Here is a 72,089-nt window from a genome sequence, read left to right as displayed (position 1 = left end):
GAGATAATCAGAACTAGAATAACTTTGCAATAAGCGTCTAATTCTCTCATTCTCTATTTTTTCCGTCTCCAACTCTTGCTTCCACTTAGCACTCTCTTCGATGTAGAAGTTTATTGCTTTTTGTTTTGTCATTAAAACTGCATTCAACATCGTCAGTGCTTGTTCTCTCTCTGAGTTTGTCTTTTGAAGACCAGTTACTGTTTTATTCAAAACATCGTAAGATTCTTTCACATAGTTGAGGTTGAACAGTAACTGCTCCTTCTTCTTCTCATACTCAGCTATGTTGTCGTCTTTAGCTGCACAATCCTTGCAAGCTTCCAAGCACTTCTCACACGGCTTGACGACTTCAACAATCTTCTCAACTTCGATTGTTTTAACAACATCAATCACTTTTTCAACTTCAATCACCTTTTCTTCTTCTTTCACAACCTCAGTAATCTTCTCAGCAACATTCTCAGCGTTTTGAATATCACCTTCAGATTCAGCTTGTTGTTCTTTAGCAGCTCGTTTCTCCTTCAGTTTCTCCATTCTTTCTGCAAAATAGAAATGAAAACTTTCAGGAGATAGATGAGTTTTTGCAATATTTATATGTTTTTCTTCCTCATCATCACTGCTACTGTGATCTGGTGATTGATCAAATTTTACAGACTTATCAGAATCACCATCAGATACATCAGAATCAGTCGATGTTTTATCGAAAACAACATCCTTTTCTGGAACATTTTCATTTTGTACATTTTCATCAAAACTCTGTAAATTTTCATCTGAGCCCTGTAAACCTTCATCTGAACTTTCTGACACTTCCCCAGAATGTTCTGAAAGATTATCAGTACTGTCTGAGCACTCATCAGATGACACAGACTTTTCATCTTCACTTTTCACGGTCTCTCCGATAGATCTCATCCAAGTAGCAAACAAATCTGGCTCACGGACGATTTTGGCAATGAAAGCTTTAAACTCTCCCTTCTTATCCACAAACATATCCCAACTGAAACCTTCTGGTAGTTTCTCATCATCTTGATCGATAATGCGTGCTGCTGTGGCTTCAGATGATATGTAATCACTCCAGCTGAAATCTACCAAACATGCTCTTTTGGAGTCTTCAATCTTTCTCCCGTGAGCTGTCTGTGGTTCTTGGGATTGACCAACTTGCTGATAGATAGCTTTGCGGTAGTAATCATCTTTCCCAAATGGATTCTGTGCTCCGCTAGCTTCACTTCCCTTGCATTCCCGCTTGAAATGGCCTTTCTCCCTGCAACGAAAACAAGTAACTTTAGATTTATCAAAACCTAAAGTAGATACATGAGCATCAAGAAAGTCATTTCTCCCGGTAATGGTTTTGAATTTCTCAGCCCGACGAAGAACACTTGCAAGACACCATTTGATGTCCATTAGTTCCATTTCCTCAGCGTCTATTTGATCGTAATCCTCTTTGGTGAGCATAGGATTTCCGATCCGACCAGCAACAAGACCTTCATAGGATAACAGAACTGAACCCAGAAGTGCCATATGGTCTTTCGCAGTGTCTTCAGAGAAACTTTGGCCTTCTGGAAGGTTAAGAGCTATGTTGCACTGAATCACATATCCGTTTCCGGTTTTTGTACTCTGAGACTGAAAACTCGTGTTAGTCTCTTTCGGATTCACACTTGGAAACGATGAAAACCCGCTGCTACTCTTGTTCGAGCCCTGATCAGCTTTCTCAGATGAATCACCAGCACTGAAAGCGGTTTGAATTTTCGGACTTCTTTCAGACTCAGTGGCTGGAATACTACCCCTGTAATACATCTTAACATCCTGTTGACCACTCGGACTGTTCATTCTTGCGATCTTTTGTTGTTCAAGATCCTGACTCTCAATTTTCTCAATGAACTGTGAAATAGTCAACCCGTCATACACACCAGTGTTCTTTAAGATCATCAAATACGTTCCCCACTCTTTCTGAGGTAACGCATCAGCCAATTTATCCACCCATTCCTCACGACCTTTTTCAACTCCCAACATCGATAACGAACGCACCAAGTGACAGTATCTTTCGATTAGCTTTTTAGTATCCTCTCCCGGCAAACTACTAAACAGATCGAATTCTTTCTTTAACAGTGCTTTCTTGCTCTTGATCATGTTTTCACTTCCCTCGAATTTAACCTTAAGAGCATCCCATATCGACTTAGCAGTTTTGTCGTGCTGTAACAAGATGAATATATCTTCCTTAATCGCCTGCTGCAACAAACTGATCATCATTTTCTCGGCTCTATACATTGCTCGTTCTTGATCAGTAAACTCTGATATCTCTTTAATAACTTGCAAATCTGTTCGAGGCAATGTGTACTTCTTCAATATGCATTCCCATGATCTGAGATGATTGGCCTGAACCCAGTTTTCAAACCGATCCTTCCACCCATAATACTCCTCAATGCTCATCAATATAGGGGGCTTTTGAGTCGTTCCCGTCTCATTTTCTAAATTCATTGCTTGAGCAATTGCGGCTGGAGTAGTCGATGTAGCAAAAGCGTTGTAAAACTCGGAATCCATGTTGAATTAACACGTTGTAAAACCGGACAAAAACTTTTCGAGAGAACCAGAGAAATCCAAATAAGTGAACCGGGTGACTGACTAATGAGCGGACTAATCAATATACCGAATGAGCGATCTCAACTCAATGTCCGTTCGAGCGGACCAGGATGCTGTTCGTTCGAGCGGACCAGGATGCTGTTCGTTCGAGCGGACCAGGATTGTTCGAATGAGCGGTCCAAGATACTAATTTTCGAGCGGATCAGACTTAAATGTGAATGGATGAGCGATCCAGACAGTGATCTATGAGTGGTTCACTATGACGTCACTTCGAGCGGTCCACATTACGAACATGATTTGACCCATAAAAACTTCAAATTTTGTCTTCAAACTTTCCAGGGTTTATCTCGATACTATTGCGGACAAGCTGTGAAAATTTGAGCGAATTCCGACGGTGAAATCCTCCCGAATCAGAAAAAGAAGGTGTAGAAGTGAGAAGAAATGATGAAAAACAGCTACAATCTTCAGAAAACCTCCTCCCAAGCTCTGATACCACTTATAGGATCGTATGCTGACCCAAACGAGTCGTTCAGAGGTTATCTCTTGCGTTTCAGATGCGGAATAATAAAAAATACAAGTAGAAGTAGCTTGTTCTCCTTTCTAACTGCTTGTTTTATTGATATCAAACGTTTTACAGCTCGATCGTCACACCGGCAGAGCTTCGGCGTGGAATTTCACATACACGTTATGTGGATCGCCCTAATGACACCTATATATAGCAGTTTGGGTCCGCTCATATGTCACATGTTCATATGAGCGGTCCAGACACGTCCACATAAGCGATCCATACATGACAAATAAGCGATCCAACATCCCTATGTCCCTATGAGCGGTCCTAGCAAATAACACCTATACAGACTCCTGTTTTCTCGTATTATGTGCCCTATGCTATACAATACGATGTAAGACCTGATCCTAGACACCTAGACGGAATCAACAGATGTAGTGCACCAACACATTTCCTCTTTTTACACAAAAACTCAATTTTTGAATTTTATCGTGTTTTTTGGCTTTTTCAAATTTTCTAATGTTTTTGTATTTTCTGACAATTTTTCTCCCCCTAAAATGCAAAATCATTTAAAATAAAAATTTGACAACACGATGCTGATAGCTTTGTCTCGCCATCCATGTTCTGCTAACTGTGCACTGAATTACACTAAAAGCAGTAATTACCCCCATGATTTACAACACATTGATCTTTTACAGTTTGAAAACCGTTTTTCAATCTTGTGAAATTAATCATGTTTGTTCAGCCGTGAGGGTTTCGGCGTATTCAATCAACATATATTTTTGAATTTTTGACAAATATTAAAAACAAACATATTTTTGGTTTTTCAAATTTTAAGGGTTTTGAAAATGTCGTTTATTTATGTACAGAAAAAAAAAACTCCCTGTTCAACCAACGTAGGGATCAGCAGCCTCTTCCTCGCGTGCCAGGCTGCTCCGACATTTTTCTTGTTGACATTCAGATTTCTTGAGCACCTGCACATTCAACTATTCAGTTACTTGAACAATTTAGCCCAGGTCTGTTGGACCTTAGGCATTTCAACACAATAATTTTCATTCAATGCCGGAAAATCTTTGTCATCTTTCACAAAGATCTTTTCAACTTTTTCATCTTTTTCAAGAATCACCTGTTTCTTTGCACTCCATGTTTGACCTTTAGGAGCACCACGTTTGTAAAAATGTGACTCTTTTTGAACAGTTTGATTTTGAACAACAACTTTTGGTTTCCAAAATTGGTTTGGTTTTGTTGCATCAACAGTTGTTTTCCAACTTTGTGTTGTTCTAAATCTAGGTGTCACAGGTTTCCATGTTTGTCGTGAGTCAGTGTTTGACATTATCGGCTTCCAAGTTTGCTTTGAATCAAACTTGGTTGACTTCTGAGTCACAACTTCAGATTTCTGTTTCTCAACATAAACAGACTTCTTTTTCGTCTCAACACCAACAGGTTTCGGATTTAGACACTTGCGTGCAAGATGTCCAATTTGATCACATTTAAAACATGTTCTCTTGGACACATCTTTGACCTGTGGTTGTTGCTTTTTCTTTTGAGCTAAGAACTCGTCATTAGACTGTCGTCTAAATTTTAGTTCTTTCTCTTCTTCTGACATTGTTCCATGAACAAAATTCATCTTTGTTTGATAATTTGGAACTTCATTTCTTTTCCAATTTTGTTTCTTCTTATAACCCAACCCAGCCTTCATGTTTTTCTTCTTGAAAACAGGTTTGTTATAAAAAGTTTTGTGACCTTTTCCAGCAAACTTTGAAATTTCAGACTTTTCAATCTCAACCATTTTGAAGACTTTATCAACTTTTTCTGAAATCACATTCTGAATCGGGAATACAACATCTAAGAATAATTTGTCCGATCCAATCATGGTATAAACCAGTCCTTTTGAATCATCATTCAAATTTTTCTTGGATTTTGTGTTTTTCAGATATCCATCATGAAAATTACCTTCATTTTCATCCTGTGATTCAGATTTACCTGTATCAACCGACTCTTCTTTCAACACACTTTCAACGACTTTAGCTACCACCTCTGAATCACTAGAATCATCAGATTTGGAATAGGTTACGTCAATGTTGTCTGGCAATTGATCTACCAGGTTGAAAGCTTTTTCGACCTTTTCTTCATCATAAAATGCAAACTTTTTCGGTGGTGGAACTTGATGAAACTCTGAGCCAATGCCTTTCTTGTTTTGCTCAGACCCACCATCTCTCGGTTTTATATTGAAAATTCGTTCAAGCACATATGACGACACGTGATAACTTTTTAACTTGTTGTTATCCTGTTCTAAACCAGCAATCTGTCGCTTTAGCTTAGCAACATCCTCAATATAGGAATTAACAACATCTTGTTTTATAGAATACATTCGTTTAAGCTCTTTAGTTGTTTCAGAAAGATAATTCATTCTTGATTGAGCATATTTCATTTCATCTTTCACTTTCTCATATGACTCTTTTGTAATGTGATATGCTAATTTCATTGAGTCATATTCCTTTTTCATTTCTTGACAAGCAATTTCTTTTTGAGAACATTCTTCTGTCATTTTAGAAACATTTTCTTTCAAAGCTTCATTTTCTTTTTCTATCTTTTTACATTTTTCTGAAAGTTTTTCTTTATTTTCTTTTAAAACTTTTTCTTTTTCTAGCATTTCTTTGCATTTTTCTTTGAAAATGTTTTCAATTTTTGTGAACTCGAGATCTCTTGTTCTGAATTGCTCATCTTTTTCAGTACAAGCTCTGCATGGTTCCATGCATTTCTTGCACTGATCAATCAGTTTTAATACTTCAGAATCACAATTTACCTCAGTGATTGGCACCTCGGTGTTTTCAGCTGCCTCTGTCTGCTTCATCTCAGCATCATTCTTCTTTTCTTCAACCTTGACTTCATTACCAGCATCACCAGCTACCAAATTCTCATTCTTAACTTCTTCTTCTTCTTTCTTCACATCCTCTCCAATCTGCTGTTCTTTAGTAACAGCTTTCTCAACTTCTTCATTTTTGATTTTCTTCACAACCTCAACTTCAACAGCTTTTGTGTTAACCTCTTCATCAACCTTCTTCATATTGTTCACCATCTCTTCAATACTCTTCTTCATTCTCTCTTCGTCCCTTTTTCTTAGACACGATAACATGGCATATCTGATTTCTTTTTCATGCCTTTTTGCATATCTGTCATCTTTCAACACATTTCTATAGTACTCGGCTCTTAAAGGAATTATGAGAAGAACATCTTCGAAGATTATGTCTGTCTTTGGAACAACTGGTTCTCCTTCTCTGTTGAAGTAGCATTCTCTCTTCTCATCCCATCTCTTGTTGCTGACAGCACTCTCATATTCTTCTTGCATATCATCCATTCTGTTCAAAACAATGTTTCTTTCACGATAAGTTTTCTCACTCAAAATCTCTTCTCGAGTTTTCTCTTTGACCTCAACAACAACATTTTCTTCTTTGTTTTCAGCTGTGTCTTTGTCTTTGTTATCTTCTTTAATTTCAGCAACAAAAACAAACTCTCTTTCCTCTGTTATAGCCCTGTCATGAGCTGTTTTTCGAACATTCCCCAAACGATCTTCTTCTGGACAAATAGAGTCCAGTCAAAGCCTTCATCATCGTGAATTACAAAACAAGCTCTTGATTTCTCTCTGGGTTTATCTTCGATCATTTTCGACACTTCTCTGCTTCGGTGGTATATTGCCTTTCGATAGTAATCATCGTTGAAAGGTCTCTCCGTTTCAGCAGTTTCAGAATTTCTACATTCTCTCTTGAAATGACCCTTTTGCTTACATCTGAAGCAGGTCACTTTGGATTTATCAAATCCAAGCTTCGTTGACGGACCACCAAGAGATTGTTTCCTGGTAATCTCCATGTATCGTTGAGCTCTGCGAATACAACTTGCCAAACACCAGCGGATGTCAATGAGTTCCATCTCTTCTGGATCAATCTGGTCGTAGTCTTCTTAGGTTAATTATGAGTTTCCAATTTTTCCAGCTACAAGACCTTCATACGATTCCAAAACAGATGCAAGAAAACTCATGTGTTGTTTAGCAGCATTAATGCTCATTGCCGGAGAATTCTTCAACTTAAGAGCAATATTGCACAATATCTCCTCAGTTTCATCAGAACTTGATTTTGAAGATGAATGGTATCCAGAATGATGACTTGTTGACGTTGCTTGTGGTTCTTTCATCTTCTCACCACTGAATGCTGTCTTTGGTGAACCAATGCCTTTCTCTGAAGGTACACTGCCTTTGTAATACAAGCCAACATTCTGTTGATGTGAAGAATCAGTCATCTTGCTTTGCTTTTGTAACTCCAGATCATGACTCTCAATCTTTTCAAACAATGCATCAAGAGAAATCGTATCATATAAAGCATCATTTTTCAAAATAAAAACAAACGTTTGCCACTGATCAGCTCGTGGTAATGCTTCAATCACTTTATTGATAATTTCCTCTCTTGTTTTTTGCTATCTCAAATCTCTCAAGTTCAATTTTTAGATGACAAAATCTTTCTATCATTTGCCTCACCCACTCTCCTTTTAAACTGTCAAAAAGATCAAACTCTTTCTTTAATAAAGCAATTTTGTTCTTTTTTATCTGTTTACCCCCTTCAGGTTTAACACGTAAAGCTTCCCAAACTGATTTAGATGACCCATCATGATTAAGTAATTCAAAAATATCATTTCTGATTGTTGACTGGATCAACGCAATCATTCTCTGTTCGGCAGCAAACTCGGATTTATCTTCTCTGGATAACTTCTTAAATGAAAGTTCTTCGCCTTTATCATCCTTTGGCCGTTCATATCCAAACTCTAAACAGAACCAGCTTTCATGAGCATACGCTTTTGCCCAGTTAAGAAACCGTTCTTTCCACCATGTATAATCCTCAATGCTTTCCAGAGTTGGTGGCTTTGAGTGTGTTCCGTAGAAGTTATCATGCTTGATGTTCTCATTGATCGTTTTTGTTATTGACTTTGGTGTGACAGTTGATGTTTCAGACGAGTCAGATGTAAACGCGTTGTAGAACGTGTTGTAAAACTCTTCAGCCATGATGCTTTCTTCTTGAATCACCTCGAATCACCTGAATCAATCACGTAAACAAACGATTAGTTCAAAAATTTATTCAACAAATTGAATCGGACGGGAGGTTGATCGATCGGTCGGGAACGCTGTTCGATCGACTGGCGCTTCGTGACAAAAAATATGTTGTCTGTTCGATCGAATAGCGTGATGAATTGATTCACAAAACAACAAAATAATATGCTGTTCATTCGGTTGGTCTAGCCGATCAAGTGAGTCAAACAAAGATAAACTTTGTTGTTCAATCGGTTGGGCTAACCGAACGGTTAGGCTAGCCGAATGAAAACACTACACAACAAATAACTTGAATCGGTTGGCACTAAAAGACAAAGTTTAACCGATCGACTGGCACGTGTTCAACTTTTTCAAAAACAATATCACATGAAACTTCAAATGTGCCGAAGACTTTAGTGAATTCTGACAATTCTCATGTAATTTGACTTTATTGATATGCTCATCACATGCAAACTTACAAATTCATATGCACTCATGGTAATGGCCGACAAATTAACTATCCAATATTAATCATTGGACCGATTTGAACAATTAATGAATGTAATTGGCCCGTTCAATTTGAAGTGAGCTGACACAACAGATGAGATAAAAATTCAACTCACATGCATTTCGATTTAGGCAGCCGATATCAATTATTCAACTTCACATGATAATTTCCACTAAAATCAATTTCACCTTTAATCTTTTGATCAGAACACTATAAAAGTGGCTGACACTTTCAATGACCCCTAAATTCTTATTGGACCTTCCAATTATAGTGACAATATCAATTAGTCAACATGCACATTGGCTTTCAACTTTAATCAGATCACATGGTCGACAAGAATTGTTATTGTATCAAGTGTGATTGGGCCGATAATATTTAAAGACATTTATTTTTCTGACAAATTTATTAACCACACAATGTTATTAGACCTCACAATACAATCACATGCTCACCGACTTCATAAAATGACTTTGACTGTTAATGCAGAATGATGTTGACAAAGTAAGATAGCATGGTTGACTTAAGTGACTTAAAAAGGTGATGTGTTATGAAACTATTTGCTGTTCGATCGGCTAGGTCAACAGGTCAACTCATTAAATGAATGGCAGTGATGCATTGGAACAACATGCTGTTCGATTGAATAGCGTGTTCGATTAGACAGCAGTCAATAAAAGTCAAATCACTTAATGAAATGTATGTTGCAATGGAACGGCTAGGCTGTTCGATCGAACAGGCCAGCCGATCGGTTAGTCTTTTGCTATTCGATCGAACAGGAATGTTAGCCGATCGGTTGGCGTGTACGATCGGTTAGGCTAGCCGATTGAAAACGCTTCACACAGAGATGCTAGCCGATCGGTTGGTATAGCCGATCGGTTAGGTTGTTCGATTGATATCACAAAACGACAACAAATTCTTGATCAATCGGTTGGTCGTATGAAACTTTGACACATGAACTATGACAATGTATCTTGACTTTAAATCACATGCAAACTAATGATAGCAAATTCAATTAAAATGGCCGACATCTAATTTTGCTTTCAATTAATGTTCACACTTCAATTGATATTTCACATGCAATATGCAATCTGACAATCACCATCAATTCAAAGAGATTAGTTTTTCAAAATTTTTACGTGATGATCTTAATATACTGTCAACTAGTCACATGCAATTAATAATCTCAGTTCCACTAAACCGACACCTTTCAAATGTAACACAATTTCATTGGACCATTCAATTCATCACATGCAATCAGATAAAGTTGACTGACAAGAACTGAGCACGTTTGACTTAAATGATGTGTAATGCTAACCGATTGGATGAAAATGTCGGTCGATCGAACATGAAAGCTATTAAAGGTGTTGCAGTGTAATCGATTAGACTGTTCGATCGAACAGTGTGTTCGATCGGTCAGAAAGTCAACAATGGTCAAAACACTTTAATGAAATATAGTGTAATGGAACGGTTAGTCTGTTCGATCGAACAGGCTAGCCGAATGAATATTCTTTTGCTGTTCGATCGAATAGGCTGACCGAACGGCTGGTGACGAACAGTTCAGCAAAAACGATCACAAAAACTCAGATTCTCTCAAACGGCTTGGAATTTTGACCTGAAAATTTGTAGGCTTGTAGATCAGAAAGTTTCGCACAACATATCAAAAAATTATCAATTTTTAACCGTGAAAAGTCGTTTAATTTTGCGATTTTCTGTTAAAACGTGAATAAGATGAAGAGTGAAGAAATTTGACAAATCTGAATGAAATTTGGATCTGATTTTGATGATTTTCCGTGCGTAATCGTGCGTTTGATCCGTGCAATCGAGCTCCTGCTCTGATACCACTTGTTAGGACCGGTTTTGACTCGAAACGATTGCGTAACCGAACGTGTGACGTGCGGAATCTGTACACGAACGTGACCGAACACACGAGACGTAATATAATCGTGATTCTATTGAAGAATATGAAATCGTACAAAGCACCTGAATCACGATGTCACTTTCTCTCTCTAGTTTCTCTCTCTAGCTCATATCTTCTCCAAAGCTCTAAAATGACCAAAGTGACAAAAGTCTCAAATGAGAACCCTAATGGTTCTATTTATAGGCCAAGGGGCTTAATGAGGAATCTCATTAGTTACATAAATGCCACATTGCCATTCTATCAAATATTACAATGTAATCCTAGATTTCTACAGTTTCAGCTACGGACGGAATTGACGGAGGCGATAGACAAAAATGTACTAACAAGAATCTTCAACTACTTGAGAGGAACACTCATCATATACACTTTTTGATACCGCCTGGCTACAAACTTTTTGGTAACGAAATATATAGGCCTGTAAACGAACCGTACGTTCATGAATTTGTTTGGCAAGAAGTTCTCTTATGTTCATTTATTTAATAAACAAACGAACATGACCAAATATTTTTGTTTATTTAACTAAACGACACGTTTTGTTCGTTCATGTTTGTTTATTTACGTTTATTATGTTCGTTAAGTTCTAATAAATACATAAATAGTTATATTTATCGAATATAAACATTAATAAGCTTTCTAACTACTTAAATAAGTATAACAAATTAATAATTAGACAACTAAGTAATAAAAATAGCATTTTTGACGGAAATTATCATAATTGATTACTACTTTATATATAATTAAAAACTACTTACTGTTTGTATGTTCATTTTTGTTCGTTTATGGTTTTTTCAGTAACATTCATTTGTGTTCATTTGACATTGTTTGTTTATGTTTGTTTGTGTTTGGTTATGTTCGTGAATTATTCGTTTAGGTTTTAAACTAACAAACAAACATGAACAAACACGAACATGCCCATTTCCTTAATGAATGAACATGATCACAAAAATTTATTCAATTATATGTATGTGTTCTGGCTAGGTTAAAGTTAAATGAACGAACATAAGCATGCCCCGTTCGTGTTCGTTTGATTCCTTTACAGACCTAGAAATATAGTTCCTAACAAATTTTTACAAACCCGTGTATCAATAAAATACTTTTTAAAACCATTTTACCATAATTCCAAGATTTTTATCTTAAATATATATTTTTTAAACAACACTTTTAAAAAGTCTGAGAGTCCAAACCATCACAAGAATTTTCATTCCATCAGTCATTGTATGACCCAATATAATGGTGCCTTCAACTTTGCGTTGTTGTAATTGTGTGTAGTTAATTGATGTGCATACCCTTCCTCTAAAATTCACGTATGTGCTATGTACACAGTAACACATATCTTGTCTTGAATCCTTCTACGGTTATCCTACGATAACTAGCTTATATATACTTATTAGAAGATATGCAGAATATTTGTTATTATGCAGAATATTTGTTATTAAGTATAAATATTTGTAACATATTTAGAATAGTCAACGGTTGTAATGTATAAATATACTTGAGATATGGAATAACAGAGACAAAGAATTTTCCCCTACTTTCATGGTATCAAGAGACCATTCTCCCTCTCCCTTCCTCTGATCTTCTCGATCCTACCTCTGCCTCTGCCGTCTGCTCCCACCTTCCGCAGCCCGCACTAACCCTTTGCCGTCTACCCTTACCTGTTTCTTCACATCAAATGGATCCGAAAACCCACCCAGCTATTACCGTTAACAACATCAAAACTCTCATTCTGGTTACTCTAGAATTGGAGACGAGCCAATATGCAACATGGGCCGAGTTATTCAAGATCCACTGTCGAGTTTATCAAGTCATTGATCATCTCTCACCTCGTAAAGAGGACGCTACCACTGCGGCAAAGGAGGCTGCCAAAGACAAGGACACGGGTTCTTCTTCTACAGATGAGATCTGGGATCGTCTCGATGCCATAGTCCTTCAATGGATTTATGGCACAATTTCTCCCGATCTTCTCAGCACTATCATTCGCCCGGACTCCACCGCAGCCTATGCTTGGACGGCTATTCGCAGCATTTTTCAAGATAATCAAACCACAAGAGCAGTCTATCTTGAACGCAAGTTTGCTAACGTCCGTCTTGACTCTTTTCCAAGTATGACTGCTTATTGTCAAGAGGTAAAAGTTCTCTCTGATCAACTACCCAATATCGGCTCCCCTGTCACGGAACAAAAATTGGTTATTCAATTGTTAACAGGCCTTACGGAAGCCTTGGTGGCATTGCGTCTATCATTCAGAATACCAAACCCCTACCGTCATTTTACGAAGCCAGATCCCAGTTATGTCTTGAGGAAACAACCAAAGCCAGCCGTGTTTCAAATGAAACGGCACTTCACACCTCTCATCAGCAAACCTACCATCAACCGCTACCTTCGCACCAATCCTCCCAACCTGCCAATCGTGGTGGACGTGGTCGTGGTCGCGGCCGCGGGCGTGGTCGCCACTCGTCAGCCGGCTGGAACCAGGCACCCGGCAACCCGAACCCGAAATCTTCCTACCCCAACAACCCGAACTCACCACAGTGGTCACCAACTCAACATTACTGGTCCACTAATAACACCAGCCCAAATAACCCATATCCCAACTGGGCCACGCCATATAATTCTTATCCAAATTGGCCCGCTCCACCATGCCCGTATCCTACTTCTCCCGTTCCGCAGCCACGGCCCACACCCAACAGCCCCTATCCCAGCCCTCATCCAGGGCTTTTAGGCCCGCGTCCTCAGGCCCAACAAGCTTTTGTTGCTACGGAACCCACTTACACTCCTACCGAATTGGATCAGGCTTTTAACACCATGTCTTTACATCCACCGGATCAGACTTGGTACATGGATACTGGCGCAACAGGTACAATGTCTCAGAATTCCAATTATCTTACTTCTTGTCTCAGAATTCCAATTATCTTACTTCTTGTTTTAATAAAGTGTCTTCACGAAACATCACAGTCGGAAATGGCACTTCCATTCCAGTCCATGCGGTTGGAAATCACACTTTACCTCCACCCTTTCCAAGTTTTCAATTAAATAATATCCTTTTCGCACCTAACCTTGTTAAAAAATTGATTTCGGTTCGTCGGTTCACCACCGACAATCGCGTTTCTATAGGATTTGATCCTTTTGGTTTTGTTGTGAAGGACCTCCGAACCAAGACACCACTTCTCAGATGTGACAGTACTGGCGATCTTTACCCGCTCACTTTCCCATCAAGTATTCAAGCTCAAGTTCCCAAAGCATCTACCTTTTTGGCCGTGTCTCAAGATACTTGGCATCAACGTCTTGGACACCCCGGCAATAATATTTTTACTTCTTTAAAACGTTGTTTACCTTTGTCCCCTAATAATGTCAAGACTTCTTCTATTTGTCAATCGTGCGTTTTTGGGAAACATATAAAAATGCCATTTCATGATTCCAATAATTGTACTTACTTGCCCTTTGACATTGTCCATACTGATCTGTGGACATCGCCCATTTTATCATCGAATGGTTGTCGTTACTACGTTTTATTTCTAGATGATAAAACTAATTTCTTGTGGACTTTTGCTATTGCTCATAAATCACAGGTGTATCCTAAATTTCTTGAATTTCACAAACTTATAGCAACTCAATTTCACACCTCCATCAAAGGTTTCCAATGTGACAACGGTCGTGAGTACAACAACCGTTCATTCCACGATTTTTGCAAAGCCAATGGCATGATGTTCCGTTTTTCGTGTCCTTATACTTCTTCTCAAAACGGTAAAGCGGAACGCAAAATCCGCTCAATTAATAATATCATGCGAACAATCTTATCTCATTCTTCTGTTTCGAAAACATTTTGGCACCATGCTCTCGAACATGCAACGTACCTCCTTAACATCTTACCCACTAAAGTCCTAAACAACTCGACACCTACGCAAACTCTCTATCATCGGGTGCCAACATACACTCACCTACGTGTTTTCGGTTGCCTTTGTTTCCCTCTTCTACCCTCCTCCACTATACATAAACTTGCCGATCGCTCCGTCCCATGCGTTTTTCTTGACTACCCTTCTAATCATCGAGGCTATAAGTGTTACAATCTCAACACCAACCAAATTCAAATTTCTAGAGATGTAATATTTGATGAAAAGGTATTTCCTTTTAAACATCAACAACCATCTCCCTTATCCTATGACTTCCTCACCACTCCATTTCACCCTCTATTTTGGGAGTCCAGTTCTACACCTCCCACACAATCACCTACTCCAAATTCACCACCAAATTCACCTACTCCACCATCTCCTAATTCTTCAACTCCACAATCACCTACTGTTGACACATTAACTCCACCATCCATAACTCCACAGTCCTCTCCATCACCACCCACTACAGTCGACACGTCTTCCCACAACGCTCCATCCATTCCGCCATCACAGCCCAACCCACCCACATCTCAGCGCACCATCACCACTCGTTCCATGTCCGGCATCTTTAAACCTAAACCGACATTTAACTTTCACACGTCTGTATCCATCTCGCCTCTACCCACATCCCCTACTCAAGCCCTCACTAACCCGGACTGGAAAAGTGCCATGGATGATGAGTTTCGTGCACTCATTGAAAACAAGACGTGGGATTTGGTGCCTAAACATCCGGGCATGAACATTGTACGGAGTATGTGGATCTTTCGACATAAGAAGCGTGCCGATGGTACGCTCGAACGATACAAAGCCCGTCTCGTGTGTGATGGACGGTCTCAACAAATAGGGGTTGATTGTGGTGAAACTTTTAGCCCGGTTGTCAAACCGGCCACTATACGGACCGTTCTAAGCATCGCTGTTTCTAACTCATGGCCTATTCACCAACTGGATGTTATAAACGCTTTTCTACATGGTACCTTAGGTGAAACTGTATACATGCATCAGCCCATGGGGTTTCGGGATCCTCGATATCCCAATCATGTTTGTTTATTGAAAAAGTCTCTCTACGGGCTTAAACAAGCTCCGAGGGCCTGGTACCAACGGTTCGCGGATTTTGTCTCTACTCTCGGCTTTAGACACAGTCAGTGTGATCATTCTTTATTCATATTTAAAGAGGGAAGTCACATGGCCTTCATATTACTTTATGTTGATGACATTCTGCTCGTTACTTCCTCAAATGCGTTACGTGATCGGTTTATGGGATTGCTCTCTAACGAGTTCGCAATGAAAGACTTGGGTCCGATTAGTTACTTTCTAGGTGTCTCGGTCACCCATTCCCACAAGTCACTATTTTTATCTCAAGCAAAATACGCCATGGAAATATTAGAACGAGCTGGTCTAGCCGATTGCAACCCGGCTGCCACCCCGGTGGACACTCAACAGAAACTTAGCAAGAATTCGGGTACTCCTTTGGCTGACATCACCGAGTATCGCCGGCTTGTGGGTGCCTTACAATATCTCACCTTCACGCGACCAGATATTTCGTACGCCGTTCAGCAAGTGTGCATGCATATGCACGCCCCAACCACAACACACATGCATGCTCTAAAACGTATCCTTCGGTATGTGAAAGGCACTTTATCATTTGGGCTTCATTTGCATGCTTCATCCCTTGGCTCGCTAATTTCTTACACTGATGCGGACTGGGGGGCTGTCCAGATACACGTCGCTCGACATCTGGTTATTGTGTATACATGGGCGACAACTTGCTCTCATGGTCGTCAAAACGGCAACCAACCTTATCGCGCTCTAGTGCTGAAGCAGAATATCGTGGTGTCGCCAATGTCATTTCTGAAGTATGTTGGCTATGGAATTTTCTTCTTGAATTACATCATCCGCCCACCCATGCCACTCTTGTTTATTGTGATAATGTTAGTACGATTTATTTGACGGGCAATCCTGTGCAACACCAACGTACTAAACATATCGAAATGGATATACATTTTGTTCGTGAAAAAGTGGCAAAGGGTTTGGTTCGCGTACTTCATGTTCCATCACGCTACCAAATAGCTGACATCTTCACCAAGGGGTTACCCAAGATTCTCTTCGATGACTTTCGTTTCAGTCTCAACATTCGCGATCCTCCCGTTTCGACTGCGGGGGAGTATTAGAAGATATGCAGAATATTTGTTATTATGCAGAATATTTGTTATTAAGTATAAATATTTGTAACATATTTAGAATAGTCAACGATTGTAATGTATAAATATACTTGAGATATGGAATAACAGAGACAGAGAATTTTCCCCTACTTTCAATACTTATAATTTATAATGAAAATTTCGTTTTATCATAATAAAAGTCTATAACAATTATAAAATATACAAGTTACTAGTTAAAATTGAAGATAATAGTAATAAACTAATAATGTATATGACGTCAACAAATTATAAAATATACAAGTTGATTTACATTGTCTTATTATCTTTCAACTAGTTTGCTATACCGTTTTTCGTAGGAAATGCGTTACAAATCGCGATTTCTGACAAAATTTTTGACAAAATATATATGTAGGAAAACCCCTCGCAGGAAACTGCTTTGTTACGCATTTCCCACACAAATTACGACGCATTTCCGACCAAAATTTGATGTTGAAAGTTCCTACGCATTTTCTACACATTATTACCATTATTATTAATAATAATATAATTTTTACTTTTAGTTTTGTTACGCAATTCCGACACAAATTTCTGACGCATTTCTGACACTCTACTTTTTGATGGATTTCCGACTCTCTCCTTTTTGACGCATTTCTAACACTCATTTCCTACTCATTTCTAACACTCATTTCCTACGTATTTCTGACGACATTAAATAAATTTTAATAAAAAAATGTAGTTATTTGTTTTGTAACTTCCTACTCATTTGCGACGGAACATTTAAAAAAGAAAAAAAAAATATATATTTTTTTCTGTGTTTCCAGTTTTATATATTTAAAAACAAATCAAGAATAACAAATCAAACCTCTAAATTTTATAAAATTATTCAAATTAGTAATACACCCAGCGCTTCGCGGTAGATCTCACATATAAGCTTTTCCAGTTGACCCATTCGTATCTGATTTTATTTGCAGCATCAAGTTAGCTTTAGGAAAGGTAGATAGTGAACATTTTCTACTTCAAACAATACCACTACGGAAGGATAGGTCAGTCAAAGAGGGCGCACTCTTGAAGATCACATGACGTAGTTTTCTTTGTCTGGATATCGCGTGGAAGTACAAAGATTTAATCGTTGGTGGATTAAATGGATCTACCACACATTCAGCTTGTAACATATTTCTCTGGCTCGTAATATAATGTAATTTTTTAGACTATAATTGGTTTGTTTCTCCTTAGATTGCAAAGAAAAACCCAAGGACCACCTAGATCATGCTATAACAATTTCATCATAATATTTCTGGTTACAGTGTAATGTGAGATTAAATATAATATTGTTATAATATTTAATCTTGTAGCCGTTATAATCATTTATATTATATAGATCAAAATATATTAATTAATAATCTATTAATTATTAGTTGGTAATTGTTGATGGACAATATTACCCTTATTAACTAATTAGGTTTCCTCTTGGGTGTATATATAAGGAGATTATTAGAGAGTTTAAGGTTTACACGAGTTAGACAATTACACCATTCACACAACCCTAATAACATCAAATTCGGCTCTCTCTCCCTAATCGAAACTTCCCTAGTTTCGGTTCATCACCATCATAATCTTACACCCTAAGGAGGCACCAGATCATCCTGAGATGTATGTCTAACTTAATGGCTGCATCTCTGACTGGATTCTCTGCTGGCCTGTCTGCTGTAACAGGTATGTTATTCATGTTTTCCATTATGTTTAAAACAGAACTGATCAACATGTGGTATCATAACATATGTTGATAAATCAGTTCTGTTTTCGTATCCATTATTCTGGGACCAAAATCTAGAAAACAGAATTTTGAAAGCCTTATAAAATCATGGCTGTTTCGGTTTTAATTGTGGCGAAATCAATGTTTTAAGGAAGGGGTGCTTAATCATGTCACCCGAAACCATAATGGGTAAATTAATATCCGAAATCTGTTAATAGAAGTCTTAAATTTAAGGTTTTGGATCCCAGAATTATGTTTTAATTTTCTAGGGTTCATCATTTGTTCTAAGGAAAACTCGAAAATTCCTTAAGTTTTGGAATATGATTTGGATTAGTGGATGTTTTTCACTGTTTTGATCTGAATTTTTCTATTAAAATTTTCGAAAACTGTTAATAGATAACCAGTTATAATTTTCGAAATCTTTTGAAAAGTTTAGATCAACAATAAAACAGGAAACACTATCCCACATACCCTAAAATTTCAAGTTTTCAGTTATTATCATAATAACAACTGTTAACAATGGACTCGAGACCATCAGATTACGACTCGAGACCATCAGATCTCGACTCGAGACTACAAGGTCTCGACTCAAAATCATAAGGGTCCTCAAATCTTTATAACTCGAGACAAAGGTTTCGACTCGTGACCATAAAGTTTCAACTCGAGACCACTGAGGTTTCGACTAAGGGTTTTAAATCTTCACAACTCGAGACCATGAGGTTGCGACTCGAGACCATGAGGTTGCGACTCGAGACCATAAGGCTACAACTCGAGACCAAGGTTGCGACTCGAGACCTCATAACTGACTCGAGATCTCATAACTCAGTCGAGACCTGACTCGAAACCTCATTATTTTAGTTCGATCCGCGCGAACAGGTGGTTTGCTATTAAATACTTGGTTTTGTAAACAATTAATTAACTAATCAGAATCAGATAACTTTTACAAAACCAAAATAGCTTAACTTGAATGAGCTTCTGATGTATCATTTCTGGCCAAAGCTGATTTAATACATCTATTTATTGTTCAAGTATTATAAAAGCTATGTTGAGTATGCATTACAAACATGAAATGTCTTAATTTCTGGCCAAAGCTGATTTTAATTCATTTATGTTTAGCATACTTGACAAGTGCATAACTAAAGTGATTGTCTCATTTCTGGCCAAAGCTGATTTGTCACGATTACTTTGCACACATACTTAAATGATTACACTTCTGGCCAAAGCTGATTTGTCTTCGTTTAAGTAGAATTTTAACTAAGTCTATTATTTTGATGTTAGTAATAGACAATATCACAGCTTCATAATTAAAATGGTCATTATTTATGCCTGCCTTAGTATAACATGCCCCTTAGATCACATTAGGACTTCTTTCTTAGTATTATAACTTGCTCATCTTATTTCCACTATCAGCACCCAATTGCGGGATTCCACCTTTGACTGGTGATAACTTTGCTTAATGGAAGAATGCCCTCATGCTTACACTTGGATTGCTAGATTTCGATTATGCTCTTAGAGAGAATAAGCCAGCGGACCTTACTGCTCAAAGTACTGCTGCTGAGCAGATAGTTCATGAAAAATGGACTAGGTGTAATCGCATGTCTCTCATGTTCATGAAGCAGTCTATTCATAATGCAATTAGAGGAGCTATTCCTGATTCTGAGGATGCTAAAACCTACCTGGCTTCTATGGAGGCTCAATTCAAAGGAACATCAAAAGCACAGGCTAGCACTCTTATCCTCAAGCTGGTGACGACTAAGTATGATGGGAGGAGCGGCATTCGCGAATACATCATGATGATGCATGACATGGCCAATAAGCTGAAAGGGCTAGAGATGGAAATCAGTGATGGTTTTCTTGTTCACTTCATCATCACCTCACTTCCTTCGTCCTATGAAGCATTCAAGATCAATTACAACACTCAGAAGGACAAATAGACGATGAGTGAGCTGGTCGCTATGTGCGCACAGGAGGAAGAGCGTATGAAGATGGATCGCACTACTGATGTTGCTAACTTCACCACCTCCAGCTCTAAGAAGAGGAAGAACAATCATCACAGAAAGGATGCTTCCAAAGTCCAAAAGCCAAATCCTAATACAAGTGCACCTTCCAGCTCTAAGAACTCCTTAGGCAAACCCTACTGCAAGTTCTGTAAGAAGACAGGACATAAGCAAAAGGAATGCCCTGATTTCGAGGAGTGGCTGGCTAAGAAAGGTAACGATTTTTTCATGATACTTGAGTCCTTTAATTTAAATGTTCCTGCTAATTCTTGGTGGTTTGATTCTGGTTCTATGGTTCATGTAACCAACTCTACTCAGGGATTCCTTTCAATCCGGAAGCTGGGAAGAAACCAAAGAACACTTAAAGTTGGGGATGATCGAGAATTAGAAGTGAAGGCCATAGGAACATTACAATTATTTTTGAAAACTGGTTTATGTATTAAACTTTATGATACCTTATATGTTCCTGAGGTAACTCGGAACCTTGTATCAGGACCAAAGTTAGACATAGACGGTTTTGTTGTTTCCCATGGTCATTGCAAACTCTCTATTCTCTATGATTCCGTTGTTTATGGTACTGGCATTCTAGATGGTGGTCTCCATAGATTAGAACTAGATGATAATATTTCCAAATCTTTGTTTTCATATAATATTAATGAATCACTCACAAAGATGAAACAGATTCGAGACTTAGAGACTTCATCTATGTTGTGGCATCAACGTTTAGGCCACATCTCAAGAGAACGATTAAATCGTCTCGTAAAGGATGAAGTCTTACCTCCTCTCGATTTCACTGATTTTGGAACATGTGTCAAATGTCTTAAAGGAAAAATGACATTAGCGAATAAGAAAGGTGCCACTAGGAGCTCTAGTATGTTAGAACTCATTCACACTGACATTAGTGGTCCTTACCAAATCGCTGGCATAACAGGACATACTTCATTTATCACTTTCATTGATGATTATTCTCGTTACATGTACTTGTATCTTATTAAGGAAAAATCTGAATCTCTTACAACTTTTAAAGATTATAAAGCTGAAGTTGAAAAGCAATTAGATCGTCAGATTAAAGTTGTGAGATCAGATAGAGGCGGTGAATATTATGGAAGACATACTGATGTGGGTCAAGCTCCTGGTCCATTTTATGAGTTTTGTAAGGGCCAGGGGATTGTGAACCAATACACCATGCCTGGTACACCTCAGCAGAACGGTGTCGCTGAACGAAGAATCGTACCCTTATGAACATGGTGCACAGTATGTTAGCCAACACTAATTTACCATTATTCCTCTGGACTGAAGCGTTAAAAGCAGCTGTTCATATACTCAATAGAGTTCCTTCTAAGTCTGTCCCTAAAACTCCTTATGAACTTTGGGCAGGAAGGAAACCGAGTCTTAAATATATGAAAGTATGGGGCTGCATTGCTGAAGCAAAACTCTATAATCCTTTCCTAAGGAAACTTGACCCTAAAACAGTTACCTGTTTCTTTATCGGGTATGCTGATCATTCGAAGGGTTATCGTTTCTATTGTCCTTCCCATGTCACCCGTATTGTTGAAACCAAGCGTGCTGCATTCCCGGAGGATTTCAAGGTCAGTGGGAGCAGTACCAACCCTTACAAAGAATTGCAAGAAGTACAAGACGAGGGGGGAGAGACTCGTCGCTTACCATTACTCCGTTTACTCCTCTTATACCCAATGCAACAACTGCACCTGAAGCTACTACACAAATTCCATCTCCACAATCAGAACCCATTATACCTCATAACGAAGGCACATCAAACGCTCAAAACCAAGACAATGCTGAACCCGATAATCAACTCAGGAGGTCATCTAGGCAAAGAAGGCCTACTAATTGGGATGATTATGTTACCTACCTGACTGAAATGGATGTAGAAAAGCTCAATGATCTTATCTCTTATAATGAAGCCATTAGCAGTGATCAGTCTTCTGAATGGAACAAAGCAATGATTGATGAGCTTGAGTCCATGAAGAAAAATGACGTTTGGGATTTGGTCGAATTACCCAATGGTGTTAAACCTGTAGGATGTAAATGGGTGTTCAAAACAAAACTGGATCCGAATGGGAACGTTGAACGCTACAAAATGAGATTGGTTGCAAAAGGCTACACTCAGAAAGAGGGAATTGATTATCAAGAGACGTTTTCACCTGTCTCTCGTAAAGATTCATTAAGGATCGTTATGGCCCTAGTAGCTCATTTTGATTTGGAGCTGCATCAGATGGACGTCAAAACTGCTTTCCTTAACGGAGACTTAGACGAAGATGTTTACATGAAACAACCTGAAGGCTTTAAACCTTAAGGTCAGGAGCATCTAGTCTGTAAGTTTAAGAAATCCATTTACGGGTTAAAACAAGCATCACGTCAATAGTACCTCAAGTTTGATGAAGTCATGAAGAGACAAGGTTTTATGAAGAATCAAGTGGATCAATGCACCTACCTCAAGATGAGTGGGAGTAACTTTACTATACTTGTCCTTTATGTAGACGATATTCTATTGGCAAGTAATAGTTTAGACATGTTGCATGAGTCGAAGCGGTTACTCTTGCATAACTTCGACATGAAGGATCTCGGAGATGCTTCTTACGTCATTGGCATCGAAATTCACCGAGATAGACACAAAGGGATCTTAGGATTGTCTCAAAAGACTTACATAGATCGTGTCTTACGCGTTACAACATGCAACACTGCAAACCCTCAGTCGCTCCAGTAGTTAAGGGAGATGTTTTCGGTTCATTCCAGTGTCCGACAACAGAGGTTGAAAAGGAGCAAATGAGCCAGATACCTTACGCGTCAGTAGTCGGGAGCCTGATGTATGCTCAAGTCTGTACTCGCCCAGATATCACTTATATTGCTGGAATGCTAGGCCGTTATCAGACTAATCCTGGCCTAGATCACTGGAAAGCAGCTAAGAAGGTCCTTAGATATCTGCAAGGGACAAAAGACTATAAACTGACTTATAGAAGAAGTGATCACTTAGAAGTGGTAGGTTATTCTGATTCTGACTTTGCCAAATGCAAAGATGACAAGAAATCCACTTCGGGCTACATCTTTATGTTAGCAGGCGGACCTATCTCATGGAAGAGTCATAAACAACAGTTAACCACAACTTCCACAATGATGGCAGAATACATTGCTGTTTACAACGCAACCTGTCATGAAATGTTGCTTAGAAATCTGATCACTGGACTCAAAATCGTTAATTCCATTTCTAGACCATTGAAGCTTTACTGTGATAACTCAGCTGCCGTTAGTTTCTCGAACAGTAACAGTTCGACTGGAGCTGGTTTATATCTCGATACAAAATATTTGTTCGTACGTGAACGAGTTGAGAAAAATAATCTTTGTATTGAGTATATTAGTACTAAAGATATGCTTGCGGATCCGATGACTAAAGGTCTCCCACCTAAAGTTTTCGAAGAACATGTATCGAATATGGGACTTACTAAAGACCTTATTTAATGGCATATTGTACTAGCTTATGTTTTAATTAATGAAATTTCCTCAGTTGTCTCTAACATATGTTCTGCCGGTGTAATGACATATAGACAACTATAAATACAAATTAGACGCTAAAGGGCTTAAGCGTATTTTGATCGTAACTATTAGGTTTTAAATTGAGGCTATAGCATGACTAATGGGGGTCCTGAGTCGAATGATGATTCAACGGATGTATTTCTCTGCTATAGTTCTTGGTTTAAGGCTAAAATGAGTGTTAACTCCTTGCCAGGCTCATCTAATACTCTTGATAAATGATTACTCGGCTAAGTGGGAGAATGTGAGATTAAATATAATATTGTTATAAAATTTTAATCTTGTAGCAATTATAATCATTTATATTATATAGATCAAAATATATTAATAACCTATTAATAATTAGTTGGTAATTGTTGATGGACTATATTACCCTTATTAACTAATTAGGTTTCCTCTTGGGTGTATATATAAGGAGATTATTAGACAACCCTAATAACATCAAATTCGGCTATCTCTCCCTAATCGAAACTTCCCTAGTTTCGGTTCATCACCATCATAATCTTACACCCTAAGGAGGAACCAGATCATCCTGACAAGTATGTCAAACTCAATGGCTGCATCTCTGACTGGATTCTCTGCTGGCCTGTCTGCTGTAACAGTTATGTTATTCATGTTTTTCATTATGTTTAAAACATAAGTGATCAAACATGTAAATGTTTATATTGATCATACAAGCAACTATGTCATATTTATTGTAAATGTTACAACATGATTCCAGTAACAATTTACATATATTAAAAAAAAACCCAGCATGCTTGTCATATTTATTGTAATTTGACAAATAAGTTTGTAAAAGATCTTGTTCAATACATATATTGATACAAGCACGTCGCATGACACTCGTATAACAAGGTTGATTTAAAGTGACGAATATATCGGAACACCTGTTAAGGTATGTCCTGCATCTGCAATGAAAATATTACCTGTCACATAATTAGATGTGTCACAGATTAAGTACCTAACCAGTGACGTCAAAGCTGGATTAGTATTGCCAAAGTCTCGTAGTGGCACCATTTTTGAAATCACTTGTTTCAACCCTTTCTTTCGCATGAGTCCCTCCGTAATCTCAGATTTGTAAAGTGCAGGACAAATGGAATTCATCCTTATTTTATTTTTTCCAAGTTCCATTGCCATCACCTACATCAATTATTGAGCAAGCCACTAAATAAGGTTAAAACCTAGCATTATAGTTGCATGCTCACAACATGCATATCAATAATCAATAATATAAAATATAATAACAATGATTTAAAATTTTGATGTTTAAAGCTTCCTAAGATATCGTCATGATGGTTGTAAAGTTGTAAGTTGTGAGAATGAAGGACGAACTTTTGTCATAGTATTAAGTGCTGATTTTGAAGAAGCATATGCAAGAGCTCCTGGTGTAAATGTACGTTGATGACCGGTAATTGAAGAGATGTTGATTATAGATCCTGCTTGATTAAAAGCACGCATTTGAAGGCCAACATACTTTGACACCAACCATGCCCCTTTTAAATTTGTCCTAAAGGTTTTATCCCAATCTTCTTCTGAAAAATCCAATGAATTTTGTACAGCACCTAAATACACAATGTAATATTAAAGAAGTCGCAAGTTTAAGCCAACACACAAATATAATTAAAAAGAAACCTACTCTTACCCTAAGAATATGTGTTAGAGAAAAAAGTTTTGGCATGTGGCGTCACTTAAACAACACGTAGGCACACTTTTCTGATTACCATTCACACAACCAAATGGGTATAATGGAGGGACTTGATTAGGGGCTTGGTTTTTGAATGTGTAATCATATTTTTTCTAATAAATTCTTTTTATCTTGTTAATCACATACACATATCCTGTTATAAAATCTTGTCTCATACCCGGCCCATTAATCGTCGGGTATTTTGTGGGTATTTACGCGTCAGGTATTTGGCGGATATTTACTCGTCGGGTATCAGGTATACCCGTTGAAATTTTCATGTGTATATATTTTTTACTTTCCTTTATAATTTTATGTTTTAAAAAATCTATATAATATATTAAATTATGATAAATAACTTACATATCATCATCATTATATATTTGATATGTTTAAAAATATAATGTATTATAATATTAATCACAAGTAATAGTTTTGCATTTCATAACATATAAATATGATTAATGTCATCAATATATATATATATTTCAATTCAAAAGTTTATTCTTCAAATAATAAAGCTACAAGAATCAAACATTACTAAACAATAGTTAAAGGAAAATAAATATAAAATTTAAAAGTTTCGGGAATATGTGTCGGGTAAGCGGGTATATAATTTCTGGTAATCGGTCCGGATATCATCTAATCCCATACCCGCTGTGTTAGCGCAGGTGGCACGACCAACGTGGTAGCTCACGCCCTCCAGTGGGGCCCATATAACAAGTAGCCTAAATTCTATCTAACTCACCAATATTACTGAGCTATTTACCAAATGAATATTTGCATCATTTAATGGTTAAAGTTTATTTAGTGATAAGATTTTAATTGTTGAGAAGTTAAATATGTTTAGAGAGGAAAAGTAGAAATACACTTGCATAGTTTGACTTTACAGTAATCTAAATAAAATTAGTTCTGTTTTTAGAATGACTCATGAACCACTAATCATATTTCTAAAATCTATAATTTATTGGGCTGGTGATATGGTATCACTCCTTACAAATGTGAGGTTATGTATTCAACTCATTTAAGATGCAAGGTAAAAACTGAATTAAGGTGTTAGAGTTTTTGTTAAAAAAGAATCCTATTTCTAAATCTACAAATCACGTCATGAAATTTGAATCCTCAACCGCTTAAGAAGAAACACCATAACATACATACCTTAATACCGCTAGTCTCGTATTTTGGTAACAAAACATAGTTTCAACCAAATTTTCTAATTCCCTTGTATCTATAATATACTTTATAAGCAATTTATATAATCTTAAGCACAAGAGTCAGTGCTATTTATAGAATGGTCTCTCCTTTTTTTCACCCATCATACAACCCCTTAACTTTTAAAAATTACACTTTTAACCTCTATACTATTACCTCATTTACATCCCCTCAAAAGTCTATCTACAAAAATGGTCCCTCCTTTTTTCCAACTAGTAGTGGCGGAGTCACACTTTGAACAACGGTGTCGTCCGACACCATTGAATTTTGTGTAGCAAATACAACGTATAATAGGAAAAATTCGAGCGACACCATTGTTTTTTACGAGCGACACCATTGTCTTTTTACAAACGACACCATTGTTTTGTTTTCTTCTAAAAGAATTACATAATAAACAAATTTATATCACTTTTAACTACTATACAACCCTTCAACTTTTGAAAATTGCAGTTTTAACCCCTGACGGCTCACATGTAAATACGTTATGAGTGTACAATATAAATTCGATTAACTTACATATACTTTACATTCGATTACCTTACATTCACTACTAAAAAACTACATATTTTCCTACAAAAGTTTCCCTCAAATTTCCCACAACTCAAATTTTGTTACAAGTTTTCTACAGTTTTCTGACAAAAAAAAAAAAAAAAAAAACCCAAAACTTTTTTACAATTTTCCAACAAAATTTCCACACAACAACCATTTGTAGCAATTTCGTCACAACATTTAAATTTTGTCGTAACCTTTAAATTTTGTTTTTTTTTTTTTGTTTGTAGGAATTTTGTCGTAACTTTTAAATTTTGTTTTTTTTTTGTTTGTAGGATTTTTGTCACAAAACTTAAAAAAAAAACATTTTTTAAGTTGTAGGAAATTTGTCGCAACATTAAAAAATATATTTTTTATTTGTACGAAATTTGTATCAAACTGTTAAGAGAAAGTTTTATAATTTTGTAAGAATTTTGTCGCAAAATAAAAATAATTATTATTAATTATGGATAATTTTTCTCATTAGTGTTATTAATTTTAAAAGTAAAATATCATAAAATAAAATACAAAAATAGGCAAAATTGTGGAAGAATTGTAGGAAAAACATAAAAAACCGGTTTGTAGGTATTTTGTGGCAACGCTTGTTATGATTGATTTTTGTCAAAAATTTGCGAGAAATTTTGTCATAATTTTGTAGATAACCTGAATTTCGACAAGTTTATTTTGCATGAAATTTTTTGTAGCAAATCTGTAGGTAAGACTAATTTGCTACAAATTTGGCTATCACAAACTAGACACTTTTCTAATAGTGATTTTGATCCAATCGCAATGCTATTGAGTTAAATCGAATACGTCAAAACGTGTGCTTTCATATAGTTAACGCATCACATAACACTTGAATTAATCTGTTCGATATTTGGTGTACCCGCGTAGCAACGTGCGCAGGTCTAATACTAGTTATACCATAATTCCAAGATTTTGTTCTTATATATTTTTGAACTACCCTTTTAAAAACATCTGAGCGTCCAATCCATCACAAATTTAACTTTTAATATATGAAACATACATTTGGTTATTATCTTTGCGTTGTTTTAATTGTGTGTAGTTAATTTATAATTTGTAGGTTTGCATACAAGTTGAAACATACATTTGGTTATTATCTTTCAACTAGTTTGCAATATAATTTTAAGAAACCTATATTACGATCTAGTGAAGTGAGTTTCTTATCATACGTCTTTCTTATTCAATAAGGCGTAGATGACTATACATACCTGTTATACCAGCATTGTTGATTAAAGCATCGATACGGCCGAAAGCTTCCCAAGCCTTTTTCACAGATGCCTCAATGGCCGGACCACCTGCAGTAACGTCAAGCTCCACCGGCACCGCCAATACATGGTGTTTCTGGGCTTCTCTTACGTTCACTTGTCCATGATTGTTAATTTCATGGCACAGAGCCTTGAGGCGGTCAGTACGTCGGGCTGCGGCAATGATCCTGCAACCGCATTTGGCTAAGTCTATACAGAATTCCCAACCAAGGCCAGAAGATGCGCCGGTAACCATCACGATCTTTCCTTTGAGGTCTCGCCATGGTTCCTGTTCAAAGGTTGCTACTTGTTGAGAAGAAACTGCCATTGGTGTTACATCTTTGATACTACTTTCTCGAAATATATATAAACTAAGATAGGTTGAAATTTAACAATTAACACCATAGATAACTACTATAGATAGGTTGAAATTTAACAATAAACTTTTTTTTTTGAAATATAAAATTCATTAAAACCAAACCAATCAAGCGCTTGTCTTGAGAGGAGACAAAAGACTATTTTTAACATTTGTGATAACGGGTCTAAATTCTTTTGGAAATTACATCGTAACATAAGGCAAATGCGCAAAAGTTGCGTTGCTATTTTTTTATAATAAAACTGAGTCTTTTAAAAATTACATTTATAAATTTTGGAATCATAATATTACTATGCATGATCACGGCTGGCCCTGGAGGTGGGCGGGGAGGACCACCAGCCAGGGCCCGTGATTTCGTAGGGCACGTAATTTTTTTTAAAAAAATCTGATATTATATATGTTAAAATAATTTAATATGGTATAGCCAAACAAATACTAACGTAACGTAGGCTCACTTACAAAAAAAAAATCATATGGTTTAGATTAGTTAACCCATTGGGATTAGGTTAGTGAGCCCAATACCCAAATGATTTTAATAAAAAACAATTAGTCCATGTTGGGCGGCAACTAGTGCCCTGTGGATATTGAAACGTCGTATAGCAGGAGAGTAGGAGACAGACCTGGTTCGACGAAGAACTCACAGAGTCTGCATGCACAGAAGCCACATAGTCTGTACTCTTTTGTTCTTCGATTTCAGTCTTGCACGCAACCACAGGCCACCACGCATAGAGTCTGTTCGGCGAACTCAGTTTCACGATCATGGATCACGGATCACGTATTCAGGTAAACATCAAATCATCAATCGTCAATCGGCCCTTGTTCAATACTTCAGTTGTTATGTTTTTTTTTTGGTCGAATTCACTCATTCAGACCCTTATTAGTTATTAATTATTATGTTTCTTTTTGTCGAATTTAGGCCCTTGTTTAGGCGATTAGTTATTGTTGAAATCATGTCCCTTTTCTGTTGTGATGAAGACTAAATTGTTAGTAATTTATACAAAAACGATTGTGAAATTCAGGCCCGTATTCTATTTTTTTTTTGGTCGAATTCAGGTATGATTTAAACTGTGAAGAGTTGATTCTCCAATTTGCTATTAAGAATGCAAGGAAGGCTTCACGAATCATTGGTTAGCTATTAGCTTATTAGTTTTTATGGTATGTCACTCATTCGAATACTATATTTTGTACTAGGTTAGAGCCCCGTGTATTACACGGGTCAAATAAATGGAATTTTATATATTAAATAATAAAAAGTTATATTTTTATGAACTCCGTATATTGTACGGGTTAAATAAATGTAATGTTATATATCAAATAATAAAAAAAAAATATCTTTGAAAACCATGTGTATTACACAGATTAAATAAATGTAATTTTGTATACTAAATACTAAAAACGTCGTATCTTTAAAAAAAGCTGTGCATAATCGGATTGAATAAATATACCAAATAATAAAAAAATTACATCCTTAAAAACCCCGTATGTTACACGTGTTGAATAGATCTAAAAAAGAGTTATATCTTTAAAAACCATATGTATTACACATATTATATAAATGCAATTTTGCATATTAAATACTAAAAAGGTCGTATCTTTAAAAAACATGTGTATAGTTGGGTCGAAAAATCTACCAAATAATAAAAACATTATATCCTTAAAAACCTCTTGTATTATATGTGTTGAATAAATCTAATTTTACATAGCAAATGATAAAATAGTTATATCTTTAAAAATTTCGTGTATTACACGGGTTATATAAATGTAAATCTGTATAGTAAATAATAAAAAATTTATATTTTTCAAAACCCCGTATTTTAGACTTGTTGAATAAATATAATTTTGTATATCAAATAATAAAAAAATTATATTTTTAATAAATTAGGATAACATTTAATATTAATTTATTATTTATATATTTAATATATGATAAGTAGGAAAGACAGGTATTTGTTTTAAAAATATATTAAATTAACAATTTAGATTTGAGGATAATATTTTATTAAAGTATGATAAGATTTAATATTAATTTATTATTTATTTAGTTAATATAAGATAAGTATAGATATGAGGATACCTTTAATGAATGACACGTGTCCAAAACTTGGTTTCTTTTATTATAGTACATAAATTTTGTTAATTGCATTGTTTATCGAATGCTATATTTTTGTCAACGGTTCACAGGTGTATGAAAAGCTAGTCTATATTATTTATTTCATTAAGGTCCAAGGACACGTTTTTTTCGAGCTCGAACAAGGTACAAAAATTCTCAGGGTCGGCCCTATGCATAATCCGTTGGACTCGAATTAAGTAGCTTCAAAGCCTCTGACGTAAGGAAATTAGTTTTGTACAAAAGATATTTTTCGACTGGGTGTTTAAATGCTCCATAAAAGATAACAATTAAATGCACGTTAAACACTTTTGACAAAAATGTTATTGTAGGTTGTCCACGCCACAGTCAACTTTTCTCATTAAATTGGACTTAGTTTTTCAATATGTAGTTTTTCTCATCAAGGTTGGACTTGGTTTGACAAAAATGTTACTGTTGTTATATATAAATGATAAAAGTTAATATGTGTATACATGCTTACTAGCTTTCTACCCGCGCGATGCGGTGGCGGAAGCGATTTACACTAGGATACTCCTTTACTGTTAGTTTTTCAGTCGTTTCGTTATATATTGTAGGGGTGATCACGGTTCGGTTTCAAATCATAAAACCGCCAAAACCAGTCTTCGGTTTGGTTTCACGGTCACTTTCTTTCTTTAATTTTTGGCTTGTCGGGTTCAAAATCTTCAAAACGCAGCGACTGGTTTAATTTTCGGTTTTATACCTATAAAGATGATAAACTATGAATTACTTAGCAGAGGCAACTAAAAATGTTAAATTAGTAAAATGTTGGAACATTCATTTGTACTACAGGCTGCAAAAACACCCACATCCACTTATGGCTTTCCAGCACCACATAGTAAGACTAGCTATGAAAAAAACCACTTAGGTGACCTTAGTTAATACTTTGGTATACAATTTCCATAGTTCTTTCCAACCATATTAAAACAACAATATTCAACTGCATATAGTTCTAATTTATATGTACGGCGTGTTCCCTTTTAAATACGGCGCGTATTGGTGTGATGATATGAATTTCAAATTTCAAATGATCCTTTTGAAAAATGTGTCGTATATACAAAATTAGACAAACAAGTTTAACTTTCCTTAATTAGGTTGTATTTCAGATGCAGCTGTAGCACCCTTATTAATATTTTACTGTTTTCGTATAATATATGAAAATAAACATGTAATTATGATTACATTTATAACGAAAATACAGGTTAATTAAAAGTTTACTAAGTGTTAATTCGTTACATATTGTTTGATAAAAATTCGTCGTTTAAATATAACAACGAAACCCTGTGCGAAAGCCTGCAACTGCATCGTGTTCGCTTCTTCATTGAGCTTGATCTTCATCTGGGAGCCCTCAACATTTAACTATGATCAAAACCAACTAAAAAGTTAGTTTTGATAGTAAAATAACGAGTTTAAACAAGTTATACGGGTCAAACAACAAACGAAAACAAAATTTTCAGCAATCATGTCTCTCGCGGCTGTGAGAGACTTAGGTAACATCCTTTGCGGGCCCGCGACTGTGGTCGCGCTACGCGACAGTTATGCCGGATCGTGGTCGCGCGACGCGACACCTTAATTTCGACAGACTGTTTGTATAACAACCCTCCTAAATTTTTTCTCTGACGCCCTAAAATATATTTTAAAATATCAATATATGTCTCAAAATACACCCCGTATGTGAAAACCGAGCCCAAAATCCATTATAGCATTAAAAATAAAATAAAAATCAAATTTTTATGTCGCTCGCGGGCCGCGTAGATCCCTTAAGGATCTTACGCGGGGCGCGACAGCCCTGCAACGAGGCGCAGCCCTGAGCCGACACGTGTCATCATCGTGTCAACCCTAAACTCGACGAATCAGCAAGCCTACGCCCTATTACTCCATGTCGCGGGCCGCGTAAGCCTTAGCTTAATCTTACGCGGGTCGCGAGGGAAGCTGAAGGGTCGCATATATATATAGAGGTGCTCGGCCTTCAGTTTTCGTCGCTCAATTCTTCGATCTCTCTCTCTCAATTTCTGCATAGATAATATAATTTCCGGGCATTATACCCCCCTAATTAACGAATTTCTGCCCCGATGTAAGTATTATAACCCCGGTTACGTATTAGATACGCTGTCCGATTGATCCAGGGTTCCATAACGTTTGTCGAGGTTCTGTCCGACGTAGTCGTTGGAATGCCGTCTCGGGGAGGGTATAACTAATGTAAATATAAAGGGTTATTATACTAACACATGTGCATTGTGTAAATTATAGATAATCACCAGGAAACCTTAGAAGAATTCTAAGACAGCAATGTGAGTAATCTCCTTTTTGTAAATTGTTTTTACAAAATCTTAAATGTTTTACAATGTGATTAAGCAGTGATTGAGTCTTTGTAGTTCTTCAATTGCTGCCGGTATGTTGGAGTTTTGTATACAAAATGTGGAACACGTTATCATTGGACAACGAGTTAGCCAATGTGTAATATGACCCACCAGTCAGGATTGACAATACCGAATGAGTAATTGTGTAGAAATAAACAATGTGATAGCTCTCAATACTGTTAATGGATAAAACTCTTCTAGATTAAACTGGGATTCACTCACTAGTATTTCCCACTGACAAAATGTTTTTAGACGTGTTTCAGGTAACAAAATGTGAAAGCCAACTAGAAGCCAGCTGGACAGCACTGAAGGCTTGGAAAAGTGGCTATAAAAGTTACCTAAATAAAAGAAGATGTTTTATTCAATAAAATAGGGATTTTCCCTATGAAAATGTTTGTAATGAAAACTTGGGTTTTGTCCCAATATGTTTAATATTATAAAAGTGTGATATTTACTCTGATAAAAATTTCCTAACTATGGTCCTGATAAAAATTTCGCTGCCAAATTTGTAAACAAAATGATACCACCACAACTTGTCTCGCGGCCGCCCGTTCCAGGGACAGATAGGGGGCGGGGGTTGTGATAAAAGGTGGTATCAGAGCTAAGCCACCGATTCAGCCACAGAAGTGTTCTGCTGACACCGAAATATTATTCAAATTGTTAGGAAATTAATTATGGAAATACATGCATAATTGTATTTTATTGTTGTGTGTTATTTGACTATTTGTTAGTTTACAGTATGAGTGATCAAGGACCCTCAGACGCATATCGTCAGTTGTCCGATTCACCTAGGAGTGAAGGTACCTCTTCCCAACCTGCCCTCTCTGGGTATTCAGCTAACCAGGAAGAAGGGATGTTTGTCTTTAAGGCTCAGTCTGAAGAGCCATTCCCTCAGAAAAAAAGAGGATGGTTCAGTAAGGGAGCATTCGAGCGTATGAAAAGAATGCGAAAGTTGCAACAACAGAGAGTCCTAGCAGCCGCTAAGCGAGAGTCAGATGCCCATACACAGGATATGCTTAATAGAAGCTTAGCCAATTTTCATATCCTAGCAAGAACAGCTGCCGACTCAAACCTGGAACAACTAGTAGCCCCACAACCCTTACCTTTGTTTCCCACTCAGCCGATGGAGATAGAAGACAACCCCGAAAATCAAGTCCAAATGCATGATTTCAACCTTGAGGAGATCCCTAGGATACCAACTCCTAATCCCTTAGACCCAGATTATGATCCATGGTTCGATGATCATAGGGATTATGTGCCACGCTACCACCTAAACGACGAACCCATGCCGAACTTAGTAGCCTATCCAGGTCTGGACCCTCTAGATCCCTACTACTATGATAATGATGAATACATTAGGGAGATCTTAGAGAATTCGTACCCTTAGGAGGATCCCATGCCCCGGTACCCAGACCCAGTACCAGTACCAGCACCTGCACCCCCAATGAGTGCAGAGAATGTGCATGAGCTCCGAACTTTCGGAGAAGAAATTTTAGAGAGTAGCGAAAGGATGAGGCAAGTAGGAGAGCGACTTGTCTGGAAGTACGACGAGCGCAATATGTATTACTGGATGAATCCAGATCAGTGAAAGTGATGGTGGAGTTGGAAATAATAATAATATAATAATATATAATATGTTTGTATGAATATATATATATATATATATACACTAGGTTATATACCCGTGAGCTTCACAGGTTATGGGTTGTTTTAAAAAATGAGGGCACTATACAGCAGTGAATGGATGCGTTAAACCGAGACTCTCATGTATGTAGTTTAATGATTTTACAGGCTGACGGGTATTTAGTCTTAGAAATATTTCATCTAATTCCAATACAAAATAATAAAAAAAAACTAACAAATTTATATAAACTACACCAAAATCTTGATATTTAGACCATATCATGGTCTACCTCTAAAGCTTTGCTAGTTATTGCCTTCAACTCCTGCAATTTTACATATTACAGTAGAACCACATAATGAGAAATCAAGAACAAATATACATATATAAACCAAAAGTTATCTTTATTACTCTTGACAATTGATGATCGTGATTTACCTCATATGAGTTCGATTTACATCACATCTATTCTTGATGGCAATGAAACTTACGAGCTTTGGTCTCCCTGCCCAGCCCGCCCATCTTACCAATACTACATGTATTGAAATTATTGAAAAATGTATGAGTATAATGTTTCCCTTCTGAACAGATCCATGAAAATGACTTCAAGACTGTTTAATTCATCAAATCCACAATTTTAACCGAAAAAAAATCATAACTAAACCCAAACTTTTAGCGCCTAAAATTACAAATTGAACTACAGGGATAACTATACCTACTATAAAATAACCTCACTATCTTCTCCTAGGGCTTACCCTGTGCTGTGCTAGACCCATTGTAGATCCACTTTGGGAGCTTCTTTGGATCGTTCACCAGACCTGCAAGAGCCTAAAACCTACAAAACAAAAACAAACAAATATAAATAAATAGAGTTTATATAAACAAACAAAATTCTAACAAATCATAAGTAACATATCTAGTTACTCTTTGTTTGCTTCTAAGAACCATTCTCAATCCACCGACTTGTTTAAAACTTAACCATTGTTAATTAGTAACGAACAAAAAATAACAACTAGATGTTAAACATAACTGAACATGTCAATCATATCATATGCTTTCAAGATATTTACAATAAAACATTCTCTTTTACCAGCAAAAAAGACTTTCGTAACCAACTGAAATTACAGAAAAACAGCACAACAAGATGTTGGCTGCAAGCAAAGAAAGAGGGTCAACTGCCTCAAAAGTAAATCACCTAGATACCACCCCAAGTTCGAATTCTATGAACCGAGCATTATACCGAGAGACAATTCAGAAGTGGGGCGATCCACGTAGCCCCGTCTAACTTAGCAGTAAGGGCATTCACCAGTACAATTATTGACACCCCACTCGAGACAGGAGCCTAAAGATGATATTCTGAATTTGGGAACATCAGGGGTAGATGAGATAGGTAGAAACGCTTAGATGAATGGGATGCGCCTAACATGAGAATGAACTTGAATACAGAGTTTTCTGGCTCTATCCAAGCCGGTTCTGGATCGAACCTAGCCTTTAAAACTCAAACTTAGAGAAGCTTGAGTCCAATTAACCAGCCATCAGATCAATCACCTAGTTATTCAAACCAACCACCCATTTCATCTCATGCTTGGGGCCTCCTTATTCTAGAAGTGCGGAACCCTACCTAATGAACCATACTCTTAGAAGACAATGACACCACGTCCCTTCAACTCCCATTATCACACCTTACAAAAATCCATCCTCGATTTATGTCTTAATTTCTTTAAAATACATGCACCTATTTATCACAAACATGCGTTTAAGCCTAACACAGGAATATACTCCAAACTGAACAGGAGATACTCTAGATAGAACAAAACGGTCAACACAATTTCATTTGGAATCTTAATATAACACCAACCTTGAAACAACAAAAATAAACGCCAAATCAAGACACATGTATTGCAAAACTTAAATAATAAAAACAACCTGTTTTGGTAGCGATAAAAAACAAAATTTCTAGCAAGAAACTACGTTTAAAACCTTCAGCAGGTTACAGTTGCAAGGATTTCAAGCTGAGAAGCTTTATCGGCCTTAACTCTAAGTTTGTTAAGCTGCTTCTTTCTTTCATACACCACTTGGGTTTTTCTTTCCTCTTCTTTTCAAGATCCTACAAGTAAGTAACAACATTGTAGTAGAAATAAGTTTAAAAATATAACTGGTAAATATATTTCACAAATATCAAAAACCAACGAAGTGGCTTAGATATGTTGTACCTTATGCAAGTCAAGCATATATATCTAACTCCTGGACTACTGGGTCATACACATATCGCATACATTAATAACCAATATGTGGATCACAGTCGCTACCAAGAAACCGATATTCCTAACACTCGTTTATAACGGATCATGTATTATGTTATTTCAATGTGTTTAAGTGCAGTTTATTGGATAAGTCATTAGAAACATGACAGAATGTTGCATTTGAATCGAAAAGACATTATGTACTCAACTTAACCCAAACAAAGATGAGACCAATACATAAATCAGACTTACAGCAAAGGCTATATGTGAGGCTCAGATCTGGACAAACTGAACTTTATCATCACATCCTTCTATTATTACACATTTCAGAGAGCGACTTAATCGTAACAGTAGAGTTTTACCATTTGATTTTGACCACCAAAAACGATTTAATAAGCATATAAAAAAGAGCTGCAAAGAATAATCAGGCCTGAATAAAAGCTAAGCAACCTATTACAACATAACATAACCAAATTTTCACATCCAAATCCATAGTAGAATAGCAAGACATCAAAAAAAAAAAAAAAACTCAATGGAATCAATTTATTTATTTATTTATTTAAAAGATGAGGATATTATTTAAGGATACCTGTAGTCATCGGAAGAGGAAGATGAAGGACTGCACCTACGACGACGTTTGGTGTGCGAACGACTTTTCTTAGGGATCTTAAGAGAGTCTTTTTTGTGTTTATCTTTATGGCGGCGTGAGCGACAGTCTCGATCGGAGGAGGATGATTATAAACAATCATTAATTTACAAAAAAAAAACAACAACAACAACAAAAGACAGTCCAAATCAGCTATCATATAGTGATTACCTTCCCCCTTCAGATCTGCTTCCTTCAAGCCATAAACAACATAGACCTGGTTGAATCCTTCAATACAAAATCACACGGTCAATCAATCATCAAACCATAACTAAACAAAATCTCGAACGAAACAAACAGAATTATCAAAATTAGGGTTTAAGCTCTTCCTAAATCAACTTCTCACTCAGTCAATTTCACTAACACATAAACTCAACATCCATAAGCCGATCAATCAATCATCAAAACCTAACTAAACAAAATCTCAAAAACATATCAGCAATGCGACTGATAAAAACAGAGAGGGTCGCATGCCACTGATAAAAACGAAACTGAGGCATCCAAACATGAAATCTTTGGCACTGGACTTACCTGTGTGAGCAGAATTCGGCCTGAACGCTAGCCAACTTCGCCGGAAAGTCGATTTGCTAACCCTAGACACCAACAACACTGACAACCAGAAGCCATTCGAGAGCGAGAAAGAGAACCATGAAAGAGAAAGAATGTTGTCTATATTTTAAAATCTGATTAAGGTTTTTGTCATTTGAATGAAAGGGGAATTTAGAGGCGGGTGTTTGAAATCCATTTGAATTTTGAAATCTGATTACCTCTTTCATGTTTAACTTTTTGTTTGTGGGTTCTGTGCGTCTGACCCTGTGGTTCAACATACCACTTTGACTTAATTAAAGTTTAATTAAAAATAAAAAATCTAGAAAAATTACACCTAGGATCGGATTAAGGAGTGAGGCTTGAAAAGTTGACACGTAGGATCGGATTAAGGGGGGAGGCTTGAAAAGTTGACACCTAGGATTGGATACGCTTCCTTTATTATATAGGAAGATATGTGTGTGTGTAATAATAATAATAATATATGTTGTAGTATAGACCACTTCGTGGTTAGCGATGCATAGTAGTACTGTAATTTTAATTCCAGTCTTAGTGTGTATTTGACGCATACTATAATAGAAAAAAGTAAGTCGCAATGCTCGACGCTTTTGACCAATATGTGTGTTGTATGATTGTTGCCTAAATTATTAATTATTTGGTGATATTAATAATTGGAAAATGTTTAAAATTCAGATGGACGACGAAGTAAACCAGGAAAACCAGAATAATGATAACTAGAGTAACACTAACCTGGATAACGATAACCCGAACAACAACAATAATGGAAACCAAGTGGATAACAGTGCCATGCAACATATAGTGGCACAAGGGATTATAGATGCGATGCCATATATTATCAAAACGGTTAGGGAAGCGGAAAATAAAATTAAACATGATAGCAAACGACCTTCTGAACCTGAACACAGCGTGAACAATGGACCCGTACTTCAAGTGCCCATTCCCAAAAGAAGAAAAACCGTGTCTTACGGTTGTTCTTATAAAGAATTCTGGTCTTGTAAACCAATGGAATTCTCGGGCAATGAAGGGGCCGTTGCATCTCTACGCTGGATAGAAAAGACTGAGGCAGTCTTAAGAATAAGTAAATGTGCGGAAGAGGATAAAATAATGTTTGCTTCCAATCTGTTTAAGAATTCAGCACTAGAATGGTGGAACACTATCCTCCAGTCTAGGGGAAGTGATAGAACTTACAATATGGAATGGGAGGAGTTTAAAAACATGGTAGAAAGGAAATTCTACCCTCCTAATGAAAAGGAACAAATAGTAAACAAATTTCTAAACCTTAGGATGATTGGGGTAGATAGTAAAGGTTATACTACATTATTCCTTGAATATGCTCGAATAGTACCAACCCTTGCTTCACCTGAACCAGTATTAATCTCCCGTTACATTTGGGGATTAATTGGAGAGATTAGACATGTAGTCAAGGCAGCTTTACCTCAAACCATAGAAGAAACTGTAGAACTAGCCAACACTTTGACAGATGAATTAGTCCGTACACGAGAAGAGGATCAAAGGAGGAACCTAACCCAGAAGCTTACCCAAGAATTCCGTTCTGGAAATTCTAACCGTGGGAGAAATGTAGGTTCTACCTCTACACCCTACTGTAAGTATTGCAAAAGGAAGCATTCAGGAAGATGCTCCATATACTGTAACTTTTTCAAAATATCTGGACACAAGGAGGAAGATTGCAGGAAAAAGCCTAACAACAGGATATGCTACAACTGCGGAGAACAAGGTTATATCAAGCCTAACTGTCCAAAAATAGCTCCAGCCATGAACACCAAGACTACTAAAAATGCTAGAGCATTTGTTCTGACTGCAGAAGAAGCAAAGATGATCCCGGATGTGATCACTGGTACGTTTTTAGTTAATGATGTTTTTGCTAAAGTATTATTTGACTCTGGTGCGAACCAAAGTTTTATTAGTACTTCATTTTGCAAACTTCTTAATCAATCATTAACTAAACTCCCACAAGAATGTCTAGTAGAAACAACAATTGGGGAAACCATTAAGATTTCTGAAATCTTGCAGGGAGCAAGAATAGAAATTTTAAATCAGAAATTTATTGCAAACCTTTACCCAATGAATCTGGCAGGATTTGATGTTGTATTAGGAATGGATTGGTTAATAGCCAATAAAGCCAGTATTTTATGTGATCAAAAGTCAATTCAAGTAAATTCACCAAGGGGTGAAAAGATCACAATTAAAGGAAATAAAACCTCTAAATCCACAAAATTCATCTCTGTGATGAAAACAACAAGTTATATAAGGAAAGGATCATTAGTGTATTTGATTTCTATAATCACTAACACTAAAGGAAAAGAATTAAAGGATATTCCAGTAGTATCCCAGTTTTCAAATGTATTTCCAGAAGAGCTACCAGGACAACCTCCCGACAGGGAAGTTGAATTCAGAATCCATTTGATACCAGGAACTGCACCAAGTGCCAAGGCACCTTACCGTTTGGCACCCGCAGAAATGCAAGAGCTGAAGAAACAATTAGATGAATTGTTGGAGAAGGAATTCATACAGCCAAGCTTATCGCCATGGGGAGCACCGATTTTATTCGTAAAAAAGAAGGACGGATCAATGCGTATGTGCATTGATTACCGTGAATTGAACAAGGTCACGATTAAGAATCGGTATCCATTACCAAGAATAGATGATCTGTTTGATCAATTGCAAGGAGCACGATTTTTCTCTAAAATCGATTTAAGATCAGGATATCATCAATTAAAGGTACAGGAAGAGGACATTCCTATAACCGCTTTCAGAACAAGGTATGGCCATTATGAATTTACTGTCATGCCATTTGGTTTAACCAACGCCCCAACTGCATTTATGGACATGATGAACCGAATATGTAAGCCATATTTGGATAAATTCATAATTGTCTTTATAGATGATATTCTTGTTTATTCTAAAAGCAAAGAAGAACATGCAGCGCATCTGCACGCACTTCTAAGTTTACGAAGAAAAGAAAAGCTTTATGCTAGGTTTTCGAAGTGTGAATTTTGGTTAGAACAGGTACAATTTCTTGGACATCTAGTTAATCATGAAGGAATTAATGTAGATCCCACCAAGATCGAGGCGATTACCAAGTGGAAAACCCCTGAGTCACCAACCGAGGTTAGAAGTTTCTTAGGATTGGCCGGTTATTATAGAAGATTTATTCGAGATTTTTCTAGAATAGCCATTCCTTTAACTAAGTTAACCTGTAGATCCGTTAAGTTTGAATGGGGACTAAAACAAGAAGAAACCTTTAAAACTCTTAAGCAAAGATTAACCCATGCACCCATACTAGCGTTACCAGAAGGAACTGAAGATTTTGTAATCTATTGTGACGCTTCCAAGCTAGGTTATGGATGTGTATTAATGCAACGTCAAAAGGTTATAGCTTACGCTTCTAGACAACTTAAGAATCATGAAGAGAATTATTCAACCCATGATCTAGAGTTAGGAGCTATAATTTTTGCCCTTAAACTTTGGAGACATTACCTATACGGTAGTAAGTTTACCATATTCACCGACCATAAGAGTTTAAGGTATGTTTTTGGGCAAAAGGAGTTGGAAATGAGACAAAGGCGCTGGATGGAGATACTTAGTGATTTTGACTGTAATATCCCGTATCATGCAGGAAAGGCAAATGTAGTAGCTGATGCTTTAAGTCGAAAGTATCATTAAAAGCCAAAAAGAGTACGTTCTCTTAAGTTAAATCTGCAGGTAGATTTAAATGATCAGATTAGAAAAGCACAAGAATCAGTAATCAAGGATGATACTGAGAAACTGAAAGGAATGATTAAGGAATTAGAACAAGGAACAGATGGAATTTGGAGATTTCATAAGAAAAGAATGTGGATACCTAAATTAGTAAACCTACGCCACTGTATATTAGAAGAAGCCCATAAGTCTAAGTATACGATGCATCCTGGAAGTGATAAGATGTATCGGGACTTAAGGAAGAATTTCCGGTGGATAAGAATGAAAAAGGATATAGCAGCATATGTTGCAAACTGTTTAACAAGTTAAAGCTGAACATCAGAAACCCTCAGGTTTATTGCAACAGTTAGAAATGCCTGTTTAGAAATGGGAATTGATAACAATGGATTTTGTTACCAAATTACCCAAAACAAGAAAAGGTAATGATACAATCTGGGTGATTGTAGACAGACTAACCAAGTCAGCTCATTTCCTACCAATGAAAGAAACTTTCAGTATGCAACAGTTAGCTAAATTATATGTAAATGAAATAGTTTCATTACATGGAATTTCTCTATCAATTGTTTCTGACAGAGATAGTCGTTTTACCTCTCATTTTTGGACAAGTTTCCAAAAAGCAATGGGAACCAAGTTGAATCTAAGCACCGCTTATCATCCTCAAACGGACGGACAAAGCGAAAGGACAATTCAGACAATGGAAGATATGCTTAGAGCTTGTGTAATTTATTTCGGAGGTAATTGGGACGATCATTTACCATTGATAGAATTTTCTTATAATAACAGTTATCACACAAGTATCAATGCTGCACCATTCGAAGCACTTTATGGACGAAAGTGTCGAACGCCAGTCTGTTGGGCAGAAATTGGAGAAAAGTAACTATCTGGACCTGAGATAGTACAAGAAACAACAGACAAAATCATTCAAGTCAAGGAACGACTGAAAGCAGCACGTGATCGACAAAAGAGTTATGCTGATAACAGACGAAAGCCTTTGGAATTTCAAGTAGTAGATAAAGCGTTATTGAAAGTCTCTCATTGGAAAGGAGTGGTAAGATTCATCAAAAGGGGAAAGCTAAGCCCCAGGTATGTTGGACCTTTTGAGATTATTAGAAGAATAGGACCTGTAGCCTATCAACTACAACTGCCAGAGGAAATGGCAGGAATACATGATGTATTTCATGTATCTAATCTCAAGAAATGTTAAGCTGATGAATCACTAGTAGTACCTCTTAAGTATATAGAGGTAAATGAACAGTTAAAATTTGTAGAGGAGCCTCTACAGATTGAAGACAGGAAAGTTAAGAACCTCAAGCACAAGAGAATAGTTCTGGTCAAAGTGAAATGGGACTCCAAAAGAGGACCATAATACACATGGGAACTTGAATCAGAAATGCAAAGGAAATATCCACACCTGTTCCAGTAGATCTCGAGGAGGAGCTCTAAAACAAGGTGGGGAGGATATAACAACCCACCTAAATTTTTTCTCTGACGCCCTAAAATATATTTTAAAATATCCCTATATGTCTCAAAATACACCCCGTATGTGAAAACCGAGCCCAAAATCCATTATAGCATTAAAAATGAAATAAAAATCAAATTTTTATGTTGCTCGCGGGCCGCGTAGATCCTTTAAGGACCTTACGCGGGGCGCGACAACCCTGCAACAAGGCGCAGCCCTGAGCCGACACGTGTCATCATTGTGTCAACCCTAAACTCGACGAATTAGCAAGCCTACGCCCTATTACTCTATGTCGCGGGCCGCGTAAGCCTTAGCTTAATCTTACGCGGGCCGCGAGGGAAGCTGAAGTGTCGCATATATATAGAGGTGCTCGGCCTTCAGTTTTCGTTGCTCAATTCTTTGATCTCTCTCTCAATTTCTGCATAGATAATATAATTTTCGGGCATTATACCCCCTAATTAACGAAGTTCTGCCCCGATGTAAGTATTATAACCCCGGTTACGTATTAGATACGCTGCTCGATTGATCCAGGGTTCCGTAACGGTTGTCGAGGTTCTGCCCGACGTAGTCGTTGGAATGCCGTCTCGGGGAGGGTATAACTAATGTAAATATAAAGGGTTATTATACTAACACGTGTGCATTGTGTAAATTATAGATAATCACCAGGAAACCTTAGAAGAATTCTAAGACAGCAATGTGAGTAATCTCCTTTTTGTAAATTGTTTTTACAAAACCTTAAATGTTTTACAATGTGATTAAGCAGTGATTGAGTCTTTGTAGTTCTTCAATTACTGCCGGTATGTTGGGGTTTTGTATACAAAATGTGGAACACGTTACCATTGGACAACGAGTTAGCCAATGTGTAATATGACCCACCAGTAAGGATTGACAATACTGAATGAGTAATTGTGTAGAAATAAACAATGTGATAGCTCTCAATACTGTTAATGGATAAAACTCTTCCTTATTAAACTGGGATTCACTCACCAGTATTTCCCACTGACAAAATGTTTTTAAACGCGTTTCAGGTAACAAAATGTGAAAGCCAACTAGAAGCCAGCTGGACAGCACTGAAGGTTTAGAAAAGTGGCTATAAGTGTTACCTAAATAAAAGAAGATGTTTTATTCAATAAAATAGGGATTTTCCCTATGAAAATGTTTGTAATGAAAACTTGGGTTTTATCCCAATATGTTTAATATTATAAAAGTGTGGTATTTACTCTGATAAACATTTCCTAACTACGGTCCTGATGAAAATTCCGCTGCCAAATTTATAAACATAATGATACCACCACAACTGGTCTAACGGCCGCCCGTTCTCGGGACAGATAGGGGGCGGGAGTTGCGACAGTTTGGTTTATTGCTGTAGATGCCCAGCTATACTTTTTGGCCAAATCTCAACTTAAAAACTTCATAACTTTCATTCTACTTGTCTGTTTTACACGATTCTTTTTCCTACACGTTCGTAATTTAATTCTCCATCTTATGGAGTTAAAACCTGATATTCAACTACTTCAAAAATTCAAATTTCAAGCTCTCGGCTTGAAATTCCTTTTTTTACACTTTTGACCCGTTTCATGATTCATTAAACCAACAAGTTCGTTATTCCAAAATTCTTATGAACATCATATTTCAATTGTTTCTTTTGACACAAGATTTAAATCACGGGTTATTATGCATCATTAACCCGTCTATAAATATGCGCTTATTTTGACTCGTTAAGGGTATTTAATCGCTTTTACGCACAAACCCCGCTCATTCATTTCTAGCGTTATATTTTCATATTACTTGTCAAATGAACTTCCACCACAACTATCCTTATAGTGGTTAATGAATATCCATAGATTATTCCGAATTTACTCTATTTCGGTTATTCTACGGCAAAAGTTATTTTGAGGCATTTGATTCAAAAAGGATTTATGCCTATGCTTCAACACTTAACTAAACTTTACTTTATCATAATACATGTTTCTAAATGACTCATAAGGGTCGTTTATCCTATATACCCATCAAGGGCGTTTTGGTCAATGTTAGTCCCTCTTTTACGACGAATGACTTTCACTAATTATTTGACCCAAAATCGCATGTTTAACTAACAACTTATTTAAGCGTACCTGGCTCGGGTCAACTTATTGACCCGTTTTAATACCTTGTCTTCATTTATTTGCTATTTCCTAGCATCGCTAATTCACAAGCCGTTCATCCTGCGGGCATGAGACTCGACATACACCTATTAGTCGTTAATTGTCAAATGGTATCAACATTACCATTTGATCCGTTTTACCCTTTTTATTAATTTAGGCGTACTTATAAAGTAGCCATTCGAAAGCTCATTTATCATAGTCTTTTCGTGACTAATTTACCGTTCCACCCCGTTTTACCATTAACTATGGTTTTTTTTAAACATTTGTTTTTGGTTCCGACCCGTATCATTCCGCGTCGGAACCCATATTTCGAACATTATCTCAATTGTATTTATAACTTGTAGAATAGATACATATTCTACAAAAAAAAAAGTGTAAGTTTCACTTACCTTGCATCCGATGCTCTTTTCCTTCTCATACTTGATTCGTTTGACCCGCTTTCTCCCAAAGCTTCCACCTAGCTTGTTAAGCGCCAAACTATTATTCAATATTCACAAGGTGGTTAGATTAACCATAATTTAATACGATTATTCCACCTTACACATTTCATATCACATTACCATTCATCGTATTGGGGTTAGTTTGACTTTTAAAAGTCAAACGCCCGTTAGCATATAAAATGCACATTCAAGTTCGACAACTAGTTTAAACATTCCATTAATTACCCGGTAGACGTTATTTCTAGGCCACCGTTTTAACTAAAGTTCTAACCAAGTCCATTGCATTTTCAACACTTCAACTAGTTCAAGCGATTATCAAAACTAATTTATTCACTCATTTCACAAGAACTAAGGGTTCTCGTCTATAAGTGAGATCCGTCTCATCATATCACTAGCATTCATCCGAATACCTATTAAAATCAAGTTTTACACACAACCTAGTAGACCGCGATTTCATTTAGGCATTTTAACAAACACCTAGTGGGCATAATTTTTACATATTTACAATCAAGTTCATAACTTGTCATTTAGCCAAAATTAATATCAATTAGGCATGTTCATATCAATTTTCACATTAACAAATCTGAATTCACTTCATAGAACTCAAATTACACTAGAATAACAATCATAATTCTAGTGTTTAACATGTTTCTACAAAACCCACTTAACACCTTCAATGGTGATTATGAATCTCACAAGTAATAAGCAAAATTTCAACAAGTAATTGACTAGGGTTTATCCCTAGACACTATTTCATCCAAGCAACCATCATGCATCATAAATTTCGAATTTCAAGTATTCATTCAGAATTTTAGATGGGACTTTTCTATGAAATTTACATACCTTATGACCCCTTTTAAGAGGAGATCACTATTCCATGCTTGGATTCTGATTTGAAACTGATTTAGGCCTTCAATTTGATCAAATTTGCACAAACTAGGGTTTGAGAGCAAGCTCCTGGTCGCCCCCTGTGTTCTAATCGACCAGACACTGTAAGACCCGTCTCTATTAATCAGTATTATAATATTAAACACGCATTTTATACGAAAATGCAAGCTTACAAAAACTTTTCCAAGTTAAACTTCTTACATAATTTAAAACATTCCAAAATATAATTTCAAGTGTTTACAATATCCACTTTTTTAACTAGAACAAAATAAGATCGTTGCGGAAGCTTCGAGACATGTGTTCGGTTCTCCTTTCTTGCTTGATCCTCATCCGGAGTTCCATAAGACATTCCTAAAATCAAAACCAACATAAAAGTTAGTTTTGACAATTTAACAAAAAGTTATAAACATATTTCCATCCAATTCATTCACCCATTATTCAAAATTCTTGTTTCCTTCGAATTCAAATTTCCGGTTCTTAAACCGAATTATTTGACCCGTTATGGGTGTTTATGTCAAAACTATAATTTTATCAACTCTTATAAAAAAAAACTCTTCTTTCCTCCAACCATAATCCATATTATGGTTGGTACATGTACCCTTCACGAGAGTATCATTCCTTGTGCGTACCTGGTACGGGTCAACATTGACTCGTTTCTAATACATTGCATTACTTTTCGCCAACCTTGGCAAAACATAGTCATACTTTCCGTTTGCCTGTATTTGTATCACTTAGCAATACATAATATTACCAATCGTCACTTATATTATTGTTGGGATTGAACCCTATCAGAGGAACAGATAATTAAAGCCAAAACTGGATCAGAGCAGTGGATCCTGAATAAGCAGATGTTGATATTCAAATCTCTCCCCTTGAAAGTGATTACAACTACTGATGACCTCCTATCTGCGGATCTTGCTAGACTGCTGACCCATAACTGCTGCTCAACTAAAGATCTGATGGAAGACTAAAGTCCTACTGATTCAATCTACTGCCTTGAGTCAAGCACTGCTGATCCGGACAAGTGCTGCTGGGTTTACAGCAGTAGAAGGTTGCAGCAGCTGTTCTAAAGTCTGTTTTGTAATAGAATGTATTAGCAGTAGTTAACACAAGCAGTGTCTGTATAGATCAGAGGTTAGAGTTTGTTAGGAGGTTAGATGTCACTTTCATGGTGACGTCAGCTAAGATGCTCAGTAGTTTGCAAGTGCCTATAAATAGTTCAGTACTTTGTACTGTTCTATTAGCTCTTTGCATCATTCGTCTTCTTTGCACGAACAAACTACTGAGCTCTGGCTGAGGGGGAGTTTGCATTCATTCATCAATCATTGTAATCGTGTTTGAAATAAATTCAATCTTTCGGTTCATTGTGTAAAGATGTTTGATAAAAGTATTACTCTCGTTTGATTGTATGCAAAGTTTGTTTTCATCTTAATTTCCGCTGCACACTCATCCATCTTCATCTTATTTACAAACATAAAATATAATCAAAATCAAACTCAGATCCAACAATTGGTATCAGAGCCTAGACAGTCAAATTTGATTTAACAATCATTTTGACGTAAATAGTTCAGCTCATAATAATTGATACTGATCGTTTGTTCGTCGTTGAAAAACAGAGTAAGGATTAATCACCATTAAAGTTGATTTCTCAGTATCTGTAAAACAACAAGAATGACGTCACAATCACAGGACGATAAAAAACAACATCGGCTCGCTTTTTAAACCACCTATGCTAAAAAGAAATGAGTACAACATCTGGCAGAGGAGGATGGGTCACATCCTCGCTCAACAAAGCACAGGTTGTTGGAGGTCTGTCGTCTTTGGTCCCCATGTTCCTACAGTGCCAAGTGCTGAAGATACTAAAAAGTTCGTTCCAAAACCAGTTGAAAACTATACCGAAACCGACTTTCAAAAGATCGAACTAGATGCTAAAGCGTTTAGCATCATAGCTTCAGCGCTGCCCAATGAAATATATGCTGGACTGTTACACTGTAACAATGCCAAAGAATTGTGGGACGCACTTAAGGAACAATTTGGGGGTACCGAAGAAGTCATAGAAAACAATAGGGAAATCCTGAACCAACAGTATGAAACATTTTGTCATCTTAAAGGTGAATCACTGACGCAACAATTTGAGCGTTTCAGTTGTCTCATCAGTGAACTGAGGCTTGTTAAAACCACTTTTACAAACTCATCTCAAAATAGCAGGTTCCTCAGGTCACTGCCAGAAAAATAGGACACCATAGCTTTTGTCACCCGAAATTCACCTGAGTTCAAGGATCTGACCTTGACCCAACTCCATGGTCGACTCCTGACCTACGAAAGGGAGTTGAACCAGAAAAGGAAGTTACAAGAGTCAGGAAAAACCGTTGATGATTATACATTCGGTAACACTGCTCTTTTGGGTCAAGAAGAATCTGGGAGTAGTGGTAAGGATCAGGGTTATGATCACTTCATTGACATAACTGCTGGTGCAAATTTTAACAACCCTGATCCTCACTCTACAAGTTATGCATTCACTGCAAACGAAAACCAGATGTCAGACAATCTAAGCTTTAAACTCAATGATCTACAGCATTTTGACCCCACTGATTTAGAGGAAATGGACATCCTGCATCAACTGGCCTTGCTAAGTGTTAGAACTAGCAAGTTTTATAAAAGAACAGGGCGAAAATTCCCAGGGTTGCATGGGAATCTAAGGGTTGGGTTGGATAAATCGAAAATCAAGTGCTACAAGTGTAATAGGTTAGGACACTTTGCTAGGGAATGTAGGAGTCAAACTGCTGGCCCCATAATCACTCATCCTAGTTCAAACCCTAGACCTCAAAATCAAAACACTGTGCACTATGCCCAATATGCCCCAGCAGCTCAAGTGAACGCTGCTCACTATGCTGTTGCCCTTGTGCCAGTGCATTATGTCCAAACAGCTGCTCCACAGATCCAATATGTTCAAACCCCTGTCCCTCAGGCACAAGTGCAACCTGCACCTCAAACCACTGCTCCAGCAGCAGTACAACCAGATCAACAAAGCTTTTTCACTCAAGGGTTTGTTGACTGGAGCAGTATGCCTGAAGACCTTAGTGATGAAAACTTTGCACTCTATGCCTCCAATGTTTCTACTCATGATGAATTTTGTTTGATGGCATTAGAGTCAATACAGGAGGGTGTTGAATCTGAAGAGGAATAGCTGGTTTCTGAAGCAGTGGATGAGGTGATTGAAGCAGTGGTTACTACTGTGGCTAATGAATTACTGTTGGGAGAAAGTTCAGGCACCCTAATTGAACCACTGACAGATCCATGGTCAGAAGAGAACAAAGAAGAAAAGGCAGGTGAGAAAGAAGAGAGAGCTGAAGATGAGGAAAATCCCCAATGTGATTGTGCAATGATGGCTGCTGCCAAGGTATCACCTCAAGTTCTTGAAAAACTGTGTTCTGACAATTGCATTATTGCTTTTGCTAACATCAAAGAGGTGAATGAAAACCTTCCTGATAAAATCTTATCTGATGAAGTCAAATTTGAAAGATCTCTAAAAGAACTTAAAAACAAATTGGCTGAAAAGGAGAAAGAGATTAGCAGCATGAAAGAAGAGCAAAGCATAACCAAAACCCAACTCCAAACCTTGGTAGAAAAATACCAAGTTTGTAAAAAGGAGTTAGAATCCACCCAGATCACATGTGAGAGATGGGTGGAATCATGCAAAGGGTATGAGGTTATGCTTGAGAAACAGATAAAAAGCAATGTGAAATTTGGGGTTGGTTATAGAAAACATGATGATGAAAACACTGCTTTTGGAAAATCTGTTTCAACCACTGATGTAACTGCTGAGTTCATCCCCACAAACAAGAATGGCCAAGAAGTGAAAATCACTGACAAACTTGGTAACAAAATCACACTTAACAGACCGATGGGCCCCTCTGCTTTTGAGGAGATTGAAAATCATCAATTTAAACCAAAATGGTCTGATGAGTGTGATATTCTTGAAAATTTCAAGCCAATGGACTTTACATCAACTGATGGTGTTAAAGTTCCAAAAGCTAAAGTTATACCTCTCAAGGACATCCCAGCAGTGGTTAAAGCCTCTGCTACAAAGGAGTCTGAAAAGAGAAAGAAGAAAGAAAAAATTGATAACTTGTTTTGTGAATTCTATGAGAAAAGGAACCATCTAACAAAAGATTGTTTCCACTTAAAAGCTTATGATATAAACAAAACAAGTGTCATAGTTTCAGCTGAAAGTTGCATTGTTTGTGGTAAAACAAACCACAAAACTCAAGCATGTGTGTATCTCAAAAACTTTGATATCAAAAAGAATGAGTACCTTGCTAAAACATCCTTGAGTCCATCAGCATCACCATCGGTCAAATTCACCAAAAAGCAACCACTGTTTGTACCAGTTCAAACAGCTGTCACAAAACAGCTGAACCAAACATCTGTCAAAAGAGATGTTCAGGTTACTGATGCACCTCCAGCCAATCAGTTCAGAAAAGGCAAGGAAAAACAGTCTTACCAAAGGATTCCACACGTTTATGAGACCTACAAAAGGCCATCTAAACCTAAAGTGAATAGGCATCCTTTTGGTTATCAGCAGGTGATTGGTCAAGACCCTCAACAGTGGTTAGCAAAAAACAGTACTAAAACTGTCCAAACCCCTGACCTAACCACTGTCCATCACTCTGCATCCACACCAGACACTGCTGAATCCCCATCCAAAGCCCTGTTGGCTTTGGAGCCCTTAATGAACTAATCCTTTTACTTCATGTGCAGGGAGCTTCTGCATGCTTTGATAGTCTTTGGTATGTAGATAGTGGAGGCTCCAGGCACATGACAGGATGTAAAGCCCTCCTCAAAGACTTTAAAATCCATGGAGGGGGTGATATATCCTTTGGGAATAATAGTAAAGGGAAAGTTCTAGGGTCTGGGACAGTGCAATCTGGAAATGTAAAATTTGAAAATGTCAATCTAATAGACAATCTGAAATTCAACCTTCTGGGTGTATCACAAATGAGTGACAAAGGGTTTGGGTCATTCTTCACAAAAGATTGTTGTAGGATTGTTGGACCAGAAATGGTCAAAATGATTGAAGCAATAATCAAAACTGGTCACACTAAACTTGTTGCTCAAAGAAGTGGCAATGTTTATGTTGTTGATATGTCAAAAGAGTGTCCCAGAGTAGATGCCTGTCTGTTCTCAGCTGCCTCTAACAAAGAGACAAGTTTGGCATAGAAGGCTGGGGCATACAAATCTTAAGACAATCAGTGAAATCTCAAAAAATGGTTTGGTGAGAGGCCTACCACAAAAATTGTTTTCATGTTCTGAAACATTGCATTTCCTGTTTAAAAGGAAAACAGCATAAAAGTTCTTATAAGTCCATTGAAGAGTCCAAAAAAACCCAGTGTTTGCTACACATGGATTTGTTTGGCCCAGTTCAAGTCATGAGCCTCAAAAAGAAAAGATATTGTTTGGTTATTATTGATGACTTTTCTAGGTTTACATGGACTTTCTTTTTGCACTCTAAAGATGAAACTGCAGGCATTTTGCAAAACTTTGTGATACAGGTTGAAAAGCAATTTGACCTTCCAGTAAAAAGCTTCAGGAGTGACAATGGCACAGAATTTAAAAATAAGGAGTTGGATGCCTTCTGTGTGAAGAAAGGGATTGTAAGGCAGTACAGCATCCCTAGAACACCAGAGCAAAATGGGGTTGTTGAGAGAAAGAACAGAACTTTAATTGAGGTTGCCAGAACCATGCTTGCAGATTCAGGTTTGCCATTAACTTTCTGGGCAGAGGCAGTAAACACTGCTTGCTATGTCCAGAACAGAGTTTTAATAAACCCCAGGCACAAAAAGACTACTTATGAAATTCTATATAAAATTAAACCACTGATCTCATACTTCAAGGTGTTTGGCTGCCCATGCTTTATTTTGAACTTAAAAGATTCCATTTCAAAATTTGCAGCCAAAATTGATTGTGGTTATCATCTGGGATACTCAGCCACTGCCAAGGCCTACAAAGTATTCAATACACGGACCAAGGCAGTGGAGGAGACTTTGAATGTAAAGTTCAATGAACTTTCCTCAATGAAAATCCCAGCAAATCCTGCTGATCTGTTTGATCTTGAAAAGTTTACTTTTGAAAATACTGCTGTCAAGACTAACAGTGCAGGTCCAACAGAGGATACAACACTAGACTATGGGTATGAAATCATCATCCCTCAAAGGTCTGCCACAAATGGAAAAGCATCAGTTGTTCAAAACAGCTGTCAAAGCTCAACCACTGCTACCTCAACAGTTGTTGACCAAAGTAGCCCTTCTACCACTGCTTCCACATCCTCAAACACTGCTGACAAAAGTTCTCAAACAGTGGATAAAAGTCAGCAGTGGTCCACTTCATTACCACCCATTCCACCACCTTTTGAAGCCACTGGTGGGTCATCAAAGTCACCAGCAGTGGTTAGCTCAGATGTTACACATTTGCAGCCTTCACCAACAAATGCCATCATACCATACCAAGGAGACTTAATCTTCTTGAGATCTCATCCACCTGATCAAATCATTGGCAACATAAATGAAGGGGTGCTCACAAGAAGCCAAACCCAAAACATTTGTCTTTTTGCTGGTTTTCTATCACTCCATCAGCCAGTCAAGTACCAAGAGGAACTAAAAGACAACAGCTGGGTAGAAGCCATGCAAGAGGAGCTCCAACAGTTTAAAAGACAACAAGTATGGGAGCTTGTACCACTGCCAAACGAGGTTAGTCCCATTGGCACAAAGTGGATCTTTAAGAAGAAAACAGATGAAAGGGGCATTATTGTCAAGAACAAAGCCAGGCTTGTGGTTCAAGGTTACAGACAGGAAGAGGGGATTGATTATGATGAAACATTCGCCCCTGTTGCAAGATTGGAAGCTATCAGACTGTTCCTGGCCTTTGCTGTCAACCACAACATGAAGGTGTTTCAGATGGATATCAAAAGTGCTTTCCTCTATGGTACATTACAAGAAGAGGTGTATGTATGTCAACCTCCAGGCTTTGAGGATCCATTTTATCCTGATCATGTCTACAGGCTAAACAAAGCCTTGTACGGCCTGAAACAAGCACCAAGGGCCTGGTATGAAACTCTTTCCAACTTTCTACTCTCAAATGGTTTCAAAAGAGGTACCATTGATAAAACACTGTTTCTTAAATGGAGAGGGAAAGATTTAATGATTGTCCAAATTTATGTGGATGACATTATTTTTGGAAGCACATGTACCAAAATGTGTGAAGAGTTTAGAGAACTCATGACAGCTGAGTTTGAAATGAGTGCAATGGGTGAGCTACAATGCTTTCTTGGTCTCCAAGTACAGCAATTGCAAAATGGAACCTTCATTCATCAAAGCAGATATGCTAAAGAACTTTTAACTAAATTTGATATGAATGATTGTAAACCATGCAGCACACCCATGGCCACAAATAAGCTGGTCATGTCTGATGAAAAGAATGAGCTGATTGACCAAACACTTTATAGAAGCATGATTGGGTCTTTATTGTACCTAACTGCATCTAGACCAGACATCATGTTTGCAACATGTGTCTGTGCAAGAAGTCAATCAGCTCCCAGAAAATCAAATCTCATTGCTGTAAAAAGGATTCTCAGATACATAAAAGGTGCTCCCACACTTGGTATCTGGTATCCAGCTAATGGGAATATCAAGCTTTCAGGTTTTTCAGACAGTGACTTTGCTGGATGTCATACCACAAGGAAGTCCACTTCAGGAGGGTGCCAGTTTCTAGGTGATTGCTTAGTCTCTTGGCAAAGCAAAAAGTAAGCAGCAGTTTCAACATCCACTGCTGAGGCTGAATACATTGCTGCTGCAAGCTGTACAGCCCAACTCCTGTGGCTTCAAAATCAGTTGCTGGATTTTGGTATCATTGCCTTAAAGACACCACTCATGTTGGACAGCCAGGAAGCAGAAAATATCATAAAAAATCCAGTTTCCCACTCTACCACAAAGCACATCGACATCAGACATCACTTTGTGAGGGATTGCAATGAAAAAGGTTTGATTTCTCTGCATCATGTCCCAACTAAAGACCAGCTGGCAGATGTGCTCACAAAAGCACTTGATACAACCACTTTTGAAAGCTTGGTCTCTAGGATTGGGATGCTAAACATGGAATAACAAGCAACATCTTTTTTTTCTATGAGTAAAAGCAACAAAATGTTTTCAGAATATCAAAAATCCATCCTTAAAAATAGCTAAAAATGAAAGTTTCATTAAATCCTTAAAAGTATGCCATAACCACTGATTGTTCAAAAGTCTGCTCTACTTCAAAAAGCCTGCCCACTGCTGAAAGGCAACCTCTGTTCTCTCATTTCTTGATAACCTCTGTTGTTCAAAAGCAGTGTCTTATCCACTGATAGTGAAAATCATCCACTGCTTTCATCAGTTGCTTTCATCAAAAGTACTGTCCTTCATTTTCACCAGTGGTTGTCACGTGGGCAGTACATAGCAGTCAGACCTTTTGTAACGGCTGCCACGTCAACATTCATTCTCTTTCCTATAAAATTCCCCACTCACCACCAAAACAGGGTTTTACTGTCGAATTGAATTCTTAAAAATTCTCTTCTCAAAGCAGTTTTTCTTCTCATCTCTCACAAATTCCTTCGATCATTCGTTTCAAAAATGACAAAATCGAAGTCATCTGCAAAACCCACATCAAAATCATCGAAAACAACCTCTAAAAAGGAAATCTCCACTGAAATTCCATTCAAAAAATCTCACAATCTCCTGGGTCTTCTCACAAAACCAGGATCCACCGATGTTTTCGATTCCATTATTACCATCATGGCAAAATCAAAGTACAAAACTTTGCTCACCGCCGATGCACCAATCTATTTGGCGACCCAAAGGGAGTTTTGGAAGAATGCAACCCTTGAACAACAAGGAGACATTGCAACCGCCATTAAATCTTCCATAAAGGGTAAAGCTGTCCAAATTACACCACAATCCATTTCCGAAGTCTTTTAACTCGATGACCAAGCAGGTAAAACTTCCTTCACTAAAAACGAGTTGCACATTGACTTCATTGAAAGAGGGTATGAAGCCACAATGATGACGAAACTAACCTTAGAAAAAAGTTATTTTCCTCCTGCACCCAGATTCCTATTTCATACCCTCCTACTATGTGTTTCAAACAAAACCACTTCTTTTAATGAGATCCCTATAAAGATTCAAAATCTGGGATATGCAATTCTTCAAGAAGAAAATTATAACTATTCTCGGGAAATCTTTAAAGATTTGGTTAATAATGTTGAAACCAAATCATTCTTACTATTTCCAAGGTTTTTAAGTTACTATTTTGAAAAGAAATTTAGTAAGGATGATTTAGCTTTAATAAACCAAGGTGAAACAACTGTAATAAATTTCCTAACATCTGAAACTTTTTCACGAATGTTAGCACCTTGCAAAACACAAGCAGGGGTGCCTGAGCAGAACTTAGCAGCTACCACTGCTCCTCAGGTATCTGCTGCTGAGCCTACTGCTCTAGGTGATCAAAGCAGCAGACCATCTGTTTTGAAACCCACACCTACAAAACCCAAAAGGCTTTACAAAAAGAAAAATCAAAAACCCCCCAAACCAATCAAAACGGCAACTCTAGAGGATGAGATACCAGAGTTAATGCCTGTGACAACACAAATGTCACAAGAAACCACTGCTGCTTCTTCCTCACAGCAGTTGGTACAAATATCTCAACCCATAACCATAACTCCTCCTGCTTCTTCACAAAAAGAACAGGTTGTACACAAAGGGCCACCACATTATGATGCTCTGGATACACTCGTTTCCATCATCCACAGCTCAATGCCCGGAGCAAGTCCGCCTTCTACACCAACCATCACATCCACAATTCCACCAAAAACACAACTACTGTTGGATGCAATTGATTTGAACCAGGCATTACTCAGTCCTTCTCAATCACCTGTCAATGAGAATATGCCTCAACCAATGACTGAGCCTGCTGTATCATTCATTGCTAACCCACCAACACAACCTGAGGAGGTTACACCCATTGAGTTACAAGTAACTCTTTGTGGTAATCCAAGTGAAGCAGCCACTACAACTGTTGAACCCACTGGTTTACAGTTGGACAGTGGTTACATCAATAAGACTTCCTTGGAGGCAATTCCTTTTATAGCACCTCTGCCAACCACCAGTGGATTTATTTATCCTACTGGCAACATCAAAAGGTTGTCAAGTGTTGAACGAAGAAGACCCCAGTACCAAGAAAAAAGGGGCATCAGTGGTTAATGTTTGGAGTAAACTCCCTACCTCTACCACTGATAAAACCACTGTTAGTGGGAAATCAGATGATCCCATTCAATTGGGTGATGATTTAAAGTACCAAAAATTGACGGCTCGTGTTGAAAAACTTGATAACTCTGTTGCAGAGCTCAAAGATATGCTCCAACAGTTGTTACAGGTACAAAAGGTACAATCCACTGCTGTTCCACCTCAAGCACCTGCTCTCCAACAGGCACCTGCTACAAATGAGCTCCGGAATCTCTTTCAACCTTTTCTCCATCATCAAGCACAAGTAGCAGATCAGCAACATGAAAAACATGTTCAAGAGCTGAGAAATGCTATGGAGTCTAGGTTCAAAGACACTCAGGCTGATCTCAAGGCTCTCAAAACTCAGATCCTGCACAACTCTGGCACTGCTCCTCCACCAGTGTTCTTCATTGATCAACTCCCCGAAGATAATGCCAAAAAGGGAGAGAAAATTCAGGAGTGGAGAAGGAAAGGAATAACAGATGGTCTCTACTTTGCCAGATGGGAGTAAGAAAATTGATGTAACCACAAATGCACTTGCAGAAGCACTTGCATGTGTGAAAAGGGATAGAGAGGCCAAAAAGAAAGCCAGGGTGGATTATCCGGATCAGGGTACTTCAGGGTCAAGAGATGATGAAAATCTTATTGATGAAAAGAAGAAGCCTACAAGAAAAGTAAGGCTACCCAAAATCCATTCCAGTCAGACGTTCAAAATCTGCTCAAAAACCACCACCTAAAACAGCTGTTGTAACTCCTGTTGTATCAGCTGCTGTTGGTACTTCAGTAGTTTCAACATCTGCTCCCACTTCAACACACACCATCTCAACACACACTACATCCACTGCTTTACCACCATCACCACCAAAATCAAAATCACCTCTTGTCAAAAGGCAGAAGACAGCAGTTGTTATAACTTCTGCTGTAAAGACAATAGTGGTTGGAACACCAGTTGTTTCAACAGCTGTTAGTCTATCACCCACCACTGCCACTACAACCACCTTTCCATCCAAAACATCATCAGTCCCTCCTCAAATAAAGAGGAGAATGCTAATTCCTAAAGATGATGTCTCTTCACCATCACAAACATCTTCAAAATCTTTAGCTCTTGTCAATATACCAAAACCAGTTCCACTTTCTTCAGTTCCAATGCACAAACCCTTACCTCCTGCAGGTGTCCAATTTCCTCTTGAACTAGAAGCTGTTAGAGAAGAAATAAAATCTTTTTATATTGAGGATGACCCTGCCAAAAGGAGCTTGCCTTCAATCAAAGGATATCCCTGGCCCAAAAATATTGATGAATATTTGAAGATAAAGACCAAGCAAGCAGAAGATATCTCGAAAAGAAACGCACAAGGGAAATCTGACAAAGAAGTTTCAAGATACTATCAATATCTGCTCACACAAGTCAGTTCCCTAGAACGTTTTGCAAAGAATGTCAGTCAACAAATTTCAGAAAGAGCAGCTGCAACTTTGAAGAAAGACTACATTGAAAGCATTATGTTTCACAAGAGATACAAAGGAGAGAGACACATGTACAAAGAGTGGACTGTTCCTGAGCTTGAAGTTGAAGCAGCAAGAATTCAAGACATGATAAAAAGGAAAGTCACTCACACTCCTCCTGATTGGGCAAAGTTAAAAAAGAATGTACCTGACAAACAATTGGAACTAAAGAGAATGAAAGAAGAACTGGTTGCTGCTGATTTTGGTACAAAAAGACAAATTGCTAGATGGAAAGAAGATATGATCAGGTCAACCTACAAAAGGTTGGAGGAATTAAGAAAGAAAGATCCAAAAATTCCTCAAAAACCTGACTATCCTGAAGCAGAGGTTTCAAAAAGGCCAACAAAGCTGCACACCAGGAAAGCCACTGCTCCTACTGGTACTGCCTTTTACAAAAGAAGGAAACAAAGCCAGTTAGGAGCTGAAACAGTTCAAGAAATTCTTACTGGAAATGCTGTTGTAAAAGAAGGCTTGTTAAGAAAGTTAAAAGAAGAACTTGAACAGGAAAACTCTGCTACCACTGCTCAGCCAGTGATGAACAGGCCAGCCTCACCAAATACTTCTGCAAATAAGCATCTCCCAAGAAACCCACCAGGCTCAAAAATACAAAAGTGGGAAACTGACAAACAGACCTGCGTATTGACTTTGCTCAGGTCTGGTGGAGAAGTGGAGAAAATATCAAGGGAACAAGCTCTTGGCCTGAGTCTTGAAGATTTGCAGGATCTCCTTGATCTTCCACTTAGCAGGGATGATGAAGATACAGATGCCCTTGACTTTGAATTACAATTTAAAGGTCAGATCAGGGAGCTGTTAATGAGGCAATAAAATGTCCACAAGTAATGAAGGGTTTTGGCATTATCTGTTCCAGGGGGAGATTGTTGGGATTGAACCCTATCAGAGGAACAGATAATTAAAGCCAAAACTGGATCAGAGCAGTGGATCCTAAATAAGCAGATGTTGATATTCAAATCTCTCCCCTTGAAAGTGATTACAACTACTGATGACCTCCTATCTGCTGATCTTGCTAGACTGCTGACCCATAACTGCTGCTCAACTAAAGATCTGATGGAAGACTAAAGTCCTACTGATTCAATCTACTGCCTTCAGTCAAGCACTGCTGATCCGGACAAGTGCTGCTGGGTTCACAGCAGTAGAAGGTTGCAGCAGCTGTTCTAAAGTCTGTTTTGTAATAGAATGTATTAGCAGTAGTTAACACAAGTAGTGTCTGTATAGATCAGAGGTTAGAGTTTGTTAGGAGGTTAGATGTCACTTTCATGGTGACGTCAGCTAAGATGCTCAGTAGTTTGCAAGTGCCTATAAATAGTTCAGTACTTTGTACTGTTCTATTAGCTCTTTGCATCATTCGTCTTCTTTACACGAACAAACTACTGAGCTCTGGCTGAGGGGGAGTTTGCATTTATTCATCAATCATTGTAATCGTGTTTGAAATAAATTCAATCTTTCGGTTCATTGTGTAAAGATGTTTGATAAAAGTATTACTCTCGTTTGATTGTATGCAAAGTTTGTTTTCATCTTAATTTCCGCTGCACACTCATCGATCTTCATCTTATTTACAAACATAAAATATAATCAAAATCAAACTCAGATCCAACAATTATTATACAACTTCTGACCAAGTATTGAGTCAAAACTAAGTGTTTAAGACCCCGAAACAATTTCTGCAAGTACGGGCCTGCTTGCTGTCAACAACTATTTTGTTGACAAAACGTCCACGAAAACCACGTTAAACAACTTTCGAAAAATTTATAAAAATTACCAATCATCATTTATATTGTTATACCACTTCTGACCAAATATTGAGTCAAAACTAAGTGTTTAAGGCCTCGAAACAATTTCTGCAAATACGGACCTGCTTGCTGTCAACAACTATTTTGTTGACAAAACGTCCGTGAAACCCACGTTAAACAACTTCCGAAAAAGTTATAAAAATTACCAATTATCATTTATATTGTTATACCACTTCTGACCAAATATTGAGTCAAAATTAAATGTTTAAGGCCTCAAAACAATTTCTGCAAATACGGACCTGCTTGCCGTCAACAACTATTTGTTGACAAAACGTCCGCGAAAACCACGTTAAACAACTTCCAAAAAAGTTAGAAAAATTACCAATCATCATTTATATTGTTATACCACTTTTGACCAAATATTGAGTCAAAACTAAGTGTTTAAGGCCTCAAAACAATTTCTGCAAATACGGACCTGCTTGTTGTCAACAACTATTTTGTTGACAAAACGTCCGCGAAAACCACGTTAAACAACTTCCGAAAAAGTTAGAAAAATTACCAATCATCATTTATATTGTTATACCACTTTTGACCAAATATTGAGTCAAAACTAAGTGTTTAAGGCCTCAAAACAATTTCAGCAAATACGGACCTGCTTGCTGTCAACAACTATTTTGTTGACAAAACGTCCGCGAAAACCACGTTAAACAACTTCCGAAAAAGTTAGAAAAATTACCAATCATCATTTATATTGTTATATCACTTTTGACCAAATATGGAGTCAAAACTAAGTGTTTAAGGCCTCGAAACAATTTCTGCAAATACGGACCTGCTTGTTGTCAACAACTATTTTGTTGACAAAACGTCCGCGAAAACCATGTCCATTTTATTATTCACAATGCTATCCATTATACAAGTAAGTATTCTATTCTAGAAGGTGTAAACTTTACTTACCTCGCATCCAAATTACGCTTTTCTTCTCCTTCTTGATTCGTTTGACCCGCTTCCTCCTCCAAGCTTCCACATAGCTTGTTAGCGTCAAACTATCATCATCGTTTACAAGGTGGTTAGTTTAATCATAATTTAATACGATTATTCCACCTTACGCGTTTTATATCTAAAATTATCATTCATCGTATTCTAGGTCAGTTTGACTTTTTAAAAGTCAAATGCCTATTAGTATATAAAATGCACATTCAAGTTCATTACTAGTTTAGGCATTCACAATTTACCCGGTAGGCGTTCTTTTAAGCCACTGTTTTATCCAATCTTTTAACCCGGTTCATTATATTTCCAACACTTCAACTAGTTCAAGCGATTATCAAAGCTAACTTATTTATTCATTTCACAATAACTAAGGGTCCTCATCTATTAGTGAAACCCGTTTCGTCATATCATTAGCATTCATCCGAACACCTAATATAATCGAGTTCTACATATCAACTAGTAGATATCATGATTTCAAACATCCATATTCATGAAATAAATTACTAATTTCATTACAACATTCAAGACCAATTTCGAATCATGTATGGTCAAGTACTCAAACTTGAAATTTGTTTAAGTACCTTGACTTTACTATTAAATATGATGATTCTAATCACTAGTTAGACACTAACATCATTATATTACAAAAACCCACTTAGCTCATACTTGATTAGTTGACTAATCACTAGTTCATGGCACAAATTCAACAAGTTTGCACCTAGGGTTTTGTTCCTAGACTTATACTCACATCAATTTCACTAAAACATTCAACTTTCATACAAGAATTTCGTTCATGCATGATTATCAAAATTTCAAAATATCACCAAAATATAAATTTCAACATACCTTATGATCCCCTTGACTTGGTGATCGTTTATGTATATTCAAATCCGAATTTGGCCTTCGATTGATCCTTCAATTTGAAGATTTGGTTAAGTTAGGGTTTCACCCTTTTTTTTTGTCTCCTGATGTTTGATCCAGAACACACACTTGGTGTGTGTGTTTTGTTTTAAATTTTCTTTTAATAATTAAACTTCCAAGTTTTTCCCACTTTGGTCCCTTATGTTTAGTTAGTTATGAAGTAGGTCACAACCTATATACTTCCAACATTATCTCTTTTTACTAACTTGGTTAAAAATTCCTAGTTAACTTAGTGGGTTCGGGGAAAATATAACCCGTTTTATTTTAAGTCCCATTAACCCGGGCTTCTTACAAACTTTGTTTTTCTCTAAGTGTTTATTCTTCTTTTTAATTAATATTTAGGATTATTTATTTAAATCCTAATATTCACCGGGTTAAATTTTACCACTAACAGTATTTCACCCGTTCATTAATATTAACGTGGTTTGGCTATCGAACCCGATTTCGGGGTGTTACAGACACACACTTCAGTGTGTGTTTGGTGTGGTTATTTTTGTTTTAATCATATCACTTTGAAATTGTCCAACTTTGGTCCCTCAAATATCCATGGTTTTTAAAAGGCTTACTAGGTCATGCTTCTTTATTGTTTTTAAACAAATAATTAACTAGGTTAATTACCCCTAGTTAACTTAGTGAGTTCCGGGAGCTCTAACCCGTTTATTTTAAGTTCCGTTAACTCGGGCCTTTTATCCATTGTATTTTTTGAAAGTTCTTATCCGCTTTTTAATTAATATAGGATTATTTATTTAAATCATAATATTTACTGAGTTTCTTTTACCACTAACGGTGCTTTACCCGTCTTTTAGTATTAACGGGGTTTGATAACCAAACCCGTTTTCGGGGTGTTACAGCAGCCCAACCGAAATGAAAATTTCAGACCGTTGAATTCCTTACAAAGCTCACCATGATTTCTGCCGGAATCAAGCCGTCCCTTGGCAGGCGTTGGAACAACCGAAAGTAAAAATACCTTCCTCTAACCTGTTCGTCACCATTTTGCGTCTCTAAAGCTCGTATTCCTTGATCTTCAAGCAACTTTCCAAGACCTGCATTGCCTTGTGTCCCCTAATATAAACATAGCGTGGAATCTCTTCGTTACGCCTGAATCATAGCGTGTACCTTGCTGTCAGTGTCAAAACCAAAATCATAAACACCACACCATGCAAACAAATCAAAATGCAACTCAAATCAAAATTAAAAAATACAGCAAGATTTTTTTAACTGAAAGTCAATACTTGTGTTACTTATAAAGCTCGGGCTTGAGCTCGGCTTGGTTCGAGTTATGTTTCTAAACCTCAAGCTTGGCTCGTTTATTAATAATTAATTGATTAATAAGTTTTCATGTATATATTTAAAAAAAAAATTATTGCTCTTCCTGGTGGTCGTGATCTGAGCTACAATCCCTTTCCCAACTCCATCTTCAATGGGTATAGGCCCACCTGAAATTTAGATGAACATGTAAAGGAAATGAACTTACAGTGAATTCAACTTCAGCATGTTCCTTCTTTTCGTACACTCTAGTGAGTAGTGATCATAGTCACATAAATCGCTCAATAGGCCACGATCTACGATCCGGATCGAGCGTACCGATTCGCGGTACGAACGCGTTCCGGGAACGCTCCAAATCGTGAATTCGACAGTGAAATTAGCATTCCGAACAACTAATTGAGTCATACCTGTTGATATAGGAATCATGAATTCCTAATTTGCAAAACACTTTTCTTGAGTATTCTGACTTCCGACTTCCCTCGTTCCCATTCTCAATTCGCAATTCTGATTTTTTATTGAAATGTTGAACCATTGTATTTTGTATTTGGAAAGAAAACCAAAAGGTGGAACGAGGAAGATGATGAAAGTGACGGCAGTTGTTTTTTTAGGGTTTACAATACATCCTAATATTTCCTTTTTGTTACAGTTTAATCCTTAATGTTACAGTTTTGTCAAATTTGACCCTAATATTTTCTAATTTGTTTATTTTCTTCTTTTTTGAGTTTATTTATTGTACATATAGCTTGGTTAGTTGTACACTGAATGTATTAAAGAGTTTTCTTGCTTCTTTATGTTGTAATCGTACCACATTATATGGTACATCGTACTGAAGCGATCTGAAATAAGCCTACCCCACCTCGTACCGAATTTTAGAGACCTAGCAAATTGCGATCCTATTACCGGAGCGTACCGCGAACCATGTGACTATGGTAGTGATCTACCCAAGCATGAAAAAAACTCAACAAATATAATAAGTCGATGTATTTATTCAAAAACTAATTGAACAATATAAATTTACCGTCATCGACGTAATTATCATTAACAACAACTGAATTTTGGTACGTCTGATTACCACCAAAAGCAAGATTTCACTAACCAAAATGGGTGTCTTTTTGCAGTCTATGTTAGGCTATGGGGTATGGGGCTTGGATTGGGGCGTGTGTTAGGGTAAAACACCCAAGCCACCATTCCGGGTGGGCTTGGGTTGGGGCGTGGCCTTTGGGGCTTGGGTTTCAAGCCGGGCGTGGGACGGTCTGGCCAAGCTGACATGGCGGGCTCTCACTGGACAAACCAAACTAGCCGTTGGCCAACGGCTATCTTAAAAAAAAAAATTATTTTTTCACTATAAAACTCACATTTTTCTTCCATTTTTTACCACATTCAACCACATCTTCTATAATCATCTTCAATTCTCCTTCTACAAAACGAAAAAATGCATCCTCATAACCGTGCTTATGACCCGAGCAACCCGTTTGCATTCCGAGAAAAATAATCCTAGCCCACCACCCAATCGTCCAATGCCTCGTCCATTTTTCATACACTATTCTATGCCCCATGAAGCGAGTTATGCATCGCTTCTTGGGAATCGTTTGTTTACTAACTTCCCACACACCGATGATTCGATACCTACCCCGTTTACACAAACGCCCATCAACCTTTTACCAACCTCCATCGACCTTTCACAAAACGAAACCGTCCCCGAAACTCAACCACCCAACGATGGTCCTTCCGCATCGAAACCCAGCAAAAAGAGAAGCAATAAGAAAAAAACCGAGGCGGATAAAGCACTCGAAACCGTCAAACGAAAACAACTAAAATGGACCGTTCCTGAAGAACTTGCATTGACGAGAGGTTGGTTTCAACAATCTCAACACGCAACTTTAGGTATTATTAAACTTTGTTTTTATTAATGGTTATTTTTTACATAACTTTATAATATATAATTTTTTTTTATTAAAATAGGAAATTCTCAACATCGAACCCATTTGTGGGAAACGGTTAGTAGAGTATTCCATCAATAATTGAGAAGGGAGGCTTATCGTGAAACCGATAGCTTATCCTCGAATTGGAGCGAGATTAGCGGCCAACTTACAAAATATAGTGGGTTTTTAAATAAAGCAAAGCAAAACCCAAAAAGTGGTGAAAACGAAGCCGACCTTGTGACGAATGCATTGGTTCAATTCAAATCAAATGTGGGGACCGACTTCCGTTTCATGCATTGTTGGGAGATTTGTAAGTTCCATCCAAAGTGGGAATATAAAAGTTAGGAAATTTTTTTTTGTAATTTTCTTTATTTAAAAATATTAAAAAAATTAAATTTGTTGTTTTTAATATATTCAAATAGCCCAGCCCAGCGGGTCAGCCCAGCGAAGCCCACCAAATCCACGTCCCAAACCCACGCCCCACCATACCGTGTAGAATGTGGGTCGCCCCATGTCTGTTCCTCAAGCCACGTATCAACTAATGCCCCAATCCAAGCCCCACCATACCCACGGTGTTAAAAGTAAAATGATTCAAAAGGTATTTTTGCAGATTTCACCAAAATGGGTGTACTTGGGAAGGTATAACATCAAAAGGCTGCACATGAACAACCATTCCATGGACACAATAGGTAAACATCTTAAATTTGAAACCTTTTACCTAAATCCATTTATGAACAGACGCCATTATATATATCTCAATTTCATAAAAGACTAAAGAATGCATGTTGCCAAAAAAAAAAAAAAAAGAATTACTTATTTTTTAGAGTACCACTCTTTTGATTAGCTAAAGAACCCTGATAAGAATTTACCTATATATTAAAAAAGGAACTCAATGAACAGTAGTAGTGAACAGTAGTAAACTATATATTAAAAAAGGAACTCAATGAACAGTAGTAGTGAACAGTAGTAAACAAATAAATATTCAAAAGAGAAATTAATTAATAGTAATGGTATCGGGGACCGGTACTGGTATCAAATTTATCAAACTGGGTGTATTTTTGGTATCCGTTCGGCACCGATATTCATCGGGTTTTACCCTCAAATACCAGTGCCGTACCAATACCGACCGTATCAAGCCGTACTGTACCAGGTATATTCAGTACCGATACCCACTTTTGGGGATTTTGGTAACGGTATTTTCGGTACCGGTTGGTACCGAGCTCATCAAATCCTGTACCAACGTAGCAATGCAAGTAATTGCACAGTTTAGATTACTTTTCATACACACAGTAAGTAAACTGTATTTCGTTTGAATGAGGTTTTATATACACAACAACTTATTTTGCTTTATTTTTTGTAGGAACTCAATGAACAGTAGTAATGAACAGTAGTAAATAAATAAATATTCAAAAGAGAAATTAATTAATAGTAATAGTATCGGGTACCGGTACCGGTATCAAATTTATCAAACTGGGTGTATTTTTGGTATCCGTTCGGCACCGATATTCATCGGGTTTTACCCTCAAATACCGGTGTCGTACCAATACCGACCGTATCAAGCCGTACTGTACCAGGTATATTCAGTACCGATACCCACTTTTGGGGATTTTGGTAACGGTATTTTCGGTACCGGTTGGTACCGAGGTCATCAAATCCTGTACCAACGTAGCAATGCAAGTAATTGCACAATTTAGATTACTTTTCATACACACAGTAAGTAAACTGTATTTCGTTTGAATGAGGTTTTATATACACAACAACTTATTTTGCTTTATTTTTTGTTTTTTTACGTAATGAATTAATTGTAGCATGTAAAATTAACTTGGATATTTAGATTATTGATGAGCAAATCATATCAAATCCTGTAATCAAACCGGTATCGTATCGGTACCAAATTTACTATATCAAATCATTTTTGGTACCAATTTGGTACCCACCTTTTGGCATTTTCAGAATCGTTACTTTCGATTCGACACCGGTCTAGCACCATACCTATATTTATTGATTTTTACCTTCAAATACCATACCGTATTGTACCGAGCTTTTTCGGTGCCGGTACCTAATTTCGATGATTTTCCGGATCGGTACTTTCGGTGCCGTTACCGATACCGAGCTCATCCATATTTTAACGTGTTAGCACTGTAATAACTGAACTGAAAACAACTGAATTTCCAACGTGTAGGACGTGTGGGTCCTATTATTATATATTAGGTTATTTAAAATCGCTTCTTTTAGGACGGATTGACTATCCTTTTCACGACAATTTTATTTATGTTTTGATATTCGGTATTCGGTATCTGCTTGCCGTTGCTGACACACGTTTTGCAGTCATTGGGTCCCCGCCGCAACGCGCGGGTGGATTTTAACTAGTTTGATTCAAAAAAATGAATTATAACAGTGACACAGAGAAGTAGGACACAACATTGTAATATGTCGATATGCATTGTTATTGTGACATACACACTAACATTATCTGTTTTGACTACAAGAAAGTTGTGGTTTTGTTTTAGGTTGCCTAAGTGAAGAATTTCCATGATCACCCATCACAGATTATCCTCAATCAAGCACACTTAACCACGGAGTTCTTCTTGCATCTAGTTGATAATGTTTAAGGCAGGGCGTCACTTTTGGTCTAATATATTTCCTATAGACATAACAATATGACGTATGATTTACCTAAGATGAACACCGTCGCCCTTAAGATTTATCATCCTTTTAAAGTTGATAATATTTTGATAAAAGATTGTTAGATTCTTTTGCATACATTATTAAGATTTAGGCTGCTAGAAAGTTTGTAGTTGATGATATTTTGTTATAATTCAACATTGACCCTTCTTTTTTATCTATGTATCTAAGCAAATCATGAAAAAAAGATGTGTGCTGTCTACACCAAATATAAGACACATCAAGTGTAATAAGATATGTAATAATTCAAATCCAAATTTTGCACAAATTAGTAAGATTTAGATTGTTAGAAAATTTTGTAGTTGATATCTTTTTATTATAATTCAACATTGGACGTTTTTTTTAATCTATATCCAAACAAATTATGAAAAATATGTTTCTTCAAATGTCTTGTTTAAATGCAAAAAGTAAAGGTCAGAACATGACAACGAATTATTTTTATATAATACAAAATTGTAATTGTAAGTTATTATATTATATTATATTATATTATACATATATTATTATTATTATTATTATTTTATTTTATTATTATTTATTTAAATTAAAAACTGTACGAAATGAACAGTAATGAACAGTGGGGTAAAACCCACCATCTACCACGCATCCAAATACCCACCGCCCTTCTTATACACATATATTAAAAACTGTACGAAATGAACAGTAATGAACAGTGGGGTAAAACCCACCATCTACCACGCATCCAAATACCCACCGCCCTTCTCCTTTCTACAAAACCTAACCCTAACCCATATGAAACAGAGTTCAGAGAGAGAGACAGGGGAGAAGAGCTGGGTGACAGAGCCGGCGAAGTCTTCGGCTTCGACACGGTGGACGCGCCGCACATGGCTCTTCGGCGTCGACAACTATCATACAATTCAGTTATATAACACGTCCCATACCGTGTCCCAAATAATAACAAGTTATCATAGAAATCAACTAAACAATATGGGAACTGTTCCGACAACTCAAATTCTTAATTATTACAGACCGAATTTAAATATTTTTTTAAGACTTCTAGACGGCTAACGGTAGATCTTACTGACTACAGGTGCCAGTACAAGATCTACAGATAATTATGGCCCTGGAGCAGGTATGTGGACACTGTCCTAAGGTCACAGGCTCCTAGAAGCTTATTATTGCCTCGCTTCCCTAGCACGCTAGTAGCTTAAACACCTGTCACATACGTTAAAATAAAAGTCAATACATATAATGTAAAGGTGAGTACACAAGTTTGATATAGCATATAAAGTTCGAAAAGTTTACGCATAACCAAGCACGTACACAAGGGTAAACGATGCATGTAAATTATCAACATGGGACCATCGATACCAACGACTTCGAGTTGACTGTCCGAGACAGTTCGCAATACATGATTACCACTGTAATCCATGCAAGTAATTGTCCTTAGCAACCCCCGTGTGAACGGGTGCTGAGTCCAAACTATAGTACTACGTTGCTAAAGCAGGCAGATAGCACTCCACGTGTAAACATAATAAACAGCAATCATTTAGTCAAGTAATACATGCAAGTAGGTTAGCGTTCAAATAGTTTGTGTCGTTTGTGAATTTGATAGATTACGTATGTAACACCCAAAAGTGCTGAAAGCAAAAAGGGATCGAGTATACTCACAGTGGTTGATCGTGGATTGAGAGGAGCACTGAGAATAGGTTAGCCTGAATGGTTCGATAACAATACAATGAGTAATGCGGAAAAGTGAACAGTGGAAACTGGATCGGATAGACCATTCGATCGGACAGCTGTTCGATCGAGTGGGCTGTTCGATTGGGTTAAAGTCCGTTCGAACGTCCCGTTCGATCGGCCGGCTGGCTCGATCGGCTGGTTCTTTCAAGTGGATTGTTTCTTCCTTGGATGAGAAAGATGTGTTTGTGTATGATGGTTTGTATTTTTGAGGTTCTTACAGCATTACCTTTCAAGTTGGCCGATCGAACAGCTGTTCGATCGGTTAGTCCAACCGATCGGTTAGCAGCTGAGGTTTGGCAAAGTGTCACTCGATCGGGTGGCATGCTCGATCGGGTGACATTCCAATGTTTCGAAAAGGTTAAGTGTTGAAGTATAGTATCTCATGATTCGAGCAGTAATGTTCAATCGAGTGGCGTAGTCGATCGAACAGTACCTCGTCAATACTACACTTTTGTGAGTTGGTGGGTCCAGGTGCTAGTCGATCGGTTAGCCTAGCCGATCGGCTGGCGTAGTCGTTCGGTTGGGCTGTTCGATCGAACAGCCTAGCCGTTCGGCCAGCTTCTCGATTCGGTTAACCTATCACTTAACACTTGGTTATTCCCGTTAATTGTTGATGTTTTAGAGATATTTTGAATACGAGTTGAACCACAAAGCTGAAGTCCCTACTTAGTCTACTGACTCGAGCAGGAATCACCCAAGCTCGGTCAGAGACGGTTTGGAACCTAAGTTTAACGTTTAACCCGAAATCGGTATATCTCTCGGTAGAACCCGAGTCTTGAACCATGTGTTTGTTTAGATTGATTTATAAATCGGTTCAAGTCTCGTTTTCACCGTTTTGAGTGTAAAAGAGTTGAAAGATAGATGAAAACCCGTCTTTCAATCCTTTTCCACCGTGAAATGTTAAGATCTTTGGTAAATTTTAGGTTATTTATGTGGAAATCGGTTAGATCTAAGCTATTCATGGTGGAATGATGTCAAAACTTAGTGTTCTTGAAGAACACATGATGACATCACCCAAGAACACCTAGATCTTGGTGATTTCATGGATGAAATCCAAGTTTTGAAAGATAGAAAGATGTAGAATCGATTAATGAACAAAAACGTACAAGGATTAGAGCGAAATACTTACCGGTTTGAGAGAAATCTGAGATTTAGTGAGAAGAAAAGGCTGGTCGGTCAGAGCTTTTCCAAAAGTGGAAAGTTTGACAAGGACAGCCCTATTTATAGGCTTCCAAAAGAGGAAAGGGTTGGCTGATCGAACGGCATCCCTGATCGAGCGGCTGCCCGATCGAACAGCCTGTTCGATCGGCTAGCCTGTTCGATCAGGTTGCCCTGTTCGATCGGCTTGCCTGGTTTTGAGTGTTTCGCGACGATTTTTGATATTTCGAGTTCGATAGTTGAGGAGTAGAGTAGGATAGAGTTTCTATTCAAATTACTTTCAGTCCCAACTACTATATCTAACATACAAGCATCCTTACAACCTATTTTCAAAGTCGGTTTCGATTGAGTTTGATTATCCTTCGATTCTTGATTGATTTTGATTGATTCACCACACACTTTAACATAAAGTAAGCATGCACAAGTAACACGTAAGGCACACACACACGTATAAAAGCATTAAAATTATCCACACTTGAGTTCGATGATTGATTTGATTAGCTTGATTATTGATTGACTAGCTTTATTGCATTGTTACTTCCTATCATTCACAGTCGGTCGTTGATTCACAGTTCGATTATCGGCCGATTAGTTTGATTATACAACACTTACTCCAAATAATATGAAAATCAAAATGAAACTAAAATGAAATTAATCTTTATTGATCTTTAATTCCAATAACAGTCAACTCTTGA

General features: G+C 37.3%; 1 protein-coding gene and 1 long non-coding RNA gene across 4 annotated transcripts; both read right to left on the bottom strand.

Moving 5' to 3' along the window:
* Positions 1–24,655: 24,655 nt before the first annotated feature.
* On the bottom strand, positions 24,656–28,950 carry LOC110886835 (3-oxoacyl-[acyl-carrier-protein] reductase FabG). Its single transcript, XM_022134685.2, has 3 exons — positions 28,572–28,950; positions 25,251–25,480; positions 24,656–25,058 (listed from the first exon to the last, which is right to left on the bottom strand). The coding sequence occupies exons 1-3, from the start codon at positions 28,933–28,935 to the stop codon at positions 24,780–24,782; spliced, it is 873 nt and encodes a 290-aa protein (XP_021990377.1). The 5' UTR covers positions 28,936–28,950; the 3' UTR covers positions 24,656–24,779.
* Positions 28,951–47,329: 18,379 nt separating this feature from the next.
* LOC110903521 lies at positions 47,330–64,510 on the bottom strand. 3 transcript variants are annotated; one of them, XR_004868761.1, is made up of 5 exons: positions 64,134–64,510; positions 63,563–63,779; positions 62,585–62,651; positions 61,706–61,794; positions 47,330–47,547 (listed from the first exon to the last, which is right to left on the bottom strand). It is a non-coding gene; the product is annotated as an uncharacterized LOC110903521 (long non-coding RNA). The 3 variants fall into 3 exon arrangements; XR_004868763.1 differs by lacking the exon at positions 62,585–62,651 and adding an exon at positions 47,826–47,912; XR_004868760.1 differs by lacking the exon at positions 62,585–62,651.
* Between the last annotated feature and the right edge of the window lie 7,579 nt (positions 64,511–72,089).

The sequence above is a fragment of the Helianthus annuus genome, chromosome 1 (genome assembly GCF_002127325.2).
Source record: "Helianthus annuus cultivar XRQ/B chromosome 1, HanXRQr2.0-SUNRISE, whole genome shotgun sequence".
Taxonomy (NCBI): Eukaryota; Viridiplantae; Streptophyta; class Magnoliopsida; order Asterales; family Asteraceae; genus Helianthus; species Helianthus annuus.
The sequence above is the reverse complement of the archived record's forward strand: the minus strand, read 5'-3'. Positions and strand labels throughout refer to the sequence as shown.

What these genes read in the sequence shown, in the direction of transcription:
- LOC110886835 (XM_022134685.2), bottom strand. Translation starts at nt 28,935, where the DNA reads ATGGCAGTTTCTTCTCAACAAGTAGCAACCTTTGAACAGGAACCATGG. An exon ending in CAACAATGCTGGTATAACAG is followed by an intron (nt 25,481 to 28,571) that starts GTATGTATAGTC and finishes TTGTGTATTTAG; the next exon opens with GTGCTGTACAAAATTCATTG. An exon ending in CACTTAATACTATGACAAAA is followed by an intron (nt 25,059 to 25,250) that starts GTTCGTCCTTCA and finishes TAATTGATGTAG; the next exon opens with GTGATGGCAATGGAACTTGG.